Below are 72,089 nucleotides of genomic sequence, written 5' to 3' on the forward strand. Positions count from 1 at the left end.
CTGGTGTGGTGGGGAGGGAGGGGCAAACATCCGAGGAGAGGCGGGGTGACGGGGGAGGGGCTGACGTGGGCGGGGCTAGAGGGAGAAGTCACTTGGGAGGACCTGTGAAGGACATGTGGAAGGCCAGTGGGGTCAGGGAGATAGGCGGGGTAGGATGCCTGTGGAGTTAAGAATCTAGGGGGGACCACAGAGTAGGATAATGAAAGTTGAAAAGGGAAAGGTGGGAGGACAGTGTGGTGGAGTGAGGTTTCCCTTGGGTGTACTGGACTAACTGTCCAGTGCAGGGAGGGAGAGCTGGTGGGTTGTGCTAGCTGGGGCGGGAGGGAGGGAGGGAGGGAGGAGTCGGGTTGAAAGGCGGGGCCAGGGAGGAGCTCTTCCATGGCTTCCCTTCTTAGCCTGTGCACAGCATCCTAGTGGCTGTACCTGCTGGGGCCCTCCTGCTCCCTCTCATGCTGCAGTTGTTCAGCAAGGCAGTGGCAGTGGGCGCTGCCAGGCGACCCTATGAGGATCAGGTAAGTGGTCTGAGTGCGTGTGCCCTTGGCTGTGTGGAGGCATCTTGCACCTCTGCAATTTGGCACTTTGTGCGATTTCTCCACTGCCCTTGGCCCTGATGGTGCCTCATGAGTCCTTCCAGACCCACCTCTAAAGATGCAGCTCAGATGCCTCTGTATGTGGCCATTCTCCCTCCTGGGTGCATAGCATTGAAAGCCTACTGTGTGCTGGGTGTGCTAGGGGACAGTTATTTAAGGGATGGGTGTAGAAGTGAGTAAGTACATCATGCACTTGTGTTGATAAGCAACCAGCCATCCGAATAACACCAGGAGACACCCAGGAACACTCTGAGCGAGGGGTCAGTCCTGAGTGGTGTAGTAGACTGGAAGAAACTGGGAGTTTGGCGAAGCCCACGCTGTAGGGTAGAACATGCCACTCTCTGTGTCCTAGGTGTGCTTTTGGAGAGGCAGACAGGAGGGCATTGACGGTGAGAGGTACAATTTTGCAGAAAGGCACAGAAATCCAAAAGTAGGGTATTAACAGAATGATGGAGAAACGGATCTAGTTCAAGCACAAGTTGGCATGGGCAATGAGGTTGACTCCATGGGGGTCAAGATTAGAAAGGCCCAGAAAGCCAAGCATGCAATTTTTTTTGAAGAAGTGGAAACCTGGGAGCCATGGTAAATGTTGTAAAAAATGTCATTTATGGAGGGGTAATTACAAACAGTAAAATTCACCCTTTTTAGTCTATAGTTAGGGATTTTGACAAATGACATCATGTACTCTCCACCAAGATCAAGGTTAACCAGTTTCATTACCCCAGAAAATCCTTTTATCTCTTGTTGTCATTTTCTCTCCCTGAGTCCTTGTGGTTTTTCTTTTTTCAGAATCATGCATAAATGGCGTTGTGGGCTTTCTAGTCTGGCCTCATTCACTGAGCACGATCCATTTGAGATTCATCTATGTAGTTGCTCATATCAGTAGTTTATTGTCTTTTGTTTCTGTGTAGTGTTGTATTTCCCTACAGATTTTTTAAACATTCACCAATTGAAGGATTTTTACTTTGCATCTAGTTTCTGGCAGTATTTTTGTTGGTTTATTTTGTTTTGTTTTTGTACCAGGGATTGAACCCAGAGGTGCTTAACCACTGAGCAACAATCCCAGCCTCACCCCACTCCACCCCCAGCACCCTTATGTTTTCTTTTTGAAAAATTTTTCAAATCTTGAAAAAGGGTCTTACTAAGTTGCTTAAGGCCTTGCTAAGTTACTACGTTACTGAGTCTTTGAACTTGCCACCCTCTTGCCTTAGCCTCCCAAGCCATTACAGGCATGGGGAACTGTGCCCAGCCAGTTTTGGGCAGTTATAAATAAAGCTGCTACAACAACCATTGGTGCATAGACATGTGGACATAAGTTTTCATTTCTGTTGGGTAAATTGTTAAGTGTGGCATTGCTGAGTTAAGGTAAACATGTGGGACTTTTTAGGAAACAACTGTACCATTTCTCCTTTCTACCAGTAATGAATGAGAATTCCAGATGCTCCACATCCTCACTAGCTTTTGACACTGTCATTTGTTACTATTCTTTTTTGTTTTCAAATTGTAGCCTTCTAATAACTGAATAGGGGTATCTCATTAGGGCTCCAGTCTGTATTTTCCTAATGACTAATGATGTTGAGCATATTTTCATGTTTTCTCAGCCATGGGTATATTGTTGGTGAAGTGTTTGCTCCAATCATTTGCCCATTTTTAAAAAATGTGTTGTTTTCTTATTGAGTTCAGGACTTCTCTGTACTGGATTCAGATCTATGTTTTGCAAATCTTTTCTTGCAATTCATGGCTGGTCATTTCATTTTCTTCATAGCATCTTCCATAGAGCAGGAGTCCTTAGTGTTGCTGTTTTTCCAGTACTGGGGATTGAATTGGGTGCTCGACCACTGAGCTTCTTCCTCAGCATTCATTGTTGTTCCCTCTGAATGGAACCTCATGTCCTGTGTGAGGAACAGTTTTATTGCTTTCTTTCCCATCTGGGTGTCTTTATTGCTTTTTCTTTGAGCAACCACTAGCTATGATAGGAATGGGCATCTCTGCCATGGGATTCCTTTAGTATGGCAATCACTTGACTAAAGGCTCTTTCAGCAAGACTGGTGGCAGCATCAGGAGGGGAGGGGAAGCTACAGACCCCAAGACAGCTGAAAAGTCAGAGGATCCTCTCTGCTCATCACCTCCCATCCTTTTGGTCAGTACCCCACCACTACCATATGTGGTTCCCTCCCACCTGTGACTACTGTGCTTGGCCCTTTTTCATCAGCCCTGTGGTCTGCCTGTTTTCTCTCTCCAGCTTCACTCCATCATTGAGTATGCCTGGCAGCCTTTTCCCTTCCTCTGTCCTGTGGTTTTTCCAGCCCCAGGTCAGGCCATAGGCCATTGCCCTTCCTCCTCTGCTCAGAATGAGGCCCTCCAAGTCCAGGATCCCCAAGTCTCAAGGGACCTAAATGTGGTCTGCACTCTAAGATTCACCAGACAGGACTCCTTTCTATTATTGGCAGCACTAATTATAGGCACTGATCCCATGCTCCAACTTTCATTCCCACCATACTCCATTCCCTGACTGCAAATCCTCCTAGAGTCACTTGCTTGGTGGTTGGTGGCAAAGACTCTGGTGAAGACCACATAAGTAAAAATCACAGCTATAGAACTGACCAGCAGGGAGACCCTTGGGTATGCTACTTAGCCCCTGGTCACTCAATTTCCCTATCTGTATAACAGGGAATTGTGGGTTAATTCATGTAAACCACATAGAACAGTGGTTGGTACCAGAAAGTGCCCTGTGTGCTGCTATTCCTATTACTACCGTTCCTTCCCGTGGTCATCTACACATGTTTGTGCCTCATCTTAAAAGCCATACAAGTCTCAGCCTTAACATGCCAGGCCTCCACTCCACCTGTTGTACCTTCTGGGCTTTATTTCCTGAAAGAGCTGACCTTGTTCACTAGCTCACCCTTCACTTCCTGGGCCAGGTCAGCCCAGCCCGTGCTGCCAGGACGATGCTCTCATTAATGGCCAGAGCCAGCAGACATCTTCAGACTACTCTTTCTAAACTGGACACCCCCTCTGAAGCCAGAAGTAGCTGTCTCAGCACTTAACTCTCTGGGCTTCTCCTCTGCATGTACCTGGGTGCTGTGATCTGGGTTGCCTACATGGTTCCCATGATACCTCTCTCTACTCTACCCTGGCCACTTTCCATGGTGCACAGGGCCTCGTGTTGCAGCTGCCCTCACCACTGAAAATAGGCTGGCCATGTTGTTTGCAGGGTGTTTTCCATCCCCAGTGCAGTTGACCCTTCTTTTTTTTTTTTTTTTTGCTACTCAGCATTGAACCCAGGGCCGCTTTACCCCTGAGCTATATCCCCAGTCCTGCTACTATTCATTGTAAATCAGGGACTCACTAAGTTGCTGTGGTTGGTCTCAAACCTGCCTTAGTGTCCCAAGACACTGGGATTACAGGTGTGTGCCACTGTGCCTGGTTGGACAGAAGCATCCTTGATGCCCTAAAATATTTCTGACTTCGGGTGCATCTCAGTGGGAGAATGTGTGCTTAGCATGTGCAAGGCGCTGAATTCTTTAGCCCCAGCACAAAGAAAAAAGAAAACTGAATAAATGAGGGAACGAACAAACAGAAGAATCAACATTTGGGGATAGAAGGAAAGAGAGAAGCCTGGTGCCCTGATCCCTCAAGATAAGGGGAAGAAGGAGAGGCAGCAGGAAGTTGGGCAGAAAATGGGGCAAGAAGAAGATGCCGCTGGATTTTGGTCCTGTGGAGTGGGAGGGTGTTTGAGACACAGAATTGGAGCAGGAGCCTCAGGAGTGGAGCCAGTGAGAGAGGCTGGTCTGGGTGCCTCAGAGATGTTGGATTCTAGTTGTGTGTGATAGGGTTCCATGTGGGGGGAAGAAGGTATTCAAATTTACTGCTCAGTTCTTAGAAATTTATTAACTATCATTCCTTAAGCATTTTCTATCCTTTATGTACAATCAGTATTTTCTATACATGATATATATCTAATCAAACATTCTTTCTCTAAGTTTAAAAATTCTTTGATTTTTTATTTTTTTATTTATTTTTTATTAATTTTTATTGTTGGTTGTTCAAAACATTACATAGTTCTTGATATATCATTTCTGCCATTAATGAATTTATTTCTTCTGGTACTAGGGATTGAACCCAGGGGTGCTTTAGCACCAAAGTTGCATCCCTAATCCTTACTATATTTTGTTTTGAGATAGGGTGTCACTAAATTGTTGAGGGCCTTGCTAACTTGTTGAGGCTGGCCTTGAACTTTCGATCCTCCAGCCTCAGAATCCCAAGTCCCTGGGATTCCAGGTGTGCACCACTGCACCTGGTGGTATACTCATTTCTTAAGTGCTGTGCAGGCCTTAAAGGAGGCAGAACCTAATAGAAGACAATGATTCATGTTGCTTTTTGGACATATTCCAGAGCTGTTCTGATGTGGAATCATCTTTCCTTCTGGTGAAGAGTGTTTGAAGATGAAAGTCTTCATGTGTAGGCCATCGGAGAGTTGGTGTAGATAGAAGTGCTGCTGGGCCACTTGTCATTATAACAGAGTATTTGCTACCTAAAGCTCATGAAGTTGGGGTGAAACTCAACCTGGTCTGGAAGGAGGAGGGGTCGAGGCTGACCAATGGACTCAGGGAAAAGAGAAAGTAGAATAAGGGAGAGGAGAAGCCAGTCAGTGTCCAGGGAAGGACATGACCTTTGAGCTTGACCTTTCCTGCTTTGTGTACTGAAGGTCTTCAGCTCAGATTTTCCTGGAAAATCTGATTTTTGACTAGGGAAATATGTCTGGGCATCCCTCGGTGCCACTGGCGTCCCAGATAGTGAAATTCAATGAAGGTAGAATTTTAGACAAAATCGAGAGGCAAGAGAGTAAAGTGGTGACACCATCTTTGGATCAGTTGAGCAGAACAGCACTACAAAGATCTTAAAAGGTACCTAAAAGAATGAGGTGAGAGGACAGGTGTGGCCAATAGAGACAGAGCAAGGATCCTGCAAAGGGAAGCACAAGGGGATGAGAGCCCTTGGAAGGTAGCAGAGGTGGGTGCTGGGTCAGCAGCATCTTGGAGAGCTGCTCAAAAGTGGGTCGAGGGAGGTCACGCTTCCTAGGATCCTGAGAAGGCAGGAGGTCCTGAGTCACTCTTGGAGCCTTGCCACGGGCCCAGGTTGAGCCCTGGCTTAACTGCCCAACTTAGCAAGGGTCACTGGGAGATGCCTTGCCCAGTCCTGCTGATTTTGAGCTCCTGTTCCCTTCCTCATCTCCCTCCAGAACGATAACCCTTATGACCAGGGCTGCACAAGGAATTTCTACATCACGCTATGTGCATCCTAGGACCCAAGTGAGTTGGTAAACCAAGGGCTCAAGTGGTGGACCCTGGGTTTGGTGGGGTGGGGTGAAGCTGGGTCTATTTCCCTGGTCCCTGTCCGCAGCTCCCTGGCTTTAACACTTCCTGTTTCTTTCCTTTGGAGTTTTCTCCAGGGCACTCTGGGAGTTTCTGGGAATTTCACTCTTCCTTGGTATTGTAGGTTCTTGCCCCAAGAAATGTGGTAGAGGGGAATGGCAGCCTGGATAAGGCTCCTTGATGAGAGCCCTGGGCTCTGTGCTTTCCCAGCTGAGGGGTGAGTGAGGTCAGGGAGACCAGGCCAAGGTGGGTAGTGACTCCTTGCATTTGGCCTGTTGCCTCCCAGGTACATGTCTGAGGCTGTTTGCCTTCAGATGGAGCAGGACACCAACTGGAGGCCAACCTGACATCATAAAGACCTCCTTGGGCCCAGGTCTGCAACTCAGGCCCCGCCTAGGTAAGTCCGCAACTTTATACAAGGAAAGGAGTATCAGGTGAGCTTTGAAACATGGGGGTCATGGGTTGCACATGTGGTGGGGGAAGCCCCCGATGTTGGGCTGGCCCTGAAGCTGAAGCCCTTGGAGCCTAAGGAGTGAGATTATGGACCTGGAGGGTGCAGGGTCCAGGTCACAGGGCTTCAGAGCACACCCAGGTGTCCCTGGATAGAGAAAGAGAAAAGACTGCACTGCTAACTAGCTGGTTGGCCCTGGGACAGTCCTTTACCTTCCTCAGCCATTAATGAGGTCTGAGACTAGTCCAGTAGCTTATCATGTGTTAAAGAAGATTCTTTATTTTTTTTAAATTGGAAATTTTTACTCAGTCCCATGTGAAACAGATGGAATGGAGCATTTGGAGTGCAGTGGGCTGGGTAACACCCAGTGCAACCCAATGGCCCTTGTAATGACTTGTGGTGCCAACCCTCTCCTTTTTCCTGCCTCCAGGAGCTGAGGGACTTGACTGTGAGCAGTGGGGTGGAGGTTAGGGAGAGCCCCAGGTACTGACTCTGTGTTTATCCTCCCATCAGCCCAGTGCTACCACATCCCACCAGGTGATGCCAGGATGTGAATGCTACACGGAGGTCTCTCGGGCCTGAGCACCCACTCAATCCCCTGTTGGGGTGCCATGACCTCCACAGTTATCTAATCCTTATAAAATATATTTTTTGTTGCTTTTTATTGCTTCTCTGCCTGTTTATTCTACGTTCAGAGAAGTGAATTTCTCTGTGGGTGTGGGGAGGCTATGAGGGCTGGGAGGCTGGGACAGAGCCCTCCTGGAAGGGAAGAAGATCTTTGCTCTCTGGAGACCCAAGCTCAGGAACCAACACTGTCTGGCTTTTTTGACCTTGGGCAAGACACTTAGGATTTCTCTCATTCTTAAAATATGGCAACGGTACTAATCACAGTGGCTGACCTGCTTGGCTTCCTGGCAAGGGCTGGAGATGAGAGGAGAGAAAACTGACCATCCTGGATAATATCAAGTGCACCTCAAACTACTCCACAAAATAGAAATGGAACTTATTTATTAGTAGTTTTAATTGTGTGTGCACATGTGTGTATTCTTTAGGATTGTGTGTGTGTGTGTGTGTGTGTGTGTGTGAGAGAGAGAGAGAGAGAGAGAGAGAGAGAGAGAGAGAAAGAGAGATTGATTGTGTGTGGTACTGAGGATCAAATCAAACCCAAAGCTTTAGGCATGGTAGGCAAGCGCTCCACCACTGAGTTACATCTCCAGCCCTTTTTTATTTTCAGACATGCTCTCACTAAATTGGCCAGGCTGGCCTCCAACTTGTGGTCCCCTTTCTCAGCCTCCCCGATAGTCTCCCAAGTTACAGGAGTTAACTGCCATGACTATCTTAGGGTTTTCTATATGCAAGATCTTTTCAACTGCAAGTGATTTCTTCTTTCTTTCTCACTTGGAGATTAAATATTTTTCTTGCCTCATTTCTGGGGCTAAAACATTTAATAAATATAAGATTTTTCATAAATGTCCTTCATAAGGTTGAGGAAATTACCTTTTATCTCTGTGTGTGTCCTTTTTAATTAGGGAAAGGTATTAGATTTTGTCAAATGCTTTTTCTGCACCCAATGATCATGTATGATATTTTTCTTCCACTATTAATGTGGTGTACTACAAATTGACATTTTCTCCAAGTTTTAGTGTTTAATAATTAATAGCTTGACAGTGTTTAATAATTAATATCTTGACTAACCAGGTCCAAGACACAAGCATACACTATGTTCAAGAAACTGGGGGGAAATTACTCTATAAACTAACTACATAGTATGTGATAAGAATGAGCATTATAATATAAAACCTTTCAACACATAGTAGTTAGCTGCAGGAAACCATTTTTAGCTTAGGAAAATGGTATTCCACATTTCAGTGTAAACTACTAGCAAACTTCAATTCCTTGGTGTGGCAACTATCATTTCTGTTTTTAAACTCTTTCACCCCACCCTGAGTTATAAGGTCTGGAGTGGTTTTTTCCCGATCACAAGTGTGATTACCAATATTGTCCATCCTTACAATGATCTGATGAGACACGGTCTGACATGTATCTTGCATTCATTGCAAGAGCACCACCAAGGTGATCCTGCATGATGCTGGAGTCAGTCTTGGCCATCTCCCCAGTTTCCCGTTTGGTAATGATGTCTCAGACTACCACCTGTAAAACATTTTTGGGGAGGAATGTACTAGGGATTTAACGAGGGTTGATTTATCACTGAGATTTGTCCCCAGTCCTATTTATTTTTTATTGAGGCTCAGGGTCTCACTAAGTTGCTGAGGACCTGACTAATTTGCTGAGCCTGGCCTCAAAATTATGGTCTTCCTGTCTCAGCCTCCAGAGTTGCTGGAATTATAGACACGTGCCAACGTGCCCAACTATACTCTACTTTTAAATGTTGAATCATTTTTGAATTTCTTGGATAAATCCCAGTGGCAATGATACATAATATTTTTAATATGCTGCTGAATTTAGGTTGTTAAGTTTTTTTAAATATTTATTTTTGAGTTGTAGTTCAACACAATACCTTTATTTTATTAATTTATTTTTATGTGATGCTGAGGATAGAACCTAAGGCCACGCACATGCTAGGCATGCACTGTACTGCTGAGCCACAATCGCAGCCGCAGTTGTTAGGATTTTTGAAAAATATTTCTGTATTTAATACTCATAAAGGGTATTAGTCTTAATTTTCCCCTTTGATGATTTTTTGGCTTTAGTATCAGGGTAATATTGGTCCTGTAAAGTATGGTGGGAATTGTTCCTTTCTCTTCTACTTTTTGGTAGAGTTTGAGAAGGAGTAGTGTCTATTTAAAGTTTTGGTAGAATTTACCAGGAAACCCATAATTTTCTTTAGAAGAGCCTACTAGCTTTTCAATCTTGTTGATTTTCCCCTTTACTACCTTTAGCTGTTTTAGACTATATTCTATTTAGTTATTGGTTTTTAAGAATTTAAGTGCAATTCTAGTATCAGTTCTATTGACATTATGAAATACTGCCTCTTGCAAGAATTTCACTTCATAATATATTTTTATTGCAAAAATATTTTTTGTTGCACCTGAGATTGGTGGGAAAGGAAGATGCTAGTGTGTTGTTGTTTTGCTTTGTTTCTTTGTTATTAATAATTTGGGGTTTTTTTAGATTTACACTTCAGTAGTGTATTTTGACATATTATACATACATAGAGTATAACTCCCCATTCTGTTAGTTGCACATGATGTGTAGTTTCACTGGTGGTGTGTTTATATATGAACATTGGAAAGTCATGTCCAATTCATTCCACAGTCTTTCCCATTCCCATTCTCTCTCTCTTCCCTTCATTATCCTTTCTGTGTTAGCACAAAGTGCAATGAACTTCTATTCTTCCCTCCCTTACCCCTCTTATTGTGTATTAGCATCTGTATATCAGAGGGAACATTCAGCCTTAGGTTTTCTGGGATTGGTTTATTGTACTTTTGCTTTCAAAAAAAAGTTATATTTTTAAATTGTAGATGGACACAATACCCTTATTTTATTTTTTTAAATGAAGTGGTGATGATCAAACCCAGTGCCTCACTCATACTAGACAGTGCTCTGCCACTGAACTACAGCTCCAGCCCCTTGCTTTGTTTTTTTGAGATGGGGTTTTACTATACTGTTCTGGCTGGCCTCGAACTTGTGGTCTTCCTGCCTGAGCTACTGAGTAGCTGGGATTACAGGCCTATGCCACCATGCTTGGCTCAAGATGCCAGTTTTAAATGAAAGAAGATGTTTGAGTTCATAAGTAAATATTTTTGTGTTATGGTTTGTATGTGTGTGGGGGGGGGTGGTTTAATGTGGTACTGGGGATCCAACCCATGGCCTGCCTCACATGTGCTAGGTAGGCAAGCGCTTTACCACTTATGTATGACACCAGTCCTCATATGGGGTTTTGTTTACTACATAACATCATAACTCTATGGATTCAGATGATAACAACCAAGAATTCAAAAAACTTTTTGTATTTAAACTATAAAAAAATTCAAAATACATGGTGCTAAAATCAATAGATTAATGAAACAAAATGTCCACACACAGACTCTAGAGATCAACATGCAGGATGTTTACAGGGAATGATTTGGGGATAAACACCCCTAGAAGGAAGGGGAGGGGAGGAGAAGATGCAAGACTGAGCTAAGGGGGGTCACCTGAGGTAGGGGCCAAACAAAAGCTCAGCAAACCCGAAGGTCACGTGGCCCTTCAAAGTTGTCCTGCTTTGGGGTACAGTGGCTGGGCCTGTATGCCTGTAGTGACCACTCCTTGGATACAATCTGACCCTGGACGAAGGGGTGGCAGGACCCAGATTTGGGGCTATCTCCTACCCACACTCCAGCAGCTGTGTGGGTAAGTTCTTCATTCTGGAGGAGAATCTGGGAGGCACCTCACAGGGTCCACTCCGCAGATCTGAGTGTATATGAAGAACTCAGTGTCTGTTTAAGTGTTGGTCATGAATCCGGGAAATGAAATCTACTTGATAAGTAATGCTGGAAACATTGATTGTAACCATGGGGAACACACATGGATTAGACTGTTATCTCATCTTACCCGACATTAATTTCAGCTAGATTAAAGAATTGAAAGAAAAAAAACAATATACCTAATACTTATCAGCTTGAAGGAGAGGGAAACAGAAGTAAACTTAGATGATGCCAATAAAATTATTCAAAGATTTGATCACATAAAACAAACATTTTGCATTCAAAATTTTACACAAAATTAAAAGGCAAACAAAACTGAGAACATGTTTGCAATAAACACATTGAAAACATTAACATGTATTCATTTATATTTGATTGGTTCTTTATGTCATCCTATCCTTCCCTTCCCCTCTCCTTTATTTTTACCCCACCCTCTGCATTTGACAGAAATCATTTGACCTTTGAATTTCTGAGTTTGGATTTTTTCACTTAGCATGATATTCTCCATTACCGTTCATTTACTGACAAATGCCATAATTTTGTTCTTTTTTAAAAGTGATCCTGCAACTAAAAAAGAAACCCAATACTTAGGTCAAAACTACAATGAGCTACCACTTCATACCCACTAGGATGGCTATTATCAAACAACCAACCAACCAACACCAGCACCATCAAACAAAAAGTGTTTATCAAGTGTGTGGAGAAATTGGATCCCTCATGCATAATTGATGGGAATAAGAAATGGTACACCTACCATGGAAAACATTATGGCAATTCCTCAAAGAATTCAGCAGGTAATTCCTATATGATCCAGCAATTCCACTCCTGCAGATAGATCTGAAAGCATTAAAGCAATGATTTGAACAGGTATTTGCATATCAATATTCACAGCAACATTATTTATAGTAACCAAAACATAGAAGCAACTGCAATGTTCATTGGCAGATGAATGGATAATAAAATATGACATAGAGTGGAATATTATTTATTCATCTATATAGAATGGACTATAATCCAGCTTTAAAAGAAATGAATTCTAACTTATGCTCCGATATGGACAAAACTTGAAAATACTATTATACTAATGAAATAAACCGAACCCAAAAGGATAGCTTGTATGATTTATACATATATCTGAGATCCCTAGTAGAGTCACACAAAGACAGGAAGTAGAGCAGCGGGGTGGAGAGAAGGAGGAGGAGGTGATGGATGGGCACAGAGTTTCTCTTTGAGGTGATGAAAAAGTTCTGGAGGTGGATGGTGGTGATGGTTACCTAAAAAGGGGAAGGTACTTTATGCTGAAGAATCAGACACTTATAAATGGTTAAAGTGGTAAATTCTATGTTAGGTATGTTTACCATGATAAGAAAAGAAAATCCAGCACATCCACACCAAACTGTGTCCAATCTTGCTTCTAACTTGTGATCCTCCTGCCTCAGCCTCCTTAGTTGCTGGGATTACAGGTGTGCACCACCATGCCTGGCCATTAAAATTTTTAAATAATTTTTTTAAAAAGAAAGGAATAAAATAAAGAAAAGGAACCGAAAAAAAAAAAACAAAGTAAAACATTAAAGCACAGTCCAGGACAAGGATCCTATAGGTGACAGAGTTCCTGTGATCCCAGAAGAAAAGCCAGGTTTCCCAGGATCACCATCAGTCACTGGACAGTGAGCACACTCTGAAGAGCAAGTGGTGGAAACCAAAGCAAAGTTAAGGTAGAAGTAGAAAGCAAGGACAGCAGACAATGGATGTGCATTTAAGGCTGTTGGTAAAACTCTAATCTATTTTCTGTTCTTTTCTTGCTCCTGGCACACAGGAAAAACATTTCTTAGCCCCTTGGATTTAGAAGTTGTTACTGCTTCTCCTGATGTGGCAAGAGGAAGAAGCCTGGCTTTGAGAAGAAGGTGGGCACGTCAGATTAGAGTAGCTTGCATTTCTGGGTCCCTGCATCAAGGACAGTTGCTCTAAGGAGTCACTTTAGTCTGTAGAAGACTTTGCCTAAATGAAGAAAGATTTGGGGCATTTCTGTGCTCAATTTGGGGCTGTTTATCATAGCAGCATAACCCAGCCTATTCTAACTAATGCAGATGGAGCCTTGCTGAGAGGATCAATAGGATGAAGAGGGGCTTTTAAAAAAAAAAAAAACTAACCATGCAAGAATGAAAACAACCTTCCTAGTTATCATTTCTACCTATCCATTTGTTCTTTTTCCATGAGAGAAGCCACTTGAATGTCACACTCCCTGGGAGAGGCATTCTTAAGTATAGGAAATGCTTGAAAAAAATTATGTACTGAGAATGATCCCAAAGAGATGGAGAAGAGGACTTGCCTGGTCATTCATATTTAACAGATGACAGCAGGTACGCAATTCCCAACAAAAGAGGAAAGTTTACTTTGCCTTAAGAAGAGAGACATTTCTTTCTTGGTGTCTTAGTCCATTTTGTGCTTCTATAACAGAATCCCTGACATGGGTAATTCATAAAGAACAGACATTTGTTACATTTCTGGAGGATGAAAGTTCAAGGTCAAGGAGTCCTTATTTTGCTAGGCCCTTCCTGCTGTGACATCCCACAGTGAATATGACATAGAAAGTGGAAGAAAAAGATCAAGAGAGAAATAGGGTTGAAGAGAATGTACTTCTGTGTTACTCAAGCAAATAACACATCCTCCACATATTCTCTGCTTGTTTGGCTCTTTCTGTTTTCTGTTTTCTTTCTGTTTCTTTTTCTGTCCATCACTCCTCCAGCCGAGTCCTAGAAAGTTGCTCAGGCTGAGTGGAGAATGGGTCTCCCTAGGGGCTGGGGTGAGGACAGGTGAAGGGACCTTCCTGTGTCCTTTTCTCTCTCCCTAAGCCTCATCTTAAAATGGACAGATGAGTACCAGGGCTGTCTCTCCCATCCCTACCTCCAGGACTCATGCCTGGGCTCCATGCACACAGGGTGGGGGTCTTGCCAGGTACTGCTGCTCCCTGCGTGAGCTGCAACTTAGACACAGTCTGTTCTAAGGAAATAGGAAAAGTGCATAATGAAACAGAATGATAGACAAAATCCCTGACAGAGCTCTCTCTCCTTCTTTCTCTCCCTGTTACCCTCTCCTTGTTTTTCCCTCTCTTATATATTCTGTTCTTTCATTACGGCTTTGCCTCTATACTTTTTAATATCCCTCAAAAGACATTTTCTTATTTACTCCCTTTTTCTCTACTTCATTCTGACTTTTCACACCAGCTGTCTTGGAATGTTGGATCAGACCTCAGGTGAACCAATTCTGTAGAGAAATGAGCTCCGTTGTATCCTCAGTACTTGAAACAGTATTTATCCTACCACTGCTACTCAATAAACATTTGCTGAATCAATAAATGGAATGAGGGGAAAATAATAATTTAGTCTAGGTTAACTATCATAAACCAAAAGAACAGTGTAGATATTTCATGAGTAGAAGTATGAATGGCTTATCCCCAAATAACAAGTGCAAATTTATGAAACCCTACATGTAGCAGAATCTGTACGCCTAATCTTAATTAATATCACACTACCAATTTTATTCAAATTATACTTTAGTAGTCATGATAATTTGAATAACATTGAATATTCAATACTAAATCAATATGTTGAAACTTAATTGGAATATATCCTCACTACTTTCCCCATTTGATATGATTGTTATGCTCAAGTTATGTTTTCTTTTCCTTCACAGCTATGATACACAATAAACTACAAACAAAATAAAAAGTACTAGCAAGGTGCAATGACACATGCCTGTAATCCTACTGGCTTGGGAGGCTGAGACCAGAGGAAGACAACTTCAAAGCCAGCCTCAGCAAATTAGCAAGCCTCCGAGCAACTCAGCAATGCCTATCTATAAATAAAATATAAAGCAGGGATGGTGCTGAGGCTGGTGCTCAGTGATTAAGTGCCCCTGGGTTCAATGCCTGTTTTTTATATCTAGATATATATCTGTATATCTATCTCTATATATACAGAACATTAGGACAAAGTATGAAATGTTCCAGATTTTGCACCTGTGAAATTATTCTCTCTGAAAAGTTCACACTGTAAGTCAGGAAATGCAAGGACTCTAGAAAATAGGCATAACTCATGAATCATATTATTTTCCCAAAATACATAATAAAAAACCACCTGCTGGAGCTAGAGCTATGACCCAGCAGTAGCCTGACATGTGTGAGGCACTGGGTTCGGTTCTTAGCACTGCATATAAATAAATAAAATAAAGGTCTGTCACAACTAAAAAGCAAAACAAAACTCTTTATAAACAATTTGAGGGCATTTTGTCCTAAAAAGGAAGATATGAAAAAAGTCTCTAAAGTAGTGGCCACAAGTGAAAACAATACTTAATATTACCACATGAGAATCCAGAAAATATATGCATTGTTGCATAAATATATAAATACCAAGAGAAATACAGTTTTGGATGATCCCAGTATGAGTCCATGAAGTAGAACTCATTTCATCCTGTAAACAATAATTCATTTTCTTACTGACTCCTTGAAAAGATTTTTCTCTCCAGAAAAAAAAAAAATCACACCCACTATCTGTTGGTCTCTTGAGGTTATAGCTGTTAGTGAATTTCAGTGAGCCTTCAGGTCAGTCAGAATTAGTTAAAAGCATTTAAAGAAGTAACTCTACAATAACAATTAGAATATATAAACAAGGGAAGGGTGTAGAGAACAGTGGTTGTGCACATGCTTAGCATATGCAAGGCTTCCAGTTGGATCTCAACCAGCACACACACACACACACACACACAGACACACACACACACACACATGTTTATGTGTAAATATCATTCATTCTACCAGAATGACCTTTGAGGAAATGGCCATATCAAAATACAAGCATCAATACATAGAAACCGATTGAACTAGATATTTATTGAAGCATAATCTTAGTTACAATAGTCTGATAATAACCTGGATGCCCATAACAGGGAAATGCATGACTAGACTGTTGTTTCATGTGCTAAGGAAACTTAGTATCTCTTCAAAACAGATGACAACACTACAGTATTAAAAGAGAAGAATCTCCTGATGCATTTCAAACTCAAGGAATACAACAATGTGAACTCATTAATATCAAAAAATGGCATCTGTTTTCATCATTTATCAAATTCAAACAGAGTTCTGTTGAGTAATAAGCAAATATATAGCTTCTCAACAAGTCAAACTGTGTGTAAAACCACCGCTCTCTGCCATAATTTCACCAAAGCCCTTTTCATCTCATGGTTTCGCAGGCTGTAGATAAGGGGATTCAGCAGGGGTGTGAGCAATGTGTAAGCCAAAGACATCAGTTTCTTGGTTACTGGTGAGTAGCTGGATTTGGGCTGTAAATAAGTCATACTGGCTGTGCCATAGAAGAGGATGACTGATGTGACATGAGAGGCACAGGTGGAAAAGGACTTTTGCCTCCCAGTTGATGGCATCTTCAGGATGGCAAAGAGAATTCTAAGATAAGACAAGAGTATCAACAAGAAAGGAAGCAATATAATCAAAATGGTGCCTTTGAAGGCATAGATTTCAAACAAGGAAATTCTCTCAGATTTGCACATACCAGTTCCAGCACTGCTGGGGTTTCACAAGATATATGATTAATTACATTAGGGCCACAAAAGGGAAAACTGAATACCCATGAGGTCTGCAGAATATCCACCATTATCCCTGAGACCCATGAGAACATGACTAATTTCAAAAACACCCTCAACTCAAAGTGGATCAAGGAACTTGATATCAAATCAGAGACATGGCGTCTGATAGAAGAAAAAGTTGGCTATGATCTACATACTGTGGAGTCGGGCTCCAAATTCTTCAATAGGACACCCATAGCACAAGTGTTAATAACTAGAATCAACAAATGGGACTTACTCAAACTAAAAAATTTTTTCTCAGCAAAAGAAACAATAATAGAGGTAAATAGGGAGCCTACGTCCTGGGAACAAATCTTTACTCCTCACACTTCAGACAGAGCCCTAATATCCAGAATATACAAAGAACTAAAAAAATTAGACAATAAGATAACAAATAACCCAATCAACAAATGGGCCAAGGACCTGAACAGAAATTTCTCAGAGGAGGACATACAATCAATCAACAAGTATATGAAAAAATGCTCACCATCTCTAGCAGACAGAGAAATGCAAATCAAAACCACCCTAAGATACCATCTCACTCCAGTAAGATTGGCAGCCATTAGGAAGTCAAACAACAACAAGTGCTGGCGAGGATGTGGGGAAAAGGGTACTCTTGTACATTGCTGGTGGGACTGCAAATTGGTGCGGCCAATTTGGAAAGCAGTATGGAGATTTCTTGGAAAGCTCGGAATGGAACCACCATTTGATCCAGCTATTCCCCTACTCGGTCTATTCCCTAAAGACCTAAAAAGAGCACACTTTAGGGACACTGCTACATCCATGTTCATAGCAGCACAATTCACAATAGCAAGACTGTGGAACCAACCTAGATGCCCTTCAGTAGATGAATGGATAAAAAAAAATGTGGCATTTATACACAATGGAGTATTACTCTGCATTAAAAAATGACAAAATCATAGAATTTGGAGGGAAATGGATGGCATTAGAGCAGATGATGCTAAGTGAAGCTAGCCAATCCCTTAAAAACAAATGCCAAATGTCTTCTTTGATATAAGGAGAGTAAATAAGAACAGAGTAGGGACGAAGAGCATGAGAAGAAAATTAACATTAAACAGGGATGAGAGGTGAAAGGGAAAGGGAGAGAGAAGGGAAATTGCATGGAAATGGAAGGAGACCCTCAGGGGTATACAAAATTACATACAAGAGGAAGTGAGGGGAAAGGGGGAAAAATATAAGGGGGAGAAATGAATTACAGTAGAGCGGGTAGAGAGAGAAGAGGGGAGGGGAGGGGGGAGGGGGGATAGTAGAGGATAGGAAAGGCAGCAGAATACAACAGACACCAGAATGGCAATATGTAAATCAATGGTTGTGCAACTGATGTGATTCTGCAATCTGTATACGGGGTAAAAATGGGAGTTCATATCCCACTTGAATCAAAGTGTGAAATATGATATATCAAGAACTATGTAATGTTTTGAACAACCAACAATAAAAATTAATTTAAAAAAAAACACCCTCTTGTTCATAATCATGGGGTAGGTCAGAGGATGGCAGATGGCAGCAAATCAGTCATAAGCCATTGCCCCTAGGAGAAAACATTCATTCGCACCAAAAAGAAGGATGAAATACATCTGTGCAAAACATCCCACAAAAGAAATTGTAGTTTTCTCAATAGTCAGGACCACCAGCATTTCAGGCATGATGGTTGCACTGAAACTCACTTCTACCACAGATAAGTTCTGCAGGAACTGGTACATGGGGATGTGGAGAGTCTCGTCCAGCAAGATGGCGGCTGTGATGATGGCATTTCCCATCAGGGTCACCAGATAAATAACCAAGAAAACCCCAAAGATCTCGTCTTGGAGTTCAGGAAAGTCAGAGAAGCCCAAGAGGATGAATTCAACAACAGAGCTTTGATTTTGTCTTTTGATTGCAGTACAGAAGCCCTATTTTGTTTCTGCAGACATAATCAAAGAATAAAGTGACACTCCAAAGGCTGAGAATAGCAGCCTGAATTCTGTATAGAAATTCTAGCAGAGGATGAAACGAGGAAAACATCTTCCAAAAAACTGAGGTTGAAACATTTAGGGAAAGGCAAAATACTAACATTAGTGACTATTTCTAATATAAAAGGAAACCTGAAGAATCTTATTTAGAAATTTGGTCTTCAAAGTGCAAAGTGCTATCAAGTTCCAGTGCAACATATACACTATGTAGTTTTAAACTAAACATACCCTAAAGTAAATATAGATATTTTCTAACTCTGGTTCTAATCCCATATTATTACCACAGGTATTTTTCATTTTATTCAACTTATGTATATATAAAAATGGAAAGATAGGAAATATAGTATAAAAAAGTAGATAAATGGAAAAAAGCTAATCCAAATTTTTATAATAATTCGGTAATAGTGAAATTTATGTAAATTTATGTAAATATTCATTAGATTCAAAACCAATAAACTTTGTGTGACATTTAAGAATGACAACATTCCACAAGAATTCTCAGGGAAGGTTGTATTCAAATGCACCTCTCTCAGAAAACAACACTAGACCATGTGAATCGGCTTCAGGCTTATTGATTTCTGGCCAATTCTATTTGGGATTTACTGGGATATGAAATTTTTAGCCCCAGAGATTCAAGATCATTCTTTCTGACCATGATGATTTGAAGACAAACCCACTTTTTGGTCAATCTGGAGTTGAAATTTCAAAGTTTCCACTCTCTCCCACTCTCTCTCTTCTCTCACACCAATCTCCTCATCAAGTGATTCATGGGCTCATTAATTATTCAACAAGCTCTGATGGACCTACCATTTTCTATACTCTGCATCATAAGCAGAAACCTAAACACACTAGCTAAAATAACTGTGACCCTCACCAGTAAACTACAAAAAATAGTGTCCCAAAACTCTCTATCTTTACCCCTGATACAATGCTCTGTATTTTTCCATTTTTACCAAGTCACATTACGTATACTTTTATTCAAATCATTCCCACAGCAGTATAATCCCAGGGGCAAAGATTTTGTTTGCTTCTTTGATATCTAAACAATGACCACAACAATCTCCAGTTTATTACACATTTTAAAACAATAATTTTAAACAAATAAATGGAATATATTAGGAAAATTAGACTCTAAAGAATAGTGTTAAAGCAAAGTGAAACCAGTACACAGCACAATTGAAAACCAACTGGCAAGTAATAATGGGGGATTTAGACAATTTAAATGAGGGAAAGATTACATGTGGATGGGAAAATGGAGATGACAACCACAGTCACAGGATGCCATGAGTGGAAGGGGCAGTAGGTGGGAGGAGGGAGGCACAGAGCAGGACACACTTGCTCATGGCAAAGGTCCTTGATGACAATACAACTAGAATAGAGCCTACTGTATCTTCTGTGATGTTCTGAAAACCAGATGAAATTCAGGAAGTAGCTGAAAGAGCCAGCAGGACAGAGGATCCCAGCGAGATGAAGATGAATGATATCCTAAGTGCAGATCTGTAGGGCATTAGCAACAGTAAAAGGCAAATTGCTTTTTCCTGAGTTGGACCTTAGTCACATATTCAAATCAAATGCCTGTGCAAATCACGAAAATTTACATGTTTTTTCAATAACAAAAACCCTTTAAAAAACTGTAAAATATACCCTGCAGGACCAGATAATCAAAACTCATTTTTAATGGCAGTAATAATAATAATAAGCAAAATGCAGACTTAGTTCCAAATATTTGAAGTGGATAGATTTTAACATTTCCAAAATTTAGAGCATTGTTTTAAAAATTGGAAACCTTTGTAATACCAATTAAAAGTATCTTTTGATTAAAATATGTATAAAAATAGAGTAAGATAACTATGGTTCACAACAGCTAATTGCACAATTCAAAAATGTAGTAGGATTTTAAATGTGCCCACACAAAGAAATGAGAAACATCTGAGGTTATAGAAATGCCAATTGAGTTTATCTGATCATTAAATATCATGTGTATGCATTGGAATGGCACAGAATATATCATGAATATATGAAATTACTATGTGTCAATTACAAACAAGACATATACTTAAATAATAAAGAACAACAACAAAAAACCTATTCTGTGGTCACAAATGATCACAAATGCTACTCCCGCTTTTTATTTGCTCATTAGTTTATGCAAAGTCTTCATGATTGCAATTATGATCTGCACTTTTCTGTTAAAAAAAAAAACAAAAAAGAAACTGAATAATCAAACCAATAAGTCTGCTTCAAACATTTCAGCTTTGCCTACTGAGCCCTAAGCACTGAAGTATGTCTTCAACAGCATCACCAGCCCTCACTGAGAACTCTCAATGAAAATAACCACTAACAGGCACACAAAAAGATACTGCACTGTCTTACCCATTGACTCTGACTGTCATTTGCCTGCTACTTTAACAGCACTCTCACCGCTGATCAAAAGACCCCTGTTCATATATGCAATTTATTGATTCAGTGCACTGATTTTTGACTTCCTATGACATAGATTCATGTGTCCCAGAAAATCCCTTTGGAGAGAACTTGGAATGCTTCCCACAAACCTTCTCATATTTTGTATGAGAGCTACAGAGACTTGAACCTGGTCTCTCAGGGAAGAAAGCTCAAGAGAACACACATGGAGCGCCAGCCCTCCATGCGTCCACAGGGATTGAAGGCCTCCTACACATGAGACTCGACTCTAATGCAACGTCTCCCAGTAGGAGTTTTGTGAAATCAGAGGGTGAATGAATGTTGTAAACAGGGAAAGAAGGGAGGAGTCCACAGAGGTGTGAGCAAAAGCAGGTGGCAGGTGGAGAATTCCACTGGACAGAATGCACAGTTTGGGCAATGGTGGGAATTAAGTAAAGGCAAGAGGATTGAAGCCTCTGAGATTTAAGTCTGGATATCCCTGAGCCCTGAACTTGCATATTTTCCAGAAGAAATACAGAGTCACTGACATTTTTGAGAAAAAGTGTCATTACATATTGTTGACTTCAGGCATAGAACTTCCTGATTTGGAGTCAAAAGTTCTGGATGGTTTATAGGACCTGGAGCACATCACTGAATTTCTCTGCTTCTATTACTTTCTATGTAAAAGAAAAGCATTATTATTAATCTCACAGGGTATATATGAGGATCAGGGATTCTTGGCTCAGTGTAAAGTGGCTAGAATAGTGAAGGGGACATGATATCAATTGCAGAGTTCTCTAGTCAGTACCTGAAATTCAGAGAAATTTGGCTATTTAATCAAAGATAGAGCTAGAGCTGGAAAAAAATCTAAGGCCTTGATACATGGTATGAGGATGTTGGTTGGATGCCTACAAAGATTTTGTTTTCTAAGACTTCTCTGACCATTCTGACACTGCAACAGTAACCAACCTCTTACAATTGAGAGCAATAAGACAATAGCATAGGTGTGCCATCGGGTTTGGAGAGAACTAGAAGGGTACCTCACTCATCTTATCTCCTTTATGCCAAGCCTATAAAAAGGGGGTCCATCACAGCATTGCACAGTTAGAGAAACACTGAAGGGGACTAAACAACAAAGGAACTACGCCCGTAAAGACCTGCATGATCTGGTCACCCTGTACCAATAAGGACAGGGGAAAAGTCATGGAACTGAATATGAGGGTGTGGATGAGGAGGTTGGTAATGCTACAAGATAAAGGAGAATTTACTGTCTTGGTCCTGAAAGAAAAGACAGAAAATCTGGCAGCCACAAGGCCTAGGGTTAAGACCTACTGAGTTTATATAGAGTGTGAAGGTCCTGGCATCCCAGGTTAACATTCAACCATGTAGCTAGAGACTCAGTTATTGATTTTAACCAGCCTCTCTCAGCAGCTACTCCCCTTGCTGGCATGCTGCCCATAAGAACTCTCTGTTTAAATACTTTGATGGGTGTTTAGTGTCCACTCACACATTCACTAATCTCTTCTAATGAAAAGTCAGCTTTTAGTTTGAGTCACCGCAATCTGACCTGATATTGTCAATTCATACCTTCTTCTCCATCTGGAATGTTTGTCCCTTGATGTTTCAGCTGGATAATAGCAACAGCCATAGCAACAGAGAAGAAAGTTATCCTTTAGCCCAAACTACATGGTCACCATTTACCAAGAACTCTTCAATTTACTGTCTCGTGAGAAACACATTAGAAACCAAAAATCAGTTGCCCTTTTCTTATTAAGAAAGAAAGCATTGATAAGCACAAACTCTGTCTCAGGCACTGTGTTAGGCAGGTGGGGCACAGTGGTAGACAGATTTTTTTTAGTCACTGTTATCAGTGACTTCACTGTCTACTTATCAAATGAGGCCTTCCAGCATTACACAGATCACATTTAAATGCTTGAGAAAGACTCAAGATATAAGTGTCCTATAAAGGCAAAGGGTGGTGTTTTGATCTACAAAAAGGCAGCTATAAATGTGGGACTGCAGATCCCACATCAAAACTTATGTGCTGTTTCCTTCTTCTACTGTCTCTTCCACTTCCCACGGTTAAGCAAGAGTGGGGACAGGTAAAACTCTAGACATAAGGAAAATGGCCTGCAATCAGAATGAAGATTTAAAAAAAAAAAAGCAGATTTTGTGCCAAGAATACTAACTATATATTAATAGTAAATTTCAGGCTTATTCCTGGACTTTATCCTGCTCAGCTAATAGTGCCTACACTTTCCCTTCCTTCTATCACATGGAAAATACCTCTGTTTATTGTCCTAGCAACCATTACAAGGTACATTTAGGGAAAAGGAAAGTGCATTATGTTTCATAAAATAAAATTAAAATAAAAGGGTATGGAGTAAGGTCCAGGAGTTCAGAGAAAACATTAAATGGGTGGTTGAGAGGAAATCAAGGAAGGCCATCTTCAGCAGATGACATTTTAAGGAAATCTGAAGAAACAGCAAGAATTATCCAGCTGAAACATCAAGGGACAAACGTTCCAGATGGAGAAGAAGATATTAACTGACAACTTCAGGTCAGAATGAGATGACTCAAACTAAAAGCTGACTTTTCATTAGAAGAGATTAATCAATGTGTGAGTGGACACTAAACACCTATCAAAGTATTTAAACAGAGAGTCGTTATAGATTTATGTTTTCAAAATCCACTTATTTCTTATTTGTGTTGATTGTGTTTGAAAATTTTAGGCCGACTTCAAAACCCACACAGCAGGATTTCCAGAATTGGTCTCACTAAAAGGCATGAGATTTAAGTTAATGTTGCCAGAATTACTGGTATTAAGAGTAGAAACTTAAAAAGAGTCCTTATCTCAATGTTACCAAAAATAAAAGACAGAGATAAGCCCAACCAGCTTCAAAGGACTCTCTGTTTCAATATTTTGTTTAGTAATGGGTGTTTAGTGTCCATTCACACAGATGATTGTTTTTAATCTCTTCTAATTCTTGACACAATTGCCCAAAACCTATGTTGAAGAAACAATAAGCCTTTTTAATAAATGGTGCTTGAAAAACTGGATATCCACATGTAAAAGGTTCAATCTGGATCCCTCTTTCTCACTCTACACAAATCAATTCAAATTGGATCAAAGACCTAGGAATAAGACTAGAAGTCATGCAACTGCTAGAGGAGGACATAGGACAGACTCTAACCTATAGGTGCAGGCAACAACTTCCCCAGAGGACTCCTAGAGCTCAGGAAGTAATGCCAATACGCAAGAAAAGGAATGACACCAAACAAAAAAGTTACACAGCGAAGGAAACAACAGCAGGAAGAGAAACCTTCAGAATGGGAGGAAAAAATCTTTGCCAACTCTCCTGACAGAGGATTAATTTCCAGAATATATAAAGAACTCAAAAGACTCAACACCATACAAACAAGTAACTGATTCAGTAAATGGGCAAATGAACTTAACTGACCCTCCTCCAGAGAAGTATAAATGGAAATTGTATGAAAAATGTTCAACATCTTTACACATAAGGGGAATGAAAACCAAAACGACGTTGAAATTCCATCTTAAATAAAATAACAATAAATTTTTGCAAAGGTGTGAGGGAAAATCCACTGTTGGTAGAAAAATAAATTAGTACAGGCACTATAGAAATCAGGATGAAAGTTCTTCAAAAAACTAAACAGGGAACTACCATTATATCCACGCCTTTGTATCTATTCAAAAGAATTACAGACAGCATATTTTAGATACATGCCTTCCCATGTTTATACCAGCACAATTCACAATAGCCAAATTGTAGAATCAGTCTAGGTGTCTGTCAACAGATAATGGATAAAGAAAATGGGGTATATGTACATAATGGAGTTTCATTCAACCATCAGAAAGGAAGAGATTATGTTATTTGAAAGAAAATGGATGGAATTGAAAAGGATTAGGTTAAGAAAAATAATCCAGACTCAAAAAGAAAAGTGCTATATGCTTTCTCTCATATGTGGAAGCAAGAGAGGAAAAAGAAACAGGGAAGGACCTCATGAAACTAGAAGGGAGCTAAATAAGGTAAGAGAAAGGGGTTCAGAGGAAGGGAGGAGTGGAGGGTAAGGGGAGGTACTGGAGAATTAAATTGATCAAATCATGTTATATACATGTACTAATATGCCACAATAAAAGCACCATTTGGTATTATTAACATGCACCCAAAACAAATGATAGAAACGTTATTGTACTTCCCAAGATTGTTGAGATTAATTTTAAAATAAATAAATAATTCATTTCTAGAGAGAGAAGAGGGGAGGGGAGGGAGGAGGGGGGATAGTAGAGGATAGGAAAGGCACAGAATACAACAGACTCCAGAATGGCAATATGTAAATCAATGGTTGTGCAACTGAAGTGATTCTGCAATCTGTATATGGGGTAAAAATGGGAGCTCATATCCCACTTGAATCAAAGTGTGAAATATGATATATCAAGAACTATGTAATGTTTTGAACAACCTACAATAAAAATTAATTTAAAAAAATAAATAAAATAAATAAATAAACAAAACAAATGGATCATTTTGGACCAGCTGTTTGTTGTCAAAATTATGACTAAATGGAGATTCAGTATGTCTCTGGAATCCTCATGTATGTGATCAAAACATGGGAGTTCAACTGCTATTTCTTACCAGGGACAGAGAAATACCTAATGGTTGACTTCAGTGACTGAAAGTCAAGAGATCTTCCAGTTAACTGTATTTTCCTCAAAGGATTGATTCACTCATAATGTAAACATATTAACTCAGTATATGAGTGAAAAAATGGAAAAAGAATAAAGTTATGTATTTTAAGTTTTGCATTGTGCTTAGATTTTGACATTTGAATATTTTATTCCCTCAAAGGGAGGATTTGATCAGTCTGTCTATATACGCAGGAAACTTTAGGACACAAAATTGGCTGATGCCAATCAAATGCTCTGATGAAAAGAATATGAGACAATGTTCAAATAGGGTTCAAACTGGTGTCAATCTTCTGATGAAATTTCTTTTAGTGAAAATTTGATTCATTTTAAGCCTCTATTTTTTACTTTTGGCAGAACTACTGACAAACTTAAAAATGGGTTTCCCACACTGAATGATGACTTCAAATGAGAATAGTCTTTTACATTTTATTGCCATCCCTGGCACAGGAGTTAAGTAACACTATGTCAGTGTTACTCCAGGAGAATGATGAGGTAACTGTTTATCTGGTACTTGACTATTCTCCAGGAATAGTAAATAGGACAGTGAATAGGACAAAGTATGAAATGTTCCAGATTTTGCACCAGTTAAATTATTCCCTCTAAAAAATTCACACTATAAGTAATGTGATGCAAGTAACACAGAAATTAGACATAATTCACTAATAATATTGTGTTCCCACAATAAAAAAATTTAAAAATCATGTCTTGTTTATAAACACTTTGAGGACACTTTGACCTACAAAGAAAAATTCAAAAGAGAATCTAAAATAGTGGTTATGAGTAAAAATAATACTTAATATTGCCACATGAGAATCCAGAAAATGTATGCATCATTGCACAAGTCTATGTAAAAGATATATGTAAAAAATACCAAGAGAGGGGCTAGGGTTTTAACTCAGTGGTAGAGCACTTGCCTGGCAGACATGCGGCACTAGGTATGATTCTCAGCACCACATATAAATAAAATAAAGATTCATCAAATATATATATACAGTTTTAGATTATTCCTGTGTGGTAGAGATAATGAAGTAGAACCCATTTGAGCCTGAATACATACTTCATTTTCTTACCAACTCTTTAAAAAAAATCTTTAAAGAAATATAAATCACATACACTATTTGTTGGACTCTTAAGGCTATAACTGTTAGTGAATCGCAGTGAGCCTTCAGGTCAGTCTGAACTGGCTACCGACATTCAGGGAAGTAACTCTAAAATAGCAATTAAAATATATAAACAAGGGCAGGGTGTAGAGCACAATGATTGAGTCCATGCTTAGCATATGCAAGGCCTTGGGATGGATCTCAACCAACACACACACACACACACACACACACACACACACACATATACACGTGTATGTGTACCATTCGTTCTATCAGAATGACATTGCGGAATTGATCACATCAAAATAAAAGCATCAATACATAGAAACCTATAGAATTAGATATTTATTGAAGTATCATCTTAATCACAATACTCTGATAATAACTTAAATGCCTATAATAGAGAAGGACAAGACAGACTGTTGTATCAAGTGCTATGGAAACTTTATCTATGAAAAACAAATAACAACACCACAGTAGTAAAAGAGAAGAATCTCCTGATACATTTTTTAAACTCAAGGAGTTCAACAATGTGAACTATTACAAAAAAAATGTAAGGTTATCAACATTTACAAAATTCAAACGTAGTTCTCTTTAGTAATGAGCAAATATCATACAGCTTCTGAACAAGTATGACTGTGTGTAAAACCACCGCTCTCTGACATAATTTCACCAAAGCCCTTTTCATCTCATTGTTTCCCAGGCTGTAGATAAGGGGATAAGCCAATGATATCAGTTTCTTGGTAGCTGGTGAGTAGCTAGATTTGGGTTGTAAATAAGTCACACTGGCTGTGCCATAGAGGAGGGTGACTGACGTGATATGAGAGGCACAGGTGGAAAAGGCCTTCTGCCTCCCAGTTGTTGATGGCATCTTCAGGATGGCAAAGAGAATTCGAAGGTAAGACAAGAGTATCAACAAGAAAGGAAGCAATATAATCAAAATGGTGCCTGTGAAGGCATAGATTTCAAACAAGGAGGTATCTGCACATACAAGTTCCAGCACTGGGGGAGTCTCACAGAACAGATGATTGATTTCATTGGGACCACAAAAGGGAAAAGTAAATACTCATGTGGTCTGCAGAGTAGCCACCATGATCCCAGAGACCCATGAGAACATGACTAATTTCAAAAACACCCTCTTATTCATAATAATGGGGTAGGTCAGAAGGTCAGAGGATAGCAGATGGCAGCAAATCAGTCATAAGCCACTGCCCCGAGGAGAAAACACTCGGTTCCACCAAAAAGAAGAATGAAATACATCTGTGCAAACAGCCCACATAAGAAATTGTAGTTCTCTCAAAGGACAGGACCACCAACATTTCAGGCATGATGGTTGCACTGAAACTCACTTCGACTACAGATCAATTCTGCAGGAACAGGTACATGGGGATATGAAGAGTCTGTTCCAGCAAGATGGCGCCTATGATGGTGGCATTTCCCATCAGGGTCACCAGATAAATAACCAGGAAAACCCCAAAGATCTTGTCTTGGAGAAGCCCAAGAGGATGAATTCAACCACAGAGCTTTGATTTTGTCTTTTCATTGCAGTACTGGAGCCCTATATTGTTTCTGCAGACATAATCAAAGAATAAAGTCATGGTCCAATAACTGAGAGAAGCAATCTGCATTCACCATGGAAATTCTGGCATAGGATGAAAAGAGGAACCCATCTTCCAAAACTTACATTGAAACATTTGATGAATGGGAAAATACAAAGATTAATAATATTAGTAAATCTTATCAAACATAAAAGTAAAAATAAAAAATTCTTAGATATTTGATCTTAAAAATGCAAAATTCTATCAAGATTCTATTGTTAGTTGTACACTATGCAGTTTTAAAGTAAACATACCCTAAAGAAATATACGTATTTTCTAACACTGGTTCTAATCTCATATTACCACACGTCTCTCATTTCCTCAATATTTGTAAATATAACAATGAAGACTACAGAAAATAAAGCAGATAAATGGAAAAAGCTAATGCCAACTTTTGATAATAATTCAGGAATAGTGAATTTTATGTAAATTTACTTAAATATTCTTTATATTCAAGAATACTAGAACTTTGTGTGACATTGAAGGGTGACAACGTTCCACAGGATACTCAGAGAGGGTTGTATTTTAAATGCACCTGTCTCAGGTAACACCTCTAGACTATGTGAATTGGTTTGGGGCTTATTAACTTCTTATTAATGTCTGGCTAATTCTGTTGGAATTTATTGGGATATAAAATTTTTAGCCCCAGAGATCCAAGACTCATCCTTGTGACCATGATGATGTAAGGACAAGCCCACTTTTTGGTCATTCTGGAGCTGCAATTTCAAAGTTTCCACTCTCTCCCACTCTTTCTTCTCTTTCCTTTCCCAGTCTCCTCATCAAGCACCATGGATTCATTAATTATTCAACAAGCTCTGATGGATCTACCATTTTCTAGACTCTGAAATATAAGGAATTTGGTGCAGACACAATCTCAACAGAAACCTAAGCACACTACCTAAAATAACCTTGACCCTCATGAGTAAGCTACATAAAATAGAACCCATTATTCCCCCAACTCTCTACTCTACCCCTTACATATTGCTGTGTATTTTTCATTTTTATCAATTGACATTACATATACATTTATACAAATATCATCCCTACAACAGTATAATCCCTGAGGCAAAGATTTGGTTTGCATTTTAGTATCTACACAATGCCTCCAACAATCCCCAGCTCATTACTCACGTTAAATCAATAATTTTAAAGAAATAAATGGAATATATTAGGAAAATTAGACTCTAAAGAATATTCTCAAAAGCAAAGTGAAGCCAGTACAGAACACAATTGGAAAACAAATAGCAAGTAATAACAAGGGCTTTAGACAATTTAAATGAGGGAACGATTACATGTGGATGGGGAACTGGAGAGGACAACCACAGTCACAGGATGCTGTGGGTGGAAGGGGCAGTGGGTGGGAAAAAGACACAGGGCAGGACACGTTCAAGTCAAAGGTCCCTGATGGCAATGGGACTAGAATGGAGCCCACTGTGTCTTCTATGATGTTCTGAAAACTAGGGGATATTCAGCAGGAAGATGAGGAAGCCAGCAGGACAGAGTATCCCAGCGAGCTGACGGTATATGGTGTCTTCAGTGCAGCTCTATAGGGCATGAGCGACAGCAGAAGGCAAATTGCTTTATTCCTGAGTTGGACCATAGTCATATTATCAAAAGTCTGTATAAACCATGACAGTTATTTGTCTTTTAACAGCAAAAACTCTCTTAAAATTAGTAAAATACACTGTGTAGGACCAAATAATCAAAACTCATTTCTAATGGCAAAATACAAATACTAATAATAATCATCATCATAAGCAAAATGTGTACTCAGTTGCAAATATTAGGATTGGATGGGTTCTAAAATGTAAAAATTTAGAGTAGTATTTTAAAACAAAGGAAAAATTTGTAAACTGATCTAAATTATGTTTGGAATAAAATTATATTTAATAACATAGTAAAATATGGGTAACAAAACCTAATTGCACAATTCAATATACTTACTAGAAAGAATTTTAACTGTTACCACACAAAAAAACATAAACCTCTGAGGTTATAGAAATGCCTATTAAGTTTAGCAGATGAATAAAGATTGTGTGGATGTATTGGTATTACACAGTGTATATCATGAATATGTGGAATTTCTATGTGTCGACTACAAACAAAACATAACTAATAAAGAGCAGCAACAAAACTGTGATGTGGTCACAATTGACCACAAATGCTGCTCCCTCTTTTCATTTGCTCATTACTTTATACAAAGTTTTTATGACTGTTGTTATGAGCTGCACTTTTCTTTTGAAACAAACAAAAAAGTAACTGAAGCATCAAACCAGAAAGTCGCCTTCAAATATTTCAGCCATGCCCACTCATTCCTGAACACTGAGACAGAAATATCACCAGCCTTCATTGAGAACTCTCAGTTAAAAAACCACTAACAGACACATGAGCAGAAGCTGCACTGTCTTAGCTATTGACTCTGACTCTGTCACTTGCATGCTACTTTATCTTCACTCTCACCACTGGTCAAAAGGCACCTGTTAATAAGTGCAATTTAGTGATTGAGTGCACTGATTTTTTTTACCTCCCATGACATAGAATCATGCGCCCCAGAGAATCCCTCCAGAGAGAACTTGGAATGCTTCCCACAGACCTTCTCATATTTTGTAGGAGAGCTACAGAGACTTGAACCTGGTCCCTCAAGGAAGAAAGCTCAAGAGAACACACATGGAGTGCCAGTCCTCCATGTGTCCACAGGGATTGAAGGCCTTGTACACATGAGACTCAACACCAATGTGACATCTCCTAGTAGGAGTTTTGTGAAATCAGAGGGTGAATGAATGTTGTAAACAGGGAAAGAAGGGAGGAGTTGGGGGAGGTGTGAGCAAATGTAGGTGGCAGGTGAAGATTCAGCTGGACAGAATGCACAATTTGGGCAATGGTGGGAATTAAGTAAAGGCAACAGGATTGAAGCCTCTGAGATTTAAGTCTGGATGCTCCTGAGCCCTGAACTTTCATATTTTCCAGAAGAAATACAGAGTCACTGACATTTTTGAGAAAAAGTGTCATTACAGTTTATTTCATACATAGAGCTTCTTAACTTAGAGTCAAAAGATCTAGACTTGGAGCACACCACTGAACTTCTCTGCTTCTATTACTTTCTATGTAAAAGAAAAGCATTATTATTAATCCCACAGGGTATATATGAGAATCAGGGACTCTTGGCTCAGCGTAAAGTGAACAGTGAAGGGGACATGATATCAATTGCAGAGTTCTCTAATCAGTATTTTCAGAGAAAATTGACTTTTTAATCAAGCATGAAGCTAGAGCTGGAAAAAAATCTAAGGCCTTGATGCATGGTATGAAAATGTTGATTGGATGCCCACAAATATTTTGTTTGCTAAGACATCTCTGACCATTCTGACATTGCAACAGTAACCAACCTCTTACAGTTAAGAGCAGGAAGACAATAGCATAGTTGTGTCATCAGGTATGCAGAAAATAGAAGGGTACTGCATTCATCTTATCTTCTTTATGCCAGGCCTATAAAAAGGGCTCCATCACAGCTTTGCACAGCTAGGGAAACACTGAGGGGGACTAAAGAACAAAGGAACTACACCCATAAAGACCTGCATGATCTGGTCAGCCTGTACCAAAAAGGACAGGGGGAAGTCATGGAACTGAATACGAGGGTGTGGATGAGGAGGTTGGTAATGCCACAAGATAATGGAGAGTTTATTGACTTGGTCCTACAAGAAAAGACAGGAAATTTGCCAGCCACAAGGCCAAGGGTTAAAACATACTGAGTGGATATAGAGTGTGAAGGTCCTGGCATCCCAGGTTAACATTCAACCATGTAGTAGAGACTCAGTTATTGATTTTAACCAGCCTCTCTCAGCAGCTACTCCCTTGCTGGCATGCTGCCCATAAGAACAAAGTGGTCATAGCAGCAGAGAAGAAGGTTATCCCTTGGCCCAAACTACAGGGTCACCATTTACCAAAACCCCTTCACTTCACTATCTCTTCAAAAATACATCACAGACTATTGAGTAGGCAGTATAGGACTACAACCATACACATACTTAGAACCATGCTAGAATTAATGTGATCTCATTTCACTTTGTAATTTTTTAAACACAAAATTATTCAATTCTGTATGAATGCAAATAACACCAGTGCATAATTTGAATGTTTATATCAATTTTATTATGTAATAAAGACTCAACAAAAATAAATTTGATCTAGTTTAACCATCATAAACCCAAAGAACAGTGAAGATAGTTCATGACTAGAAGCATGAATGATCTATCCCCACATAACAGACACAAATATTCCACACATCCCTTAATGAAGCAGAATATGTATACCTAATCTTAAATAATATCACACAATTAATTTTATTCATATCATGTTTAAAGTAGTCATGATAATCTGAATATTGAAGATTCCATATGAATTAAACCAAGATTATGTTGAGAGTTAATCAGAATTTTCTTCACTAATTTCCCACTAGACATGATTGTTATAGTCTTAACGGTTCAATGTTTTCTTTTTCCTCACAATTGTGATGCACAATAAAATGCAGCCAAGATATTAAGTGCTGAAAAACACATGATCCCCATTTTTCCAATAAACCACTTATGGGGCAATGCAATTTTCCTCCGAATTTAACCCCATAGCATCTTCTTTGAAGAGTAAGTGATGTACAGTAATCAATAAACACACACACAGCTACCACCAAAATGCAAATTGCAACAGCCCAAATAATCATACAAGCCAAATTGGGATGTACAAGTGTATCATTAACAAAAGCTATCAAGTTATGAAAGCTGGAACAACAAATCAAGAAACAGAGAAAGAAATATATATGTATCTTTTTTTTACACAAAAGTTGATGCTCTTCTGAACTCACATGTGTGATTGCTTGTAAATTGAGGAGTCATCTAGAAACTGTGAACAACAACCCAACTTCCAACTCTAAGAGAATTCTCAAGCTGCCCCTCCATCTCAAGCTGCCACATCACCCATCATGGAAAGGTGAACTGGGCTACCTCAGGAATACAAGTTCCTCCCAAGAGGAGTTCAAGAAGTTTGAAAAAATTACTTGGTGAGTATATTACAGGAGGATCAAACATCAGAGGATCTCTAATACCCAGAACTTGCTCTTAACTCTGAGATATGGAAACTCCATGATAAACACATCATATTTCATGTCACAAGAAATGGAATATCTGCTTTACTTGGCCACACCAGTGTCCCAAGAGATACCCTGTATCTTTGCATGTGACTGTCAGACCTTTTTATGGAGACTCCCATGTCCAGAGGGCTGAATCAACACAGGGACACTCGGGAAGGCAGCTGAGGAAACAAACCCTGCCACCCACTAGCCCTCAGCTGTGAAGCACTGGAAGGGCTTCCTCCTGAGGACTGCTCTGTTACCGGTTCTCCTTGATTATTTCTGTGACTATGCCAGACCCTGATCTGCTGCAGTCTCTGGCTGGGCACAAATCATGAGCCTCCACACAGCTTGTAGATTCAAACAGCAATTCTTCATTCCCAATCTCACACCGGCCTTCTACAAACACGTTCTGGGGATATCCACGTTCTCTGCAGAAATCCACCACTCCACTGGGCTTCTGTCTCCCAAAAATACTGTCTGACCCTAAGAACTCAAGAGGAACTCAGGCAGCAGGATACGCCCTATTCTAAACGGGGAACACCCTAATCTCCTATTACCGGGAACACCCTAAACACGATCTGCCCTGGTCCTTGAGCAAGGTCACCTTACATACAATGTAGCTGCAAAATGTCCTATTTCCATGAGTCCTTCCACTAAAGAAACATGGGGGTATGCTGGCAAGGAAATTGTCATACCTATTTGGCTGATGGCTCCCAGCATCTCCCCCCTTCTGATTAATTAAACAACAAGTAATGTGGCTTAAGGACCGTGCCTGGTAGGTTGTCCAGTTCAACATATGGTTCTTACCCGTCATTGGAAAACTGACCTTTAGGCGTCAGCCTCCTGTCTTAGGTTGATACCACTGCAACTGGATCATACCCGTCACTGACTACCGGTCCAGCATACAGCCATACTTGTGGATAGGTCTATGCACCAGTGGGGGGGTGAGGTTCTTTGCCTCACCTCTGTTGGCCCCCAAATTTGGCCTTGGTGCCAGTGGGGGAGTGAGGTTAATGTGGCTTAAGGACCATGCCTGGTAGGTTGTCCAATTCAACATATGGTTCTTACCCTTCATCGGAAAACTGACCTTTAGGCGTCAGCCTCCTCTCTTAGGTTGATACCACTGCAATTGGATCATACCCATCACTGACTACCGGTCCAGCATATGAAGCTAACATCTTGACTCAGTCTGCTCTCTTCTTATTCATGGAGAAAGTATTTGATACGTACAAACTCTCTCTCAGGCACTGTGTTAGGCAGGTGGGACCCAGTGGTGGACAGATTCTTTTAGTCACTGTTATCAGTGACTTCACTGTCTACTTATCAAATGAAACTTCCAGCATTACACAGATCACATTTAAATGCTTGAGAAAGACTCAAGATATAAGTGTCCTACAAGGACCAGAGGGAGTGTTTTGATCTACAAACTGTACATGCTATTTAAAAAGGCACTTATAAATATAGGACTACAAATTCCACATCAAAACTTACGTGCTGTTTCTTTCTTCTACTGTTCTCCTCCATTTCTCACTGTTAAGGATGGGTGGGGACAGGTAAAACTCTAGATGTGAGGAAAGTGGTCTGCAATCAGAATGAATTTTTTTTTTAAAAAAGCAGGTTTTTGTGCCATAAATACTAACTATATACTAATAGTAAATTCAGGCTTACACCTGCACTTTATCCTGCTCGGCTAATGGGGCCTTCACCTTCCCCACCTTCTATCACATGGAAACTACCTCTGTTTATTATCCCAGCAACCATACAAGGTATATTTAGGGAAAAGAAAAGTGTATTCTGCTTCATATAATAAAATTAAGATAAAAGGGTATGGAGTAAGGTCCAGGTTTCAGAGATAACAGGAAATAGGTAGTTGAGAGCAGATCATGGAATACCACCTTCAGCAGATGACATTTTAAGGAGATCTGAAGAAACAGCAAGAATTATCCAGCTGAAACAGCAAAAACAAACATACCAGATAGCTAAAAAGGCATGACTTGACAGCTCCAGGCCAGACAGAGGTGACTCAATTCAAAGCAGAATTGTCATCAGAAAACATAAGCAAGTGTATGAGTGGACACTAAACACCAATGAAAATCTTTAAATGGAGAGTTATTACAGATTTACATTTTAAAGTTCACTTTCTTGTGTATGTCAACTTCAAAACCAGCAGAAAGTGATTTCAAGAACACATCTCAATAACTGGCATGAGATTCAAGTTAATGAAGGTTAGTTAACTAACCTTCAGAATTGGAGGAAAATTCAAGTTAATGTTAAATTAGTTAATGGTTGGTATTAAGAGTAGAAACATAAAATAAGTCCTTCTGTCAAATTTATATAGAAGAAGAGACAAGTAAGCCCATATAGCTTCACTCATTGTATTCCTTTTTTAAAAAACTCATCTGATTCTTGACACAATTGCCGAAAACCTATGTTGAAGAAATGATAAGCCTTTATAAAAAATGGTGCTTGAAAAACAATATCCACATGTAAAAGGTTCAATCTGGATCCCTCTTTCTCACCCTACATAAATCAATTCAAATTGGATCAATGACCTAGGAATAAGACCAGAAGTCACGCAACTGCTAGAAGAGGGCATAGGAGAGACTCTAACCTATAGGTGCAGGCAACAAGGACTCCTAGAGCTCAGGAAGTAATGCCACGATGCAAGAAAAGGAATGACACCAAACTAAAAAGTTACACAACAAAGGAAACAACAGCAGGAAAAGAAACCTTCAGAATGGGAGGAAAAAATCTTTGCCAACTCTCCTGACAAAGGATTAATATCCAGACTATGCAAAGAACTCAAGAGACTCAACACCATTCAAACAAGTAACCAATTCAGTAAGTGGGCAAATGAACCTAACAGACACTCCTCCAGAGAAGAATAAATGGCAATTGTATGAAAAGTGTTCAATATCTTTACACATAAGGGAAATGCAAATCAAAGCTATGCTGAGATTCCATCTCAACAGAAATAACAATGTTTGCAAAGATGTGAGGAAAAGGAACTGTTATCCACTGTTGGTGGGAAAAGTAAATTAGTACAGGCACTATGGAAATCAGTATGGAGGTTCCTCCAAAAACTAAACAGGTAACTACTGTAATATCCAGCTATACCACTTCTTGGTATCTATCCAAAAGAATTACAGACAGCATATTTTAGATACATGCCTTCCCATGTTTATAACAGCACAATTCACAATAGCAAAATTTAGAACCAGGCTAGGTGTCTATCAATAGATAACAGATAAAGAAAATGGGGTATATATACACAATGGAGTTTTTTTTAACCATCAGAAAGGAAGAAATTATCTCCTGACTGAAAGAGATCTTCCTGTTAGCTGTATTTTCCTCAAAGTATTGATTCACTCATAATATAAACATATTAATTCAGTATAGAGTGAAAAAAATGAAAAAAAGAATAAAGATTAAAATAAAATCATGTATTTTTAAGTTGTGCATTGTACTCAGATTTGGGCATTTGAATATTTTATTTCCTCAAAGGCAGTATTTGATCACTCTCTATATATAAACAATGAGGAAACTTTAGGTCACAAAAATACAATGAAAGAATTTGCTAATGTCAATCAAATGCCCTCATGAAAAGAACATTGGATAGCATTCAAATGTGATTCAAACTTGTGTGTATCTTCAGATAAAATTATTTTACTGCAAATCCAATTCATTTTATACCTCCAATTTTCACCTTTGGCAGAAGTACTGATAAACTTAAAAACAGTCTTTTAACAATGGAATAATCTTTTACACCTTTATTACCATTCCTGGAGCAGGAATTAAGAAACACTACTTCAGGGTAAAAGAATAATCTTAGAGAATAGTATGGTGTGTGTGAAAACACATGTGATACAGGTAAACAGGTACCTTACTATTCTCTGAGAATAGAAAAACATCAAAGAATGAAACTTCCACATTTTACACCTGTGAAAATATTACCCCTGAAAAGTTCACACCATAAGTCATATGATGTAAGGGCCATAGAAAATAGTAATAATTCATTAATCATATTATTTTCCCAAAATAAATTGTAAAAAATCATTTATTGTTCACAGATAAATTTGAGGGCAATTTGACCTATGAAGGAAAATTCAAAGTACTCCGAAATAATGATCATAAGTGAAAACAATACTTAATATTGCCACATGAGTATCCAGAAAATATATGCATCATTTTGTAAATATATGTAAAAAACACCAAGAGAAATATAATTTTGGTATATCCCACTGTGAGAAGTGAGTTCATTTGAGCTTCAAAATAGTAATTCATTTTCTGATTCATTGAAAAGATTTTCTATCCAGAAAAAAAATCACACACACTATTGATTGGTCTCTTGAGGCTACAGCTGTTACTGAATCTCAGTGAGCCTTCAGGTCAGTTTGAACTGGTTACAAGAATACAAGGAAGTAACTCTACAATAGCAATTAAAATATATTAAAAAGTGCAGGGCATGTGGCACAGTGATTGAGCACATGCTTAGCATATGCAAGGCCTTCTATAAGATTTCAACCAACACACACACACACACACACACACACACACACACACACACAAAGTGTAAATAACATTCATTCTAACAGAATGACTTTGAGGAAATGACCACATCAAAATAAAAGCATTGATACATAGAAACCTATTGAACTAGATATTTATTGAAGCATCATCTTAATCACATTAGTCTGATAATGACCTGGATGCTAATAATAGGGAAATGCATGACTAGACTGTTGTATCATGTGGTAAGGAAACTTAGTATCCCTTAAAAACAATGACAACACCATATATTAAAAGGGAAGAATCTCCTGATACATTTCAAACTCAAGGAATTCAACACTGTAAACATTAATATCAAGAAATGGAATCTGTTTTCATCATTTATTAAGTTCAAATAGAGTTTTCTTGAGGAATGAGCAAATCTCACATGGCTTCTCAACAAGTCAAACTGTGTAAAACCACCGCTCTCCACCATAATTTCACCAAAGCCCATTTCATCTCATTGTTTCGCAGGCTGTAGATTAGTGGATTCAGCAGGGGTGTGAGCAATGTGTAAACCAATGACAACACTTTCTTTGTTACTGGTGAGTAGCTGGATTTGGGCTGTAAATAAATCATACTGGGTGTGCCATAGAAGAGGGTGACTGATGTGACATGAGAGGCACAGGTGGAAAAGGCCTTTTGCCTCCAGTTGTTGATGGTATCTTCAGGATGGCAAAGAGAATTCCAAGGTAAGACAAGAGTATCAACAAGAAAGGAACCAAAACAATCAAAATGGTGCCTGTGAAGGCATAGATTTCAAACAAGAAGGTATCTGCACATACCAGTTCCAGCACTGCTGGGGTTTCACAAGATATATGATTAATTTCATTGGAGTCACAAAAGGGAAAACTGAATACCCATGTGGTCTGCACAGTAGCCACCATGATCCCTGAGATCCATGAGAACATTACTAATTTCACAAACACCCTTTTGTTCATAATCATGGGGTAGGTCAGAGGATGGCAGATGGCAGTAAAACAGTCATAAGCCATTGCCCCCAGGAGAAAACACTCAGTCCCCCCAAAAAGAAGAATGAAATACATCTGTGCAAAACAACCCACAAAAGAAATTGTAGTTTGGTCCGTGGTCAAGATCACTAGCATTTTAGGCATGATGGCCGCACTGAAACTCACTTCCACCACAGATAAATTCTGCAGGAACAGGTACATGGGGATGTGGAGGGTCTGGTCCAGCAAGATGGCAGCTATGATGATGGCATTTCCCATCAGGGTAACCAAATAAATTACCAAGAAAACACCAAAGATCTGCTCTTGGAGTTTAGGAGAATCAGAGAAGCCCAAGAGGATGAATTCAACCACAGAGCTTTGATTTTGTGTTTTCATTGCAGTACAAAAGCCCTATATTGTTTCTGTAGACATGGTCAAAGAATAAAGTCACAGTCCAGAGGCTAGGAGTAGCAGCCTGCATTCAGCATGGAAATTCTGGCAGAGGATGAAAAGAGGAACCCATGTTCCAAAAAACTTACGTTGGAACACTTGGAGAATGGCAAAATACTAAGATTAACAATATTACTCAATCTGTCAAATATAAAGTAAAAGTGAACAATTCTTAAAAATCTGCTCTTAAAATTCAAAATGCTATCAAGTTTCTATCACAACTTGTATGCTATGTACTTTTAAGGTAAACATACCCTTAAAGTATATAAATATTTTCTAACACAAGTTCTAATCCCATATTACCACAGATATCCTTCTCTTTATTCAATTGTTGTAAATATAACAATGAAGACTTCAGAAAATAAAATGTGATAAAGTAGACAAATAGGAAAAAGCTAATCCAAATTTTTTACAGTAATTCATAAGAGTGAATTTTATGTAAATCTACTTAAATATTCATTGCATCAAGACAAATAGAACTTTGTGTGACATTGATGTTTGACAATATTCCACAGGAATACTCAGGGAGGGTTGTATTTTAAATGCACCTGTCTCAGGTAACACCTCTAGACCATGTAAATTGGTTTTGGGCTTATTAACTTCTTATTAATGTCTGGCCAAATCTATTGGGATTTACTGGGATGTGAAATTTTTAGCCCCAAAGATCCAAGACTCATCCTTGTGACCATTATGATTTAAGGACAAGCCCACTTTTTGGTCATTCTGAGGCTACAATTTCAAAGTTTCCACTCTTTCCCACTCTTTCTCTCTCTTTCCTTCTCCAGTCTCATCAAGCACCTCATGGACTCATTAATTATTCAACAAGCTCTGATGGACCTACCATTTTCTAAACTCTGCAATATAAGCAATTCAGTATAGACCAAATCTCAATAGAAACCTAAGCACACTACCTAAAATAACTATGATCTTCACCACTAAGCTACATAAAATAGTACCCCATTAAGCCCCCAAACTCTCTAGCTCTACAACCCTCACATATTGCCATGTATTTTTCCATTTTTATCAATTGACATTATATACACATTTATACAAATATCATTCCCACAACAGTATAATCCCTGAAGCAAAGCTTTTGTTTGCATTTTAGTATCTACACAATGCCCCCAACAATCCCCAGCTCATTACACATGTTAAAATAATAACTTTAAAGAAATAAATGGAATATATTAGGAAAATTAAACTCTAAAAAATAGTGTCTCAAAGCGAAGCCAGTACAGAGCACAATTGGAAAACAAATAGCAAGTAATAACAAGGGCTTTAGACAATTTAAATAAGAGAAAGATTACATGTGGATGGGGAGCTGGAGAGGACAACCGCAGTCACTGGATGCTGTGGGTGGAAGGGCTGGTAAGTGGGAGGAAAAAAGGCACAGGGCAGGACACACTTGCTCAAGTCAGAGGTCCCTGATGGCAATGGGACTAGATGGAGCCCACTGTGTCTTCTGTGATGTTCTGAAAACCAGGGGATATTCAGCAGGGAGATGAGGAAGCCAGCAGGACAGAGAATCCCAGTGAGCTGACGGTATATGGTGTCTTCAGTGCAGCTCTGTAGGGCATGAGCGACAGCAGAAGGCAAATTGCTTCATTCCTGAGTTGGACCAGAGACATATTATCCAAAGCCTATATAAGCCATGATAATTATATGTTTTTTCAATAGCAAAAACTCTCTTAAAATTAAAAAATATACTGTGTAGGACAAAATAATCAAAACTCAATTCAAATGGCTATAATAATAAATAAATTAAATGTGTACTGAGTTCCACATGTTAGAAACTGGATAGGTTTTAAAATTTACAAATTTGGAGTATTATTTTAAAATAGGAAACATTTATAATGCTGATTAAAAGCATGTTTTGAATAAAATTATGTTTAAAAACCCAGTATGATAACTAGAGTTGACAACAGCTAACTGCACAATTCAAAAACTTGTTGAAGAGGATTTTAAGTGTTCCACACAAAGAAATGATAAACATCTGAGGTTATAGAAATGACAATTGCATTTATCTGATCATTAAGATTGTGTGCATACATTAGAATGGCACAGAATATATCATGAACATGTGCAATTACCATGTGTCAATTAGAAACAAAACCTATACTTCAAGAACAAAACAAAACTATGATACAGTCACAATTGACCACAAATGCTGCTCCCTCTTTTCATTTGCTCATTATTATATCCAAATTCTTCATGATTGTAAATATGAGATGCACTTTTTCTGAACAAAATAAAAAGGAAACTGACAAAACATCAAACTAAAACATCTGATTCAAATATTTCAGTCATGCCTACTGATCCCTGAGCACTGAGGCATGTCTTCAACAGCATCACCAGCTCTTACTGAGAACACTCAATGAAAAAAACCACTAACAGTCACACAAGCAGAAGCCACACTATCTTACCTATGGGCATTGACTGTGATGTTTACATGCTACCTTATCAGCACTCTCACCACTTATTAAAATACACCTGCTTGTAAATGCAATTTAGTGATTGAGTGCACTGATTTTTAACCTCCTATGACATAGAATCATGTGGCCCAGAGAATCCCTCTGGAGAGAACTTTGAATGCTTCCCACAGAACTTCTCATATTTTGTATGAGAGCCACAGAGACATGAACCTGGTCCCTCAGGGAAGAACGCTCAAGAGAACACACATGAAAATATTATCTTACTGAGAAGGAAAATGAAAAACATGGAATGCCAGTTCTCAATGTGTCCATGAGGACTAAAGGCCTTGTACACAGAGGCTCAAATCCAATGTGACATCTCCCAGTAGATTTTTGTGAAATCAGAGCATGAATGAATGTTGTAAACAGGGAAAGAAGGGAGGAGTCAGGGGAGTTGTGAGCAAAGGCAGGTGGCAGATGAAGAATTCAACTGGACAGAATGCACAGTTTGGGCAATGGTGGGAATTAAGTAAAGCAAGAAGATTGAAGCCTCTGAGATTTAAGTCTGGATGCTCCTGAGCCCTGAACTTGCATATTTTCCAGAAGAAATAGAGAGCCACTGATATTTTTGAGAGAAGGCATCATTACAGTTGATTTCATGCATAGAGCTTCTTGACTAGAGTAAAAAGATCTGGACTGGTTGATAGGACTTGGAGCACATCACTGAACTTCTCTGCCTTCTTTACTTTCTATGTAAAGGGAAAACATTGTTATTATTCTCTCAATGTATACATGAGGACCAGGGACTCTGGGCTTGGTATAAAGTGGCTAGGGCATTGAAGAAAACCACATGCTGTGTTTCAGAAGAATACAGGGCTGGATGAACCTACAGACAACGTGCCTGGACCAATGTTCTCCTTTTGTATTTCTCCTCTCTGATTTCTAGGAGAAGCATACCTCTCAAGACTGTTCTCTCCTCCTTGGAGCAATAAGGCTACCAATAACGCTTAGAGATACATTCTCTTTAATCTGTGTCCAGTGAGAAACATAACACTAACCTAAGAGAATGGTTTTCATTTACAGAATCCAATCCAAGGACCCTTCCCAAGTCATTCACTATAGTCATTCTCCAGGAGAAGTGCCCGCTGGGTGTAGTGTGCTTTCCTTATTCACACCCCATACAATCCTACAGGGCCCCCTGATGGACCACCATGTTATATGTCCAGATGCCATTGACTGTATCACAGGTGTACACACTTTGTGTGAAGTCATAGTCATGTAGACAAACAATCATCATGTTTTTGCCTGTAGTTTACATTTCCTTGAAAAGTGTGTGAATAAAATTTCAGACACATGTTGAGATAATAAAAAGTCATAATATTCATATTTATCTCTATTTCAAAGCTATTATATCATTGATACATAGTAGTACAAATATAGAGACCATACCCCAGTATACTCCAAGTCTAAGAAAGTAAATACATAGCAAAGGAATATATATGGGAAGATTAAACTACTATTATATTATTTAATAAATGATAATGAGACTAAACATGGGATAAAAAGAACACATTTTATATCCTTCAGAGTACATTTCATCACAAAATATAAATGGAAACTTTACAAAATCTGACTTCTTTTTTCCAAAAGAAAATCTCAATAAATTTCAAAATCTTATTAATAGAAATAGAATTCCTTGCAATCAAACTGAAAAAGAATAAAAAGAAATAATAAAAACTAGTCTTTCCACACCGCAGCATGCCTGCCACCTTCCCTGCCATTGGGGCTCAGTTTTCCTCCCAAGAGACAGGCAGCCATAAGCACTTGGGAGATATTTTACCATTATGGATTGCTTTAGAGATACATCACAAGGTGACATAGACCATTCTTGCTTTGACAGTGACTTTGAAAAACTAAAGAAATATGAAAGTAAATTACTTTTGACAAGTAAAGTGATAACCCTGAAGAGAGAATAAATAAGGATATAGAAAAGAGAAATTTGAAATTTGGAATACAAAAAAAGAGAGAATATTATCTTACTGACAAGGAAAAAGAAAAAAAAAGCAAAAATTTCTCCAGATGAACACCTTGTAGAGAATAGTATTATGGAAACCATTTCTTCAGAATCCAAAAAACACATTATGTGATGCTGCAATAGGAACTAAAACACACTTGCCCATGCCAAATAGAATTCCAAAAACTGTAAAAGAAGGTGAGGAGAATTACTATACAGATGAACAGGAAAATAGTGATGATGGACACAAACATCATAAGAGGTCCAAGTCAGCTAAACCATCTAATAACTTCAAATACAAACATGAGTAAAAAGAATTTCAAGGTTAGTTCCTCTCCCTCTTTTTCTTTGTCTTTGCCTTTCTCCTCTTGAAGTCCAGACTGTTCAGATGATGTCTCTGATAAATTCTTTATCAACTCCAGATATCAGCCCTGTTCCATCTTTTGAGTTGAATACACCAAATGACCAAAAAGTCAAAGTTCAAAGGCAAGAAAATGGGAGTCAAGAGGCAGATGAAGATGTTGAGGTTTTAAAAAATGATTCAAGGTATTTGAAAGCAGCCAAGAAAGTGAAAGAAAAACATGGGCCTGCTGTTGTCCCAAAGTCATCAGTGTTCAATTGTGATTTAGACCACAATGTCTTACATGTCACAATGAACCTGAATCATCTTTTAAAATCTTTTCTGCAAATAAATAAAAAGGGACCACAAAAACTTCATTGTGATCAACCCTCAGTAGTATCTAAGAAAAACTACTCTTTCACAAGAGAAGAGGTGAGACAGATTGATCAGGAAAATCAGAGACTTTTGAAAGAACTGTCAATGCAGGCTGAAAAATCAGAAAGCAAAAGTACAATCCCCATTGATCATCCCTCTAAGTTATGTTATAGTGCTCTCAATACCAGAAGGAGCAACAAAAATTTGAAAGAGAAAATGTGGCTTTATTGAAAAAACTTGAAACTATGAAGCCAGCAATAGGTATGAAATACTCGAACAGCTAATGGACTACCATTGCAATATGGGATCATCTCCTCCTGAGTTCACCATCCTCCAGAAGACAAAGAATATGCACTTGGCCAATGCAGCCTATTAAGAGAAGTTTCCAGGACATCCAGTGCTAATAGTGGTCTCAGTTGTAAGACTGAGCAATTAGTTTTGGACACACCCAGTGGCCTATTGCTATGACTTAACCCCCAAAGTCTGCACTGCTTAGTTATAAAACATTATTACTTTAAACATCATTCATCTAATTTTTTTCTTTTTCTTATTTAAATTTATTCATTTACTTTAATTTGTTATATATGATAGCAGAGTGCATTTTGATTCATTGTACACATTTGCAGCACAACTTTTCATTTCTCTGGCTGTACATGATGTAGCGTGGCACTCTATGTGCAGTCATACATGTATATAGGGCAATGATGTTCATCCCATTTCACCATCTTTCCTGCTCCCATACCCTTTCCCCTTCCCTCCATATTCATACAATTTTTATTGACATATTTTTGTATATTACTATATTTAACTATGTTAATATCTAAAATACTTTTTTCCAGCAATTTAAACTATATAACAGTGAGTTAATTTATTGTTTTGATTCAATGCAAAATTGTTGTCAAAAAGACAATTTAATGAAAAAACAATGTATACTATGAGTGATTTTATATAAAATGTGTGTGGATTCATTAGAAAAATGGTAGTAATGCATGTTTATTTTCTCAGCATAGAAATTGATTCAGTTGTCCTGTTGATAAAACAGTAATGACAGTATCATTGCATGTTGGACCCAAGCTATTCACCATGCAGTTCTCATTTTATGTTATTTTCTTTTCTTACAAGCTTTAAACCATGAGCTTACCTCTTATTTGATTTTGTTTTCTATTTGCTTTAGAACTTGTATGGTGAGTCACAACCTGATTTATGAGAGTTACACTTTGTTATGAGACATCCTGAAATTTGTTTTTATGGATGGAACTAACTGATTTAGATTTGATGTGCAGATCAGATTGAGAGAAGCTTGTACTGGGACAATCCTTATAATTTCACCAGAAGTACCCAGAACTTCTGTGTAAATGCACTGTTAGATCTTAAAAATTCTATTAGCCATTCCAAATTCTCTCATATTGGGAATATTAGAGAGTTCAATGAAAAAGTTTGTCTTTTGTGTTCTCATACATTCAGGTAAAGTAGTATTAATGATTTTGACAAGGGTGGTGGGCTTTAGATTTACAGTCTACTTCCTTGAGACTAATTTGAATGCAGACCAAATCAGTTGTATCATGAACAAACACAAGGGGTTTTTTGTTTATTTTTATGTTTTGTTTTGGTTTTGATCAGTTAAATAGCAACACCAGTTTGAAGAGTCAATAAAACAGGTTATAAGGTATGTCAGAACAGTGTGTTAAATGATACTGTTATATTTCTTTAAGAGAGAAATAGAGATTTTGAAAAAAAAAATCAGAAATCCTTCAAATGAAGAAAACAATAGACCAAATAAAAAACTCAATAGAAAGCATCACCAACACACTAGATCACTTGGAAGATAGAACATCAGATCATGAAGACAAAGTATACAATCTGGAAAATAAAGTTGACCACACAGTGAAGATGGTAAGAAACCATGATCAGAACATCCAAGAATTATGGTATAACATCAAAAGACCAAATCGAAGAGTTATTGGGAGAGAGGAAGGCACAAAGTATCAAACCAAAGGAATGCACAATCTCTTCAATGATTAATATCAGAAAATTTTCAAAACATGAACAATGAATTGGAAAATCAAGTACAAGAGGCTTATAGAACACCAAAACTACAAAATTACAACAGATCTACACTAAGGCACATTATAATGAAAATTCCTAGCATACAGATAAGTATAGACTCTTTAGGCCACAAAAGAGAGGAATCAGATTACATATTGGGGAAGACCATTTCATATCTCAGCAGATTTTTCAACCCAAACAGACACTACAGAAATACAGAAGAAATTGTTTTGAAAACTTGTACTCCAATAAAATAGAAAATATTGAAGGCATCAACAAATTTCTAGAGTCATATAATTTGCCCAAATTGAATCAGGATGGTATACACAATTTAAACAGATCAATTTCAAGCAATGAAATAGAAGACGCCATCAGAAGCCTACCAACCAAGAAAAGTCCAGGACTGATGAATACACAGCTGAGTTCTACAAGACCTTAAAAGAAGAACTAATACCAATACTCTTCAAATTATTTTGTGAAAATAGGGAGCACTTCCAAACTCATTCTATGAGGCCAATATCACCCTGATTCCAAAACCAGGCAAAGACACATCAGAGAAAGAAAACTTCAGATCAATATCTCTAATAATCATAGATGCAAAAATTCTCAATAAAATTCTGGCAGATAGAATACAAAAACATATCAAAAAATAGTACACCACAATCGAATGGGATTTATCCCAGGGATGCAAGGTTGGTTCAACATATGAAAATCAATAAATAGACTTATTAATAGACTTAAAGATAAGAATCATATGATTCTTTAAATCAGATGATTATCTCAATAGATACAGGGAAAGCCTTCAACAAAATACAGCACCCCTTCATGTTCAAAACACTAGAAAAAATTAGGGAAAACAGGAACACATCTTAACATCATAAAAGCTATCTATGCTAAGGTCCAGGTCAACATCATTCTAAATGGAGAAAAATTGAAAGCATTCCCTCTAAAAACTGGAACAAGACAGGGATGGACTCTTTCAACACTTCTACTTAACATAGTTCTTGAAACATTGTCCAGAGCAATTAGAAAACTGAAATAAATTAAAAGGATACAGATAGGAAAAGAATGATATGATTCTATACCTGGAAGACACAAAAAAAATCCACCATAAAACATCTAGAAATTGTAAATGAATTCAGCAAAGTAGTAGGATATAAAATCAACACATATAAATCAAAGGCATTTATGTACAACTGTGACAAATCGTCAGAAAGAGAAACTAGGAAAACCACCACATTTATAATAGCCTCAGAAAAATAAAATACTTGGGAATCAACTTAATTAAAGATGTGAAAGACCTCTAAAATGAAAACCACAGATTACTGAGGAAAGAAATCAAAGAAGACCTTAGAAAATGGAGAGATCTCCCTTGTTCTTGGATAGACAGAATTAACATTGTTAAAATGACCATACTATCAAAAGCACTATATATATTTAATGCAATTCCAATCAAAATCTCAATGGTATTCCTCATAGAAATAGAAAAAGCAGTCATGAAATTCATCTGGAAAAATAAGAGACCCAATACAGCTAAAGTAATCCTTAGCAAGAAGAGTGAAGCAGGTGGCATCACTATATCAGAGCTTAAACTATACTACAGAGCAATAGTAACAAAAACAGCATGGTATTGTCACCAAAACAGACCTGTAGACCAATGGTATAGAGTAGAGGACACAGAGACAAGCCCACATAATCACAGTTATCTCATATTAGACAAAGGTGCCAAACACATACATTGGATAAAAGATAGCTTCTTCAACAGACAGCGCTAGGAAAATTGGAATCCACATGCAACAAAATGAAATAAAGCCCCTCTCTCTAACCATGCACAGAACTCAACTCAAAGTGGATCAAGGACCTAGGAATTAAACCAGTGACACTGTGCCTATTAGAAGTAAAAGTAGGCCCAAATCTCCATCATGTTGGATTAGGCCCCGACTTCCTTAATAGGACTCCTATAGTGCAAGAATTCAAATCCAGAATCAATAAATGGGATGCATTCAAACTAAAAGCCTTCTTCTCAGAAAAAGAAACAAACAATGAAGTGAATAGAGAGTGAACAGAATGGGAGTAAATTTTTATCGCATACACATCAGATAAAGCACTAATATCTAGGATATATAACAAACTCAACAAAAACCAAAAACAAAAAAACCCAATCAATAAATTGGCAAAGGACCTGAACAGACACTTCTCAGAAAATGATATACAATCAGTTAACAAATGTATGAAAAAAAATGTTCAGTATCTCTAGCAATTAGAGAAATGCAAATCAAAACTAGTCTAAGATTTCATCTCACTCCAGTCAGAATGGCAGCTATCAAGAATACAAACAAGGAGGAAGATGGCTGCGAAGGGAGTGCATCAACTCCGTGTACCATGTCACTGTGAGGGAAAATGACGAGTTAGATCGGCTAAAAGCTATCTTGTTAGGAATTTCCAGCAAAATTGGGGTGCTCCAAAACCTAGTGGAAGGATTTTCATCGCATGAGGATCAGCTTCGGGGGCTCAAACGTGAGCGATCTGTCCGTTCGGAGGGTCACGCTGCTTGTTCGGCAGATCTCCCCGCGGCTGTAGTCTGCGGCACGCACTGGGAAACAACGGGCTGGCAGCGCAGAGATACAGCACTGCTGATTCTGCAGGCTCCTGCCAGCTGTGCATTTGCTGTGCTCGGAGCTGAATTCTGGGTTTGAGACGGGGGAAAGAAACGGTCCAGTTCGGTTCTCCACACCGGTCAGACCACGGAGGTAGCCAGCAGCCACCATCTTGGAGAGCTGACGTCACCATCCTTGTTTTCAACTGATCGCAGCTCTTTCAGCTATAGAACAGGTAATTTCAGGCTGACAATTGTCTGCGTCTCACAGACAAATTGCTCAGACTTAGTGCTAAATAACCCGCGGAAACTGCTTCTTGGATCCTGCTCCTGTCGGAGCATGCACCAAGCCCAGAGAGGCCGAATTCTGGCTCCCGGAACTGCTCTGGTCCAGGGATAAAGAACCCACGGAAACTGCTTCTCGGTCTGGGTCCTACTGAATACTGTGGAGGCCAGAGGGGCGGAGCAGAGCCGGAACAGGCCCAGTGACCCGCCAGCGTGGTGTAGCATCTCCCCAGCTAGAGTGGGGGCCAAACAGAGCCACTGCCCGCGCCTGGAACAGGTCCAGCGACCTGCCGGCATGCTAGTCACGACACCCCAATTGGAGTAGGGGCAGAGCAGATCCTCCACCCGCGCCCGCAAGGTAGGCAGGCCTGTGACGGACTGGCGGAACAGGCTCAGCAGCCTGCCGGCATGGTAGACACATCACACCACTTGGGGGAGGGACAGAGCACAGCCGCTTCCCAAGCCCGGATCAGGCCCAGCAGCCCGCTGGCGTGGCAGTCACATCACCCCATTTGGAGTAGGAGCAGAGCAGAGCCACAGCCCGCGCCCAGAACAGGCCCAGCGACCTGCCGGCGTGGTAGTCACGACACCCCAATTGGAGTAGGGGCAGAGCAGAACCGCCACCCGCACCCGCAAGGTAGGCAGGCCTGTGACCAACCGGCGGATCAGGCCCAGCGGCCTGCCGGTATGGCAGACATGTCACCCTGACTGAAGTAGGGGCAGAGCAGAGCCGCCGTCCACGCCCGGAACAGGCCCAGTGACCCGCAGGCATGGTAGTCACAACACCCCAATTGGAGTAGGGGCAGAGCAGAGCCGCCGCTCGCGCCTGCAAGGTAGGCAGATCTGCGACTGACCGGCAGAACAGGCCCAGGGGTTCGCGGACATGGTAGACACGGCACACCAATTGGAGGAGGGGCAGAGCAGAGCCGCTGCCCGCGCCTCCAAGGTAGGCAGACCTGCGACCGACTGGCAGAACAGTCCCAGCGGCCCGCCAGCGTGGTAGATAGACAACCCCAATTGGAGGAGGAGCAGAGCCGCTGCTCGCCCCTGAAAGGTAGGCAGATCTGCGACTGACTGGCAGAACAGGCCCAGGGGTTCGCGGACTTGGTAGACACGTCACACCAATTGGAGGAGGGGCAGAGCAAAGACGCTGCCCGTGCCTCCAAGGTAGGCAGACCTGCAACCAACCGGCAGAACAGTCCCAGCGGCCCACCAGCGTGGTAGACAGACAACCCCAATTGGAGGAGGAGCAGAGCCACTGCCCGCCCCTGCAAGGGAGACTTTTCAACTATACAAGAGCAATATAAATATATAGGGGGAAAATTTCAAAAACATAACAGTTGCACCAAGCAGAAAGAAACACGAGCAATATGAAAAGACAAGGAAAGAAAGGACCACAAGCAATGCAGATCAACTCAACTTTAGAAGAGGTAACAGCTGCAGCAGATGGAATGTCAGATAAAGAATTCAGGATATACATGCTGCAGATGATCTGGAGTCTCAAGGAAGACATTAGACAGCAAAATCAGACAATGAAAGATCACTTCGACCACTTCGACAATGTATTACATAAACAAATGCAAGAAGCAAAAGATCAATTATACAGGGAGATAGAGGTAATAAAATACAAACAAACAGAAATCCTAGAAATGCAGGAAGCAATAAACCAACTTAAAAACTCAATTGAGAATACTACCAGCAGAGTAGAACACTTAGAAGATAGAACATCAGACAATGAAGACAAAGTATTTCAACTTGAAAAGAACATAGACAGCTCAGCAAGACTGTTAAGAAACCATGAGCAGAACATCCAAGAAATATGGGATAATATAAAGAGACCAAACTTCAGAGTCATTGGGATACAGGAAGGTATAAAGGTCCAAACCAAAGGAATGAGCAACCTATTCAATGAAATAATATGAGAAAACTTCCCAGACTTGAAGAATGAGACAGAATCCCAAATCCTAGAAGCCTACAGGACGCCGAATGTGCAAAATCATAAGAGATCCACACCTAGACACATTATAATGAAGATGCCCAACATACAGAATAAGGAGAGAATTTTAAAAGCTACAAGAGAAAGGAAGCAGATTACATTTAGGGGTAAACCAATCAGGATAACAGCTGATCTTTCAACACAGACTCTGAAAGCTAGAAGATCCTGGAATAACATATTTCAAACACTGAAAGAAAATGGGTTCGAACCAAGAAACGTGTATCCAGCGAAATTAAGCTTCAGGATGGAAGATGAAATTAAAACCTTCCACGATAAACAAAAGTTAAAAGAATTTGCAGCTAGAAAACTATGTCTTCAAAACATCCTCGGCAAAACATTACAGGAAGAGGAAATGGAAAATAACAATGAAAACCAACAGTGGGAGGTAGGACAGTAAAGGGGGGAAAAATAATCAAAAAGGAAAACAAACCATGTTTAGTAACATAAATAAACAAATATGCCTGGAAGAACAACCCATATCTCAATAATAACCCTAAATGTTAATGGCTTAAACTCACCAATCAAGAGACACAGGCTAGTAGAATGGATCACAAAACAAGACCCAACAATATGCTGCCTACAGGAGACTCATTTGATAGGAAAAGACATACATAGACTGAAGGTGAAAGGTTGGGAAAAATCATATCACTCATATGGACTTCGGAAACAAGCAGGAGTGTCCATACTCATATCAAATAAAATAGATTTCAAGCCAAAGTTATTCAAAAGGGATAAAGAGGGACACTACATAGTGCTCAAGGGAACCATACACCAACAAGACATAACAATCATAAATATATATGCCCCAAACAATGGTGCAGCTATGTTCATCAAGCAAACTCTTCTCAAGTTTAAGAGTCTAATAGACCACCATACAATAATCATGGGAGACTTCAACACACCTCTCTCACTACTGGACAGATCTTCCAAACAAAAGTTGAATAAGGAAACTATAGAACTCAATAACACAATTAATAACCTAGACTTAATTGATATATATAGAATATACCACCCAACATCAAGCAGTTACACTTTTTTCTCAGCAGCACGTGAATCCTTCTCAAAAATAGATCATATATTATGTCACAGGGTAACTCTTAGACAATATAAAGGAGTAGAGATAATACCATGCATCTTATCTGATCATAATGGAATGAAACTTAAAATCAATGATAAAAGAAGGAAGAAAAAATCATGCATCACTTGGAGAATAAACAATAGGTTACTAAATGATCAACGGGTTATAGAAGACATCAAGGAGGAAATTAAAAAATTCTTAGAGATAAATGAAAACACAGACACAACATATCGGAATCTATGGGACACATTGAAAGCAGTTCTAAGAGGAAAATTCATTGCTTGGAGTTCATTCCTTAAAAAAAGAAAAAACCAACAAATAAATGATCTCATACTTCATCTCAAAATCCTAGAAAAAGAAGAGCAAAACAACAGCAAAAGAAGTAGAAGGCAAGAAATAATTAAAATCAGAGCTGAAATTAATGAAATCGAATCAAAAGAAACAATTGAAAAGATTGACAAAACTAAAAGTTGGTTCTTTGAAAAAATAAATAAAATCGACAGACCCTTAGCCATGCTAATGAAGAGAAGAAGAGAGAGAAATCAAATTACTAGCATACGGGATGAAAAAGGCAATATCACAACAGACACTTCAGAAATACAGAAGATAATCAGAAACTATTTTGAATCCTTATACTCCAATAAAATAGAAGATAGTGAAGGTATCGATAAATTTCTTAAGTCATATGACCTGCCCAGATTGAGGCAGGAGGATATAGACAACCTAAACAGACCAATATCGATTGAGGAAATAGAAGAAACCATCAAAAGACTACCAACTAAGAAAAGCCCAGGACCGGATGGGTATACAGCAGAGTTTTACAAAACCTTTAAAGAGGAACTAATACCAATACTTTTCAAGCTATTTCAGGAAATAGAAAAAGAGGGAGAACTTCCAAATTCATTCTACGAGGCCAACATCACCCTGATTCCTAAACCAGACAAAGACACTTCAAAGAAAGAAAACTACAGACCAATATCTCTAATGAACCTAGATGCAAAAATTCTCAATAAAATTCTGGCGAATCGGATTCAAAAACATATTAAAAATATTGTGCACCATGACCAAGTAGGATTCATCCATGGGATGCAAGGCTGGTTCAATATACGGAAATCAATAAATATTATTCACCACATCAATAGACTTAAAAATAAGAACCATATGATCATCTCGATAGATGCAGAAAAAGCATTCGACAAAGTACAGCATCCCTTTATGTTCAAAACTCTAGAAAAACTAGGGATAACCGGAACTTACCTCAACATTGTAAAAGCAATCTATGCTAAGCCTCAGGCTAGCATCATTCTGAATGGAGAAAAATTGAAGGCATTCCCTCTAAAATCTGGATCAAGACAGGGATGCCCTCTCTCACCACTTCCGTTCAACATAGTTCTCGAAACACTGGCCAGAGCAATTAGACAGACGAAAGAAATTAAAGACATACAAATAGGAAAAGAAAAACTTAAATTATCACTATTTGCAGATGACATGACTCTATACATAGCAGACCCAAAAGGGTCTACAAAGAAACTATTAGAGCTAATAAATGAATTCAGCAAAGTGGCAGGATATAAAATCAACACATATAAATCAAAGGCATTCCTGTATATCAGCGACAAATCCTCTGAAATGGAAATGAGGACAACCACTCCATTCACAATATCCCCCCCAAAAATAAAATACTTAGGAATCAACCTAACAAAAGAGGTGAAAGACTTATACAATGAAAACTACAGAACCCTAAAGAGAGAAATAGAAGATCTTAGAAGATGGAAAAATATACCCTGTTCATGGATAGGCAGAACTAACATCATCAAAATGGCGATATTACCAAAAGTTTTCTATAGGTTTAATGCAATGCCAATCAAAATCCCAATGGCATTTCTTATAGAAATAGAGAAAGCAATCATGAAATTCATATGGAAAAATAAAAGACCCAGAATAGCAAAAACAATGCTAAGCAGGAAGGGTGAATCAGGCGGTATAGCGATACCAGACTTCAAACTATACTACAGAGCAATAGTAACAAAAACAGCATGGTACTGGTGCCAAAACAGGTGGGTGGACCAATGGCACAGAATAGAGGACACAGAAACCAATACACAAAACTACAACTATCTTATATTTGATAAAGGGGCTAAAAGCATGCAATGGAGGAAGGATAGCATCTTCAACAAATGGTGCTGGGAAAACTGGAAATCCATATGCAACAAAATGAAACTGAAACCCTTTCTCTCGCCATGCACAAAAGTTAACTCAAAATGGATCAAGAAGCTTGATATCAAATCAGAGACACGGCGTCTGATAGAAGAAAAAGTTGGCTACAATCTACATACTGTGGGGTCGGGCTCCAATTCCTCAATAGGACACCCATAGCACAAGAGTTAATGACTAGAATCAACAAATGGGACTTACTCAAACTAAAAAGTTTTTTCTCAGCAAAAGAAACAATAAGAGAGGTAAATAGGGAGGCTACATCCTGGGAGCAAATCTTTACTCCTCACACTTCAGATAGAGCCCTAATATCCAGAGTATACAAAGAACTCAAAAATTGAAACAATAAGAAAACAAATAACGCAATCAACAAATGGGCCAAAGACCTGAACAGACACTTCTCAGAGGAGGACATACAATCAATCAACAAGTACATGAAAAAATGCTCACCATCCCTAGCAGTCAGAGAAATGCAAATCAAAACCACCCTAAGATACCATCTCACTCCAGTAAGATTGGCAGCCATTAGGAAGTCAAACAACAACAAGTGCTGGTGAGGATGTGGGAAAAAGGGTACACTTGTTCATTGATGGTGGGACTGCAAATTGGTGCAGCCAATCTGGAAAGCAGTATGGAGATTTCTTGGAAAGCTGGGAATGGAACCACCATTTGACCCAGCTAATCCCCTTCTCGGTCTATTCCCTAAAGACCTAAATAGAGCATGCTACAGGGACACTGCTTCATCGATGTTCATAGCAGCACAATTCACAATAGCAAGACTGTGGAACCAACCTAGATGCCCTTCAATAGACAAATGGATAAAAAATGTGGCATTTATACACAATGGAGTATTACTCTGCATTAAAAAATGACAAAATCATAGAATTTGGAGGGAAATGGATGGCATTAGAGCAGATTATGCTAAGTGAAGCCAGCCAATCCCTAAAAAACAAATGCCAAATGTCTTCTTTGATATAAGGAGAGTAACTAAGAACAGAGTAGGGAGAAAGAGCATGAGAAGAAGATTAACATTAAACAGGGATGAGAGGTGGGAAGGAAAGGGAGGGAGAAGGGAAATTGCATGGAAATGGAAGGAGACCTTCAGGGTTATACAAAATTACATACAAGGGGAAGCGAGGGGAAAGGGAAAAATAATACAAGGGGGAGATATGAACTGCAGTAGAGGGGGAAGAGAGAGAAGAGGGGAGGGGAGGGGAGGGGAGGGGGGATAGTAAAGGATAGGAAAGGCAGCAGAATACAACAGACACTAGTATGGCAATATATAAATCAATGGAAGTGTAACTGAAGTGATTCTGCAATTTGTATACGGGATAAAAATGGGAGTTCATAACCCACTTGAATCAAAGTGTGAAATATGATATATCAAGAACTATGTAATGTTTTGAACAACCAACAATAAAATAAATAAATAAATAAATAAATAAATAAATAAATAAATAAATAAATAAAAGAATACAAACAACAAAAGTGTTGGCGAGGATACGGAGGAAAAGGCACACGCATACACTGTTGGTAGGACTGCAAATTGGTGCAGCCAATATGGAAAGCAGTTATGCAGAATCCTTGGAAAACTTGGAATGGAACCACCATTTGACCCATCTATCCTACTCTCCAGTCTATACCCAAAGGACTTAAAAACAGCATACTACAGGGACACAGAAACATCAATGTTTATAGCAGCACAATTCACAATAGCTAAACTGTGGAATCAACCTAGATGCCCTTTAGTAGATGAATGGATAAAGAAAATGTGGTATATATAAACAGTGGAACATTACTGAGCATTAAAAGAGAATAAAATAGCATTTGCAGGTAAATGGATGGAGTTGGAGAATATAATGCTAAGTGAAGTTAGCCAGTCCCATAAACCCAAATGCCAAATGTTTTCTCTGATGGGGATGCTAACTCATAATGAGGATGGAGGGGAACATGGGAGGAATATAGGAACTCCAAATAGGGCAAAAGGGAGGAAAGGGAAGGAAGGGGGCATGGAGGTAGGAAAGATGGTGGAATGAGATGGACATCATTACCCTAAGTACATTTATGAAGACACAAATAGTGTGACTCTACTTTGTGTACAACCAGAGATATGAAAAAATTGTGTTCTATATGGGTAATATGAATTGTAATACATTCTGCTGCCATATATAACAAATTAAAATTTTAAAAATAAATTTTAAAAAATGCAAAAATATAAATTTCAGCTACTATTTATGGGGTCTGAAAACAACTAAAATCTAAACAAAAAGAGAAATAAATTTTACATTGGTTGAGGCTATTACTATAAATATTACCTAATTTTTCTGTTTTGGTTTGGTTTGGCTTATTTGTATGAACTCTGGAAATATTGTTGCCAGTCTCAGATTTAAAAGAGACCTACTTTGATGGAATTTTCAGTGGCAATCTGGTATAATGTAGTTGACATTTGACATTTGAATATTTTTCTGTCAATCTATAAGCCCTTATTTCATACCAAATATGATATTTTACAGTTATCACTGTTTTTCATTACCAGCCTTTTTAATATACCTTTACAACGTATATTAAATGATAAGTCTTTATTTACCATGAGTTTTCTCTAGCCATGGCAATTTTTCTTTCTTAGTTTTCAGTGCTTAAGCTCTGTGACATGTATGCTGCTCTTCCTTTTCTCAGAAGCTTTAGCAGTAAGGCATAGATTTTTTGTCAGGATATGGCACATACAGTGTGAGAACAATGGAATTTAAAAATTCTCAAGAACACAACTTGGCTATGAGGATTTTCTGCTGCTTTCTTTGGTTCACAATGTTCTTTGACATTATTTGATGCTTGGTTCTGGTGAACAAGATTTTATATCTGCTGTCTCTATAAGCTTTAGCTGTACTAAACTGAGGTTTTGTTTTATTTGGTTTTTTAACTTATTGCACTTTTACTGTTTGTTTACAAACTTTACTTTAAGGATAAGATAATGCTGAATTTAAAACTCATCATTTGGACATTTACCCAAAGTACTGGGGATTTAACCCAGGGGCACTTTGCTACTAAGCTACATTCCCAGCCTTTGGCTTTTTTTATTTTGAGACAGGGTCTCACTCAGTTGCAGAGGGCTTCACTAAATCACTGAGGTGGCCCTCTAACTTGCAATCCTCCTGTCTCAGTCTCTCAAGCTACTGGGATTACAGGTGTGCACCACCATGCCCAGCTAAATACTAACTTAATGACTTTTAGTGTTTATTTCTTTGAAATGGAAAATTTAACTATTGCTAATAACAAGGACTTGACTTAAAGTAAAATTTTGGAAGAGCAATAATTCTTTTTAAACATAATTATGATTTTGTTGTCATGGTTGCATATACATGATGAATTGAATAAGAATTGGAAAATTAGTATTCTCTGATTTAAGCCCCAGAACTTTGAAGTTGTGAGGGCTTACACGGCATTTTTTAGTGCAGAACTCATGAGTACATTAGTCTCTTCATTTTCAAGAATATAGAGTAAAGGATGACCTGGCACTGTTTTGTATTTGGTTGACTTGCAATTTTTATGCATACTTTGAAGATTTAGATTTACAACTAGAAAGTATACCAGTCCAAATTCTAGTTATGAGGTCAGATTCTTATTGAGAATTATTTTTATTTCTGTCAAATATTAAACTATTGTTGCCTCCTTTTTAATTACATGCTGTGAAAGATTTTGAACTATTAAAATTGGTTTTGAAATGGTAGTTCTCATCTCATATTTTCCCTATTTTCTTTTTCAACTTCCATAGTAAGCTTCCTTCTTGGCTTCTACTCTAACATTTTCTGATTTGCTTATTTAAAACAAAAAGGGAAACTAAAGTCTTAAAAGCAGAGAAAACAAGCTTAAAATAGAGTATAAACTCTTGTTCTAATTTGAATAACACACATGTATAGACATCACTATTTTTACATCCATCAGAAATATCAGAAGGAATGTACATCACCAAATTTAGAATAATTATTCCGTGGAATGGACTGGGGATGAGAGTTACTTTTGAGAGAATTTGGGGAGATGAGAGTTTGAGAGTTTCGGAGAAAGCCTTTTGCATTTTGTTCGTTTATTCATCTAGTTCTTGGATTTATTACTTTGTATTAAATGAAAGCTAATTTTTTATTGGAAGTGAAGTTCGGGTTTTTAAATAACAAGTTAAAGATGTCACTGTGCTCCAAGAAATTATACCAAAGAACAATGAGACATTTGAATCTAAATGGCATATTTTTAAAAACAGCACATATCTTAACCTAAATTACAACATGGGTGAGGAACAGTCAGATACAGTGAGAAAATAAGATGCATGTGATTCATGCATGTGGCTCTGTGCTTTTTCAGCTGAGGTGTGAGTGTGGTCAGGGAGACCAGGCCAAGGTGGGTAGTGACTCCTTGCATTTGGCCAGATACATGTCCGAGGCTGTTTGCCTTCAGATGGAGCAGGACACCAACTGGAGGCCAAACTAAACATCATAAAGACCCCCTTGGGCCCAGGTCTGCAACTCAGGCCCCCCCAAGGTAAGTCTGCACATTTATAGAAGGTAAAAAGTATCGGGTGAGCTTTGAAACATGGGGGTCATGGGTTGCACATGTGTTGGGGGAAGCCGCCGATGTTGGGCTGGCCCTGAAGCTGAAGCCCTTAGAGCCTAAGGAGTGAGATCATGCACCTGGAGGGTGCAGGGTCCAGGTCACAGGGCTTCAGAGAACACCCAGGTGTCCCTGGATAGGGAAAGAGAAAAGACTGCACTGCTAAATAGCTGGTTGGCCTTGGGACAGTCCCTTACCTTCCTCAGCCATTAATGAGGTCTGAGACTAGTCCAGTAGCTTATAATGTTTTCAAAAAGATTCTTTTTTTAATGAGAAATTTTTACCAGTCCCATGTGAAACAGATGGAATTGAGCATTAGGAGTGCAGTGGGCTGAGTAACCCCCAGTGCCCCCCAATGGCCCTTGCAATGACTTGTGATGCCAACCCTCTCCTTTATCCTGCCTCCAGGAGCTGAGGGACTTGACTGTGAGCAGTGGGGTGGAGGTTAGGGAGAGCCCCAGGTACTGACTCTGTGTTTATCCTCCCATCAGCCCAGTGCTACAACATCCCACCAGGTGATGCCAGGATGTGAATGATACACCACGGAGGTCTCTCGGGCCTGAGCACCCACTCAATCCCCTGTTGGGGTGCCATGACCTCCACAGTTATCTAATCCTTATAAAATATATTTTTTGTTGCTTTTAATCGCGTCTCTGCCTGTTTATTCTAAGTTCAGAGAAGCGTAATTCTCTGTGGGTGTTGGGAGGCTATGAGGGCTGGGAGGCTGGGACAGAGCCCTCCTGGAAGGGAAGAAGATCCTTGCTCTCTGGAGACCCAAGCCCAGGAACCAACACTGTCTGGCTTTTTTGACCTTGGGCAAGACACTTAACATTTCTCTCACCCTTAGAATATGGCAACGGTAATAATCACAGTGGCTGACCTGGCTGGCTTCCTGGCAAGGGCTGGAGATGAGAGGAGAGAAAACTGACCATCCTGGATAATACCAAGTGCACCTCAAACTACTCCACAAAATACAAAAGGAACTTTATTTATTAGTAGTTTTAATTTTGTGTGCACATGTGTGTATTCTTTAGGATTGTGTGTGTGTGTGTGTGTGTGTGTGTGTGTGTGTGAGAGAGAGAGAGAGAGAGAGAGAGAGAGAGAGAGAGATTGTGTGTGGTACTGAGATTCAAATCAAACCCAGGGCTTTATGCATGGTAGGCAAGCGCTCCACCACTGAGTTACATCTCCAGCCCTTTTTTATTTTCAGACATGCTCTCACTAAATTGACCAGACTGGCCTCCAACTTGTGGTCCCCTTTCTCAGCCTCCCCGATAGTCTCCCAAGTTACAGGAGTTAACTGCCATGACTATCTTAGGGTTTTCTATATGCAAGATCGTTCCACCTGCAAGTGATTTCTTCTTTCTTTCTCACCTGGATACTAAATATTTTTATTGCCTAATTTCTGTGGCTAAAACTTTTAATAAATATAAGATTTTTCATAAATGCCCTTCATAAGGTTGAGGAAATTACCTTTTATCTCTGTGTGTGTCCTTTTTAATTAGGGAAAGGTATTAGATTTTGTCAAATGCTTTTTCTGCACCAAATGATCATGTATGATATTTTTCTTCCACTATTAATGTGGTTTACTATTGATATTGACATTTTCTCCAAGTTTTAGTGTTTAATAATTAATGGCTTGACAGTGTTTAATAATTAATAGCTTGACTGACCAGGTCCAAGACACAAAGTTACACTATGTTCAAGAAACTGGGCGTAGATTACTCTATAATCTAACTACATACTATGTGATAAGAATGGGCATTATAATATAAAACCTTTCAACACATAGTAGTTAGCTGCAGGAAACCATTTTTAGCATAGGAAAATGGTATTCCAAATTTCAGTGTAAACTACTAGCAAACTTCAATTCCTTGGTGTGGCATCTATCATTTCTGTTTTCAAAATCTTTCACCCCACCCTGAGTTATAAGGTCTGGAGTGGTTTTTTCCCAATCACAAGTGTGATTACCAATATTGTCGATTCTTCCAATGATCTGATGAGACATGGTCTGACATTTATCTTGCATTCATTGCAAGAGCACCACCAAGGTGATCCTGCATGATGCTGGAGTCAGTCTTGGCCATCTCCCCAGTTTCCAGTTTGGTAATAATGTCTCAGACTATCACCTATACATTTTTGGGGGGAGGGATGTACTAGGAATTTAACCAGGGGAGGATTTATCACTGAGATTTGTCCCCAGTCCTATTTATTTTTTATTGAGGCTCAGGGTCTCACTAAGTTGCTGAGGACCTGACTAAGTTGCTGAGATGACCTCAAAATTATGGTCTTCCTGTCTCAGCCACCAGAGTTGCTGGAATTATAGACACGTGCCATCATGCCCAACTATACTTTTAAATGTTGAATCATTTTTGCGTTTCTTGGATAAATCCCAGTGGCAATGATACATAATATTGTAATATGCTGTGAATTTAGGTTGTTAATTTTTTTAAATATACATTTTATAGTTGTAGTTGAACGCAATACCTTTATTTCATTAATTTATTTTTATGTGATGCTGAGGATCGAACCTAAGGGCCTTGCACATGCTAGGCAAGCACTGTACCGCTGACCCACAATCGCAGCTCCAGTTGTTAGGTTTTCTAAAAAAGATATCTGTATTTAATACTCATAAAGTGTTGAGAGCCACAGCCGAAAGGGGCCCCAGCAAACTTCTAGCTGCCAGCAAACTTCCAGCTGCCAGTTGATGTTTGGCTCACAGCAGCCCCAGCAAACTTCTAGCTGCCAACTGATTGGCTCCTCTGCAGTGATGCTCATTGGGCTGTTTCCCCACCCTTTCAGACTATGGAGATGCTCATTGGCGGACATTTTTTGGCTCTGCCCACGTGACCCAGCCAATCAGCTTCAAGAGCAGGATGAGTGGGGGAGGTTGAGAGACTTGTGGGAAGCTGGTGGTGGCAGTTGGGCTCTGAAGGTTTTTTCCTGAGGAGCTGTTTTGTTTTGTGTGTGTGGTTCTAAAAATAAAGATCCTTTCTTTTAACAAGTGACTGCTGAGTTGTGCCCAGCCAGACTGAGGCATTTGGTGGGCCACAAGGGGAAGGACTGAGGGTAAGTGATAAGGTAAACTGCTCGCCCCTGAAGCAGGGCGAGAGGATGGGTAGCCATTTTAAGATTATTCTTTTGTTTTACTTCACTTTTGTTTTAAGTTGCCTGTCCCTGGAGATGTGTAAGATGGAAGAAAAACCACTCACATCTGAGGAACATTAGGGAGAAAGGACGAATGGACATTTCAGGAGGATAGAAAGGATATAATGATTTTCTGTTGTTCCAATTTTGTTTCACTCTGTTTCAGTTTTGTTTGGTGTTATCTTCTTGGGTTGTATTATAGTAGAAATATTCAAGTAAAAGAGAAGGTCTCTCGAGCTAGTCAGACAGAGAAAAAAATTCAAGTAAAAAATGAAGGTCTCTCGAGCTAGTCAGACAGAGGAAAAAATTCAACTAAAAGAGAAGGCCTCTCAAGCTAGTCAGACAGAGAAAGAAAGTGTAAAGCAGAAAAAGCCAACAGGGGGAAAGTTACAACAGGAGACTGCTACTAACACCTTTCTATCACCAGAGGACGTAAGTGTCCAACTAACAAGGCCACCTCCATATGCTGGGAGGCCCCTAACCCCCGCAGTTGATAGTTGGGATCCTGAGACAATTTCTCAAACATGAACATGCCCTGTATTTGAGGCAGGAGGGCAGCGAATTCACCAAGCTTTAAATTTCAAAACAGTGAAGCAGCTAAAAGAGGCTGTAACAACCTATGGTCCTCAAGCACCCTTCACTGTAAGCTTGGTCGAATCCATTAACAACTTGAACATGATGCCAGCAGATTGGGCTAATATGTGTAAAGCTGTGCTAAATGGAGAACAATACCTGTTATGGAAGGTTGCCAATGAGGAATTTTGCAAGGAGTCAGCTATGCGAAATGCAGCAGCTGGTTATCCTCAGAGAAATCTAGATATGTTTTTAGGAAAGGGACCTAATGAGGATCAGCAGCAACAAATTGCATATGATCCTGGCATATATGCACAAATTGCTGCAGATGCAATTAAGGCATGGAAGACTTTACAAGAACATGGAGGTTTACAAGGTCAATTATCTAAGGTAATACAAGGAGCTAATGAATGTTATGCTGAATTTGTAGATAGGCTTATTCAAACAGCTACCAGAGTTTTGGGGAATACAGAACAAGCAATGCAATTACTAAAACAACTGGCTTATGAGCAAGCGAATCGTTGGTGCAGAGAAGTCATTAGACCATGGAAACATGAAGATTTAAACACATATATAAAATTATGTAGAGACATTAATGAACAAGAGGAAGTCGTGGCAGCTGCAGTAAAACAGGCTTTAGATGCCAGGCCAAGAACATGCTACAATTGTGAACAAACAGGACATTTTAAAAGGAATTGCCCCATAGGAGGAGGGCTTAACAAAACTAGGTATCAAAGGAGTAAAATACCAGGTATTTGCCCACGATGCCATAGAGGGAGACATTGGGCTAATGAATGCCGTTCTCAAACCACCATACAGGGTACTCCATTATCAAAAAACGAACAAGGACCAGGTGTTTATCCACGATATCATGGAGAATGGCATCGGGCTCCATTGCCAAAAAATGGACAGGGGGGCCCGATGCTCCGGGGCCCAAAACCACAAGTATACGGAGCACTGAAGGAACCCAGCAACCCCATCAGGGTAGTGCCCAGGACACATTGTCCATCAGATCCCTCATCAGACAAACCAGAGGGAGCGCAGGGTTGGACATCTGTGCCTCCACCAGAGCAATACTAACTCCAGAGATGGGAGTTCAAATCATGCCCACAGGGGTAAAAGGACCTCTTCCCAAAGGAACAGTAGGCTTATTATTGGGATGCAGCTCTTCTACTCTAAAGGGACTTATGATAAGTCATGGGGTAATTGATCCCGATTATGAAGGTGAAATAAAAATTATAGCCAGTTCTCCAAAGGGTATATCAGTAATTTCACCAGGAGATAGAATAGCACAGTTACTAATAATACCCAGCCTACATGATAAATTTTCCAGTCGTACAGTAGAAGAGGTTCCAAGGGATTAGGCTCCACAGGTGTAGATTGAGCTATGCTTTCTTTAAATTTAGATTCTCGTCCCATGCTAAAACTAAATATTCAAGGACATGAATTTAATGGGCTACTGGATACAGGTGCAGACCTTAGCATCATCTCTCATCAAGAATGGCCAAAACATTGGCCATTACAACAAGCCATTCAAACGCTTCGAGGCCTAGGAGTGGCGACTAATCCCCATAGAAGTGCAATGGTATTAGATTGGAAGAATTCTGAAAGATGTGAAGGAACTATACAGCCATATGTATTGGATCATCTTCCCGTAAATTTATGGGGATGAGATGTCCTAGATCAATTAGGTTTGACATTAACAAATAACATCAATCAAAATGCACCCACTATTATGGCTAGACAAGGTTTTAGGAAAGGAAAAAGATTAGAAAAAAAAAAACAAGGTATAGCAGCACCAATACAAATAGATCAAGGAACAGTCAGACATGGGTTGGATTTTCAGAAAGGGCCACTGAGACAATAAAAATTACTTGGAAATCAGAAAGACCAGTACGGGTTCCTCAGTGGCCCCTGACAAAAGAAAAGATACAAGCAGCCCATGACCTGGTCAAACAAGAATTAGCAGAAGGACATATACAACCTTCTGTATCTCCCCACAATACTCCCATTTTTGTCATCAAAAAGAAATCTGGTAAATGGAGATTATTACAAGATTTAAGAGCCATTAATAATGAGATGGTTATTATGGGACCTGCTCAATTGAGGATTCCTCAATTGTCTGCTTTGCAAAAACCTGGTATGTTTTAGTTATAGATATTAAAGATTGTTTTTTTTCAATTCCAATTCATCCTGAGGATAGTCCACATTTTGCATTTACTATCCTTGCTCTGAATCATGAAGGTCCTGATCAGAGATATGAATGGAAAGTACTCCCTCAAGGGATGGCTAACAGCCCAACTATGTGTCAAATTTATGTTAACAAAGTAATCCAGCCACTTAGAAATCAAAATCCTGAACTACAAATATTTCACTATATGGATGTTGTATTATTAGCACTCAAAGATAAAAACACATTGCTAGAATGTTATGCCACACTTACAAACTTATTAAGAAATTATAAGCTAGAGATAGCAATAGATAAAGTACAATTAAATTTTCCAATTAATTATGTAGGAGTTCTATTATCCTCAACCATGGTCCGTCCACCAAAAATTCAAATACGAGTAGATCAACTCAAATCACTTAATGACTTTCAAAAGTTATTAGGACACATAAATTGGATAAGGCCTTATCTAGGTATACCAACAGGAGAGTTGGGACCTTTATTTGATATCCTAAAAGGTCCATCAGATCCAAATTCACCCCAAACGTTAACGCTGGAAGCAAGAAAGGCATTAAAAATCATTGAAACATATATGGAAAATATGCATTTGGATAGAATTGATATAAGTTTGCCTTTATTATTTAATGTACTACCAACAAAAAATGTTCCCACAAGAGTATTATGGCAAGAAGGTCCATTATTATGGATACATTTATCTATTCTCCTAACACTATTCTTAATAAGTATCCTGAGGCTGTAGGACAATTAATACTCAAAGGAATAAAAGCAGCAAAAGGAGTGTTTGGAATTTCTCCCAATAAAATTATTACTCCATATACTATGAATCAAATTGATGAATTAGTTAATGAGTTAAATACTTGGTCAATAATCATGTGCAAATTTAATGTTTCATTTGATAACCACTTACCATCTAATCCTTTATTGTCTTTTTGGTCATTGCATCCTGTAATTTTTCCAAAAATGACAAGAAACACACCTTTCATGAATGCTCCAAATATATTCACTGATGGGTCAAATAATGGTACAGCAGCAATAGTTACACCTGATCAAACTTTTACATTTTTAGTATCCAAGCAATCAGCTCAAAAGGTAGAGCTTAATGCAGTATTACAAGCTTTTGTGATGTTTAAAGATTCTGTATTTAATTTATTTTCCTATAGTCAGTATATAGTTAATGCTATAGTATCCCTTGAAGATGCTGGTAGAATTTCCCCTTCCTCTACAGTTTTCTCTATGCTTTCCACTATGCAAAGTCTAATCTGGGACAGAAAAAGATCCATTCTTTATAGGACATATCAGGGCACATACAGGATTGCTTGGAGCCCTTAGTTTGGGCAATGATTTAGCAGATAAAACTACACATGACATACATATTTTCTCTACACTAGAAGAAGCTACAAATTTTCATAAAAAGTACCATGTCAATGCTAATACTTTACAAAAGCATTTGAAAATAACTAAGGAACAAGCTAGACAAATAATAAAACAATGTCAAAATTGTGTGACCTTTTTACCACAAGTTAATCTTGGAGTCAATCCTAGAGGACTGATACCTAACCATATTTGGCAGATGGACGTCACACACTTGCCAGAATTTGGAAAATTAAAATATTTGCATGTTACAGTTGATACTTCTTCTGGATTTTTTTATGGGCTCCCTTCATGCCGGAGAAAAAACTAAAGATATTATAGCTCATTGCTTACAAAATTTTGCCACTGTGGGCATTCCAAAACAGTTAAAAACAGATAATGCCCCTGGTTATACTTCTACCTCTTTTAAACAATTTTGCTCATCATTTAGCATTACTCATATAACAGGAATCCCATACAATCCACAAGGACAAGGAATAGTTGAAAGAGCTCATCAAACTGTTAAAATGTATGTATTGAAGCAAAAAGAGGGAATTGGGAAGGGGTATATATTCCCCAAAGATAAACTTAAAATAACCCTTTTTACTCTAAACTTTTTAAATTTGGATTCATCAGGACTTAGTGCTGTGGAAAGGCATATGTGTCCAAAAAATGTGCATAAGCCCAAGGTACTTTGGAAGGATATTCTAACAGGACAATGGAAAGGTCCTGACCCAGTGATTGTCTGGAGTCGGGGGTTTGTTAATGTGTTTCCACATTGAGAACAGCAGCCGATTTAGATTCCAGAGAAATTAACTAAAGCGATTTCTATAGACCAAAAAGAAGATGATTTGGCTCAAATCCATGAAAGGTGATATCCAAAACACCAGTGTGGCTATCCTTACATCTGTGACAGAACAAGGATGCTTTTTTCAATATCTATTTTATTATTACCCTTTCCCACCTCATGAAGTTCTATTTGGTTTTTTGAGCTCATACAGACCTAGGTTAATGTTTTGCTGATCAGTTCTATTTGTTGACTATAGAGTTTTTAAATATTGCAATGGGTTTCACCTGTAAAAAGTTATAAGGCCTTTACTATTATGTTATGTGTTGTATGGATTATATTATGTGTGCACACTTGTGTTTTGTGTTATATGTTTGAATGTACGTATGTCCATATATCATATATGATGAGCACTCATGAGAAAATGGATCCAAATATTTTTTTTCATGTGATTTAAATGGTTTAATTTAAATTGTGTAAACAGCTGTTGAGGATTGTTTTAATATATGAACAAAAAAGGAGGTTAACAGATCTGTTTGTTTACTTTGACCTTTCCTTTTCATTATGTTTAATAATTCTGTTGAAGATAAGGTACACTATTAAGAAAATTGTTTTCTAAAAAAAAATTGTTTTCTTTTAGTGCCTTCTGGACTGTTATATAATTTTTTCTTTAGCCATTATTGCCAGAATTCCTATCTTCATCCCAGTGCCGGTGAAGACAAAGATAAAACCAATCTACAGCTTCTCCAATAGCCATCACTGAACTGTTTGCAGAACTTGCCTGGACTATGTATCACTTCTATGCACTGTGAACTCACTTGTATACATAGTGAACTCTCTGTTGGTGCAGCGGCTTGTGGTAGTGTTGGGGTATTTTTGCTGATAATGTCATCAGTGGTACACTTTATCCAAAAGGAGCTGTCAATTGGCTTGGTGTATCTTCCACCCCTCTGCTTATCATGGTCATTCAGCTAAAATTTGGGGACCAACAGAGGTGAGGCAAAGAACCTCACCCCACACCCGCTGGTACAAAGACCTATCCACAGGTGTGGCGGTATACTGGACCGGTAGTCAGTGATGGGTAAGATCCAATTGAAATGGTACCCACCTAAGACAGGAGGCTGACACCTTGAGGTCAGCTCATCTGATAACTGGTAAGTACCATATGTATTATTGGACAACCTAAGGGAGGCACGATTCTTAAGCCACATGATTCGTCTTTAAACAGAGAGGGGGAGATGTTGAGAGCTAGAGCTTAAAGGGACCCCAGCAAACTTCCAGCTGCCAGCTGATGATTGGCTCAGAGCGGCCCCAGCAAACTTCTAGCTGTCAACTGATTGGCTCCTCTGCGGTGATGCTCATTGGGCTGTTTCCCTGCCCTTTCAGACCACGGAGCTGCTCATTGTAGGACTTTTTTTGGCTCTGCCCACGCAACCCAGCCAATCAGCCTCAAGAGCAGGAGGAGTGGGGGAGGTTGAGAGGCATGTTGGAAGCCGGTGGTGGCAGTTGGGCTCCGAAGGTTTTTTCCTGAGGACCTGTTTTGTTTGACGTTTGTGGGTCTACAAAAAGTTTGTTTCTTTTGACAAGTGGCTGCTAAATTGTGCCCAGCCAGACTGCGGCAATAAAGGGTATTAGTCTTAATTTTCCACTGTGATGTCTTTGTTTGGCTTTAGTATCAGGGTAATATTGGTCCTGTAAAGTAAGGTGGGAATTGTTCCTTCCTCTTCTACTTTTTGGTAGAGTTTGAGAAGGAGTAGTATCTATTTAAAGTTTTGGTAGAATTTACCAGGGAACCCATAGTTTTCTTTAGAAGAGCCTACTAACTTGTCAATCTTGTTGATTTTCCCCTTTACTACTTTTAGCTATTTAGTTATTGGGTTTTAACAATTTAAGTGCAATTCTAGTATCAGTTCTATTGACATTATGAAATACTGCCTCTGGCAAGAATTTCACTTTGTAATATATTGTCATTGCAAAAATATTTTATGTTGCAGCTGAGATTGGCGGGAAAGGAAGATGCTAGTGTGTTATTGTTTTGCTTTGTTCAACCCCCAGTAAAAATAAAAGAAAAAGAAAGACAATAGATATTAAGTACTGGTCAGGATGTGGAGAAACTAGAATTCTTGTACAATGTTTGAAGGAATGTAAATTAATACAGTCATTATGGAAATCAGTATGGAAAGTTTCTTTAAAAATTAAAAATAGAGTTCAGTTGGTAGAGTGCTTGCCTTACATGCTCAAGGCCCTGGATTCAATCCCCACCACCAAAAAACAAAAAAAATTACCCTATGGTGCAGCCATCCCACTACTTGGTATATATCCAAAGGAAATGGCATCAGTGTATTAAGAGACATCTTCACCCCATGTTCATTTCAGCACTATTCTCAGAACCAAGAAATGGGAAAAGCTGTGTCTATCAGTGGGTGAGTGGATACAGACAATGTGGTTTAGCAATATAAGGGGACACTTTAAAAAAAATAAGGAAATCCTGTCATTTGTGACAAATGAATGAGGCCAAAGGACATTTTACTGGGGGACATAAACCAGGCACAGGGCAACCATCACAGAATCTCACCTACATGTGGAATCTATAAAAGCTGAACTCATAGAAACAGAGAGCAGAATGGTGACTGCCAGGGGCCCAAGACTGGCTGGGCTGTGGATGGGGGAGATGCTGGTCACAGGAGACCAAATTGCACTTAGATGAGAGGGATGAGTTTAAGGGATCTATTGTGCAACATAATGACTACGGTCAATAATAACACAACAGAATGAGTACAGTTGATAGTTATATACACATGAAAATGATTCAGAGACTAGACTTTAAGGATTCTCACCACAAATAAGAATATGAAGTAATCTATATGTTAAATAGCTTGACTCAGACATTTTTCAAGTATACATGTTTCAAAATATGTTCTATGCCATACATATGTACAAATTGTTATAATTATTGTTATCATCATCATCATCAGGGAATGAACCTAGGGTTGCTTAACCATTGAGTCACATCCCTAGCCCATTTTATTTTTTATGTTGAGACAGAATTATGTCATAAAGCCCACCATGAAAGTGAGGGAAACTTGGAGGATATTTAGTTGGGTAGATTGCTACCTCCTCCCTCAAACTGGAGTTCTGTTACAAAAAAAAGGAAGAAGCGGAGCTAGGATAAGCAATGAGCACTGCCTATTTTTATTAGCACTGGGCCTGAAAGGGGGATAACCATCACCAAACGTCTCCCCATAAACCATATTACATGGTCTCTGTATTAGCTGCTTTCTTTTGCTCTAACAAAATACCCAAGAATGGGTACTTTATAAAGAGATGGGGTTTATTCAACTCAAGAGTCCAACGTTTGGCAGCCCCTAAGACTGACCTTTGGGGAGAGTGATCACAACATGGTGAATGGAATCATGGAGGGAGGACCTGAAAGGGGTAGAGACTGAATGGCCAGAAACTGGGGAGGATGAGTCTTGTTCTTTTTATAACAATCCCCTCTCACAGGAACTAACGGGGGCCCATGAGAAGTCCATTACTCCCTTCCAAGGGCCTCATCCCCAGTGGCCGAATTACCTCCCACTAGGCCCCACTTCTTGCAAGTTCTACCCACTCAACACTGCCGCACCGAGGACCTAGCCTCCAGCCTATGAACCTTTGGGGGACAAACTACATCCCATCCTCACAAGCTCCAACAAAGCCACCAGGGTAAGAGCAGGATGTCCCAGTCTACAAGTGTGTATGTGAGGGCAGAGGAGGGTTGATATCAGGGGGCACTGGAAGCAGCCAGAGCCCCCATTCCAGAACCTCTCTGATGTCACACTTGTAGTCATGGTACTCTGGGTGCCAACCCAGGAGAAGGAGCGGTTGGCTCTCATTTGTTTGAGAGCAGGCAGCGAAGCATGACTGCATCAAACGACTTATTGACCCCACCCCAACCCCCAGCCAGATCCTGGCTTTTCTCGAGCCTTTGGGCTTGTGTGATTGTGGCAACCCTGGTGTCTCTGAGCACAGTATTCTTCACTTTCACGTGAGTCTCTGAGCCAGCTGTCGGGTTTCTCACCAAGAGACAGATGAGAAATAGACAGTGAGAGTGCAGAGGCAGGGAGGAGGTGGGAGGCCAGGAGGGGAAGGAGGATATTTAGTGAGAAGCACAGAGATGTGGGGAGCCTGAGGCTTTGGGAGGACTGTGGGAGGCTGGTAATGCTGGTGACACTTGGTGGAGGGAATGGGGTCTGTCTCCTTAAGCCTCCTGGGGGCTCCGGGTTGCCCCCGACTAGAACTGAGTCTGGCCCTGGTTTCAGATGCCGAGTACTGGTGCAAAATGGAGAGTGGGTCTTTCCAGTGGCCTCAGGCCTTCTCTGCCTACTCAGTTTCTATAGCCTCATTTCCATGAACATTTCAGACCCAGGTGTCTTACACCGAGGTAAGGCCTCAGACCCCTGGGAGGGGGAGGTGGCACCCCAAGGGCTGGTGCCTACTCGGGTCTTTCTAAAGGGCTGACCCTACCTGTGGCCTCAGGATCCCTTCTTACCCTGTTATCATTACTTGGGCCCTGGCACTTCATTTCCCAAGCCACTGAAGTGTGGGAACAACAGAATCCTGGAGGTTTTCCAGTTGCTTTAGAAGGGAGGACCGGGCAAGAGAGGCAGCAGGCTCTTCCAACCATGCAGTTCACCCTTCCTCCTTCCCATTTCACACCCGACTCCAAGCACTGATCACGATTCCAAAGAGGGGAGCGCCACGTAGAGCTCTTGTGGCTGGAAA

The 72,089-nt window shown here is 39.3% G+C and overlaps 1 protein-coding gene and 3 pseudogenes across 1 annotated transcript; 1 reads left to right on the forward strand and 3 right to left on the reverse strand.

The window, feature by feature from the left end:
• Nucleotides 1-16,018: 16,018 nt before the first annotated feature.
• Nucleotides 16,019-22,449, reverse strand: LOC143389384 (olfactory receptor 10A3-like; annotated as a pseudogene).
• Nucleotides 22,450-27,226: 4,777 nt separating this feature from the next.
• On the reverse strand, nt 27,227-28,207 carry LOC143641127 (olfactory receptor 10A3-like; annotated as a pseudogene).
• A 10,118-nt stretch (nt 28,208-38,325) lies between these two features.
• LOC143641133 (olfactory receptor 10A3-like) lies at nt 38,326-39,275 on the reverse strand. The gene is given in 2 exon segments (XM_077108523.1): nt 38,326-38,576; nt 38,579-39,275. Coding segments are annotated over 2 exon segments (948 nt in total).
• A 4,300-nt stretch (nt 39,276-43,575) lies between these two features.
• On the forward strand, nt 43,576-44,937 carry LOC143641138 (cilia- and flagella-associated protein 97 pseudogene; annotated as a pseudogene).
• Nucleotides 44,938-72,089: the final 27,152 nt, after the last annotated feature.

The sequence above is a fragment of the Callospermophilus lateralis genome, chromosome 2, assembly GCF_048772815.1.
Source record: "Callospermophilus lateralis isolate mCalLat2 chromosome 2, mCalLat2.hap1, whole genome shotgun sequence".
In the NCBI taxonomy this organism is placed as follows: domain Eukaryota; kingdom Metazoa; phylum Chordata; class Mammalia; order Rodentia; family Sciuridae; genus Callospermophilus; species Callospermophilus lateralis.